The sequence below is a fragment of the Papaver somniferum genome, chromosome 7 (genome assembly GCF_003573695.1).
Source record: "Papaver somniferum cultivar HN1 chromosome 7, ASM357369v1, whole genome shotgun sequence".
Lineage (NCBI taxonomy): Eukaryota > Viridiplantae > Streptophyta > Magnoliopsida > Ranunculales > Papaveraceae > Papaver > Papaver somniferum.
The window spans coordinates 158,386,942-158,459,030 of NC_039364.1; the positions used below are offsets into that span (position 1 = coordinate 158,386,942).

Here is a 72,089-nt window from a genome sequence, read left to right on the forward strand (position 1 = left end):
CCACCAAATATTCAAATTCATGCGATTCACCTATTTATTCTAAACCATTATAGCTCATTCAACAAGTATTTTGACTCTCTTTCTTTGCCTAAGATAGATTCTTAAAATATTAATTGTAAATCTTAAGCATGGCATATCAAAAGAATTAATCCTAAGCATAAATCATCAAACGAAATGACAATTAATTAAGAAAAATCTTTTTTTTAATTTTAATTCAATGCAAATAGTCAAATAAAGAATTAAATGAATTTACCGCATGATGAATTTTGGTTTCCTCCGTCATCCCAGCGTTGGGTTTAGCTCATCATGATGGAAACACGCTCAAAAGATTTATTTATAGCTCAAATGATGTTTACAATCGAGAGAAAAAGAGAAAATGGTGTGAAACTGTAATCTGCGATGCACAAAAGGCGTCACAGAATAAACGATAAATAGTAATGGTCACATATGCAGTATCTCTACGACCCACGCCTTGTGTCGTTCTCACTGTTGGAAAACGACTTTCCTGGCGAGTCTGTTCTTCGTGTTCCTCATATTCATCATCATCAGCAGCAGCAGAAACCGAGTTTGGGAAAACTCGAATTTCTTCTTCTCTGGCTCTCCTCAGCCCCCCAGACTCTCGACACCCCTTCTATGATACCTTGTGAACATATTTATACGTGATTGCGACATTGAATCTCTCCCATTAACTCCAAATAATCTTCATTTACTCGGGTTGTTTTCTTTTCATTTTTATCACTGATATTGATTTTCACGCATTCTGAAGCTTCCATATTGCCATATTTAACTTCTTCACACTCCAAATAGTGGTTAGGTTCTTCCAAACACGAGCAGCACACGTCTAACTCGCTGTAATCCCGTGAATATTTTCTTCCGTGTACGTGCTGCCCTGTTTTCTTCTCACGGATTTTTCAGCCAAATTCGATCGAAACAAACACCCATAATAGCTTTGTTAGGACATATCACAACTACCCATGAAGTTTCAATGATTGAATCACACAAAAACTCCTCCAAAATCCGATCAAAAACTCTGCCATTGTTGCTGCCATTTTTCCCGAATTTTGGGAAGAAAATGTCCTCCCCCTAATCTTGTACGGGTGTCCCTTTAGCACTTTCCCTGGGGTGCAAATAGTATTTTTGGGCGTAAATAATAATTTTTCTGGGATTCCTTCAGCGCATTTCGGGGGTGCCTTTAACACATTTCGGGTGTGCCTTTAGTACTTCACCATGGGGTGTAAAACACCACTTTTCGAGCCAATTTTGCCGCAAGAGCTTATTTTTCCAAAAACATCTACAAAAACATAAAACACCATAATAAGTACGAAATCGAGTACTAACAATACAGAACATTGAGGACAAATTAGACACAAAAATGTGTCTATCACCTACTTATGAGGAAGAGTCAGAATATGTGAATGCGGTATTTCCTAATCAGAGGCCAAGGTATGATCCCTACTCTAATACTTATAATCCAGGTTGGAAAGATCACCCAAATTTCATCTATGAAAATCAGCAAGCTGCAGCTCCGAATACTTATGGGCGACAAAGTGGTTTTCAACAACCACAATTCCAGCCGCAATCACAACCTCAACTTCAACAACATAACCAAAGATCCAATCTGGAGGAGATGATGAAAATGATGATGCAAAAGCAAGATGCAAATGCTCCGTCAAGATGCAATTCTGCAAAACCAAGATATGGCTATAAAAGACTTGCAAAAACAGATGGGGCAGTTGGATACAGATTTGAATCAACTAAAGCACAGACTTCCACAAAGTTGTCATCACAAACTTTTGTGAATCCAAGAGAGAATGTTAATGCAGTGCTTTTGAGGAGTGGTAAGCTAACAGAAGATCCAAAACAACAAGAAAAGGTTAATCACCACTTGGAAGAGGAAGTAGAGGTGGAAACCGTTCCAAAGGAAAAACCAACCTCAATAGTCCAACCTAAGGATACGGTTCCTACTTTTACCACACCACCTCCTTTTCCTAGTCGTTTTGTGAAGTCTAAGAAGCAAATTCAAGATAATGAGATTCTGAATATTTTCCGCAAGCTGCAAATCAACATCCCATTTATTGAAGCCATCAGATTGGTACCCAGGTATGCCAAGGTTCTGAGGGATTTGTGTACAAAGAAGGAGAGGTTGATTCCTAATGAAATCACTCAGGTGGGCGAAAGTGCTTCTGCTATGTTACTTAAGAAGATTCCTGCAAAATGCAAAGATCCTGGGGGTTTCACCGTGCCAATTACTATTGGTACCAAGAGGTTTGAGCGTGCTTTACTTGATTTTGGAGCTCCCGTACGCGTTATGTCATCTGATGTTTATGATTCTTTGAACCTGGGACCTTTAAAAGAGACAGGAATTATCATTCAACTAGCTAATAAGTCTAACATATATCCCAAGGGACTCGTGGAAGACGTTTTGGTGCAAGTGAATGAACTGATCTTTCCGGTTTATTTCTTTGTGGTGGATATGCAGAATGGAGACAATTGTTCGTCTACTTCATTACTTCTTGGTAAACCATTTATGAAAACTGCAAAGACGAAGATTGATGTCGATAGTGGGACACTTACTATGGAGTTTGATAAAGAAATTATACGCTTTAATATTTTTGAAGAAATGCGGTATCCGAGTGGTGTCCACTCTGTTTTCTCTATTGACGTTGTTGATTCGTCAGATCATAAGGTGTTTGATGATCGTGGGAGTAAGCTAGACTCCCATGCTTTACCACTTTTGGACGTGGACTTGGTTGCTGAATTCGTAGAAAATTATGGTGTTTTTGCGCCATAACAGGGAGTCCAATTTGATACTTCTACTTGTATGCCTTTGCCCATTACTAATGAAATTACTTTATATTTTGTTGTGCAGGCACTCAAATTAGAACCTAAGCCTCCTTACCACTTAAAGTATCCTTACTTGGGTGATGGGGAAAAGCACAAGGAATTACAGGAGGTTCAACGCGACAAAGTGGATGTAGAATCCCTTGAGCTTCAACATGTACTCCCTCTGGAGGAGTAGAAAGGAGAATGCCAAGTCGGGCTGACGACTTTAAACCAAGCGCTAGATGGGAGGCAACCCTTAGGTTTTGTATCTTAAACCCTTTTATTTTTTGTTTTTATTGTTTTCATATAATATTTGCATCCCCATGTTTAATTTCATTGAGTCCGGAATCTATTTTAGAAGAAAATTATGACGAATACCTTTTCATCAGAAAAATTCAGACCACGCGTAGATCAGTCCAGAGACCATAACTGTCAGAACGTTTATCGAATCACTGTGCCCTTTTGAAACTGTGTAGAAAACACGTATATGAACAACTTTTGTGAAATGGAGTTTTTACAAATTCCTTACCAATTTGTACAGTTTTTGCGTTTTATCTGCTGTTACGTCAGAATTCATATTTTTCAGTTTTACACATTGAGGACAATGTGAAGTTTAAGCGTGGGGGAGTATTTTGCATATATATTTTTCACTTTTTTTTGTACATATTTGCATGAAAAACACCAACTTGTAGTTAGCTTAGAGTCACATAGTATACCTGTCGCTAAGATTACATTGAAATTCTCACAAGAGTGACTGAACTGAAAGATGCCAGAAAACATGATCGGGTTTCTTGCTTGTTTGAGAGTTAAAGTTGGATTTAACTATGCCAGTGGAAAATAATGTGCAAACTGAATTCGATAGTAGAATTGTGATCCTCTATAGCGGAGACTACCTATTGTTACATCATGTGAGGCACCAAACCAGATTTCTTTATAAATGACTAAAGAGATTTCTTTTGAGTGCGTGTCACCGTACGTTAATTCCGGGTAGAATGGTGAGCTACCCAACCTCCCACCAATAGAAGCACTACTTTGATCTCTTGAGTGCTATTTTATCAATCATGATGGTGACATCGAATTGCTAACTTACATACCACTTGTAATCTTGTTCGCAGTTAGCACCATCCACTTTATCTCTCTCTACACCAACAGGTCCATAGAAACAAATCATTATCAACAACTGAAGCGACATCAAAATCTACAAGGAAAGTTGAAGACGTTTAAGGTTTACAGGCAACAATACAGAATATGAGCAGATTTCAGATTCAAGTAAAGCAACAAGACAAGGAGCAGAATTTCTACATGTTGAAGACTTATGTACAAGAGCGAAAATTATGAAGATGAGAGTTCAAGAAGTTTATGATATCAAGACATACAAGTTGTGGGGAATCAAGCAGTAAAGTACTTACACCATGACCTTTGTACTTGCTTTTTATTTTATCTTTATTTGTATTTGTTTTGTTTTCTCTTGTCAACAAAAAAAAAAAAGAATAAAGCCTTTGTCATGGTTTTCCGGCGTTTTTCTGAGGTGATTGAAAACCATTTTCAATCACATTTTCATCATGTTTTCAGCCTGTTTTCCATCTAATTTTGATTTCAATCTTGTCCCACTACCACGTTTTTCCAGTTTCAATTTCTTTTTTGAATTTTTGTTTTGCTGCTTTCTATTTTTTAGGGTTTCAGGTTTTCCGTTTAGGGTTCGTTCAAAGCCTTCATGTCTAGGATTTCTTCTTGCACTTTTGTGCCTGTAAATATTCTTTCACAGACACCCTCGAGTTCTCCTTCTTCTACCTCAGAGGATGCTGACGCGGATGTTGTTTACTGCCATTGTCCCTTCAAGAACATCAATGGCTGCACTGATGGCGTTCATGGCAGAGGGTATGCCAAGGGATCCTTCTTGAAACATCTCCACGATAGACATCTAACCTCAGAAGATGACAGAATTTCTTGCAGGGACTTGATCGCCAGCATTTCGATTGTTTACCTGGCCTGGGAGGAAGTTCTTCGTGGTTTAAGGATGTGGCTCTGCAGCAGTTGTATGCACCTTCACGCCTGGAAGAAACCATGCAAGGGTCGAGATGGAGTCGCGCATGATGTTATTGCTGGACCTTTTGATGGCACAGATGTGGTCTTCCTCATTCATGGCTTAGTAAAACCAGAGGAGATACATACTGCGATTGCAGGTGACGCTGAGGTTGCAAGTGAAGCTATTTGTTCTGCGAAGGACAGTGGTGATGTTGTAGGAGTTCAATCTACGGAATTCCTGAATTTTGTGATGCAAAGGCAGATAACAACAGTCACTTGCATACCCCATAAGTGTCGGCTTGCTTTCTCCGGGGATTTGAAGATCTTCCTAGACATAGTCTTAGTGAATCCAGCCAATCTTGCAAGCTGGTTGCAGCTCATTCTACTCCCCGTCTGTACCTTGACCTTTGTTCAAACCGAGATGCTCTGCTGAAGAGAAATCAGGTAATCGAAAGCGCTTACAGGTAGCAGCAATTAATCAGGCCCTTTCCACTTGGAGGGAACCTAATGGCTGTTACATTTTGGTGAATAAAATGCTTCAACAACCTGTTTGTTTGAGGTCCAAGAAGGCAGATGCGAAGAAACAATGTGCAGCCAATATCACAGCTTGCCGGAGGAAGATGAATCCATGCCATTTCGCAGCTGCATTACGCGTGTTATCTTCGTCGGGGGTTTCTCCTTGTAATGAGAATACATACTCGGATTTGCTTGACAAACACCCACCTGCACCTCTCCCTGTGATTCCCGCGGATGATGTTTTAGTTGATCAGATTACAGTGGATTCAAGGTCTGTTTTGGGGGCTATCAAAAGCTTCCCAAGAGGAACATCATGTGGCCGTGATGGCCTACGCGCACAACACTTGGTTGATGTTTTGAGTGGGGCAGCTGCAGCAGTGGCAGACGACTTGCTTTCGTCGATTTCTGGAGTTTTCAACCTTTGGTTGGCCGGTAAGTGTCCTTTGGAGTTACGCGAGTTCATTGCTAGTGCACCTTTGACTCCTTTGCTTAAGCCTGGGGGTGGTCTTAGGCCCATTGCAGTTGGCACGGTTTGGCGCAGATTGGTTTCCAAAGTTGCTGCTTTTTCTGTCAGCAAGGACATGACCTCTTATTTAGGCGATTACCAATTTAGGGTTGGTGTACCAGTTGGTGAAGAAAGTATTTTACATGCTGTAAATCGCTTATTGGAGCTAAAGGGCCATTCAGACAAAATGTCAATGCTGTTTGTTGACTTTTCTAATGCGTTCAACATGGTGAGCAGATCTCAGCTCATCAAGGAGGTTCGTCTTCATTGGCCAGGTATTTCTCGCTGGGTATAATTTTGCTACTCACGGACTGCTAAACTTTATTATGACCAGTATATTTTGTCTTCTGCACTTGGTGTTCAACAAGGTTACCCCCTCGGTCCCTTGTTGTTTGCGTTGACACTTCACCCCCTGGTGAAGACTATTGCTTCTCGTTTCAAACTTGATTTGCATGCTTGGTACCTTGATGATGGTACAATTGTTGGTGATACATTGGAGGTAGCCAAGGCCTTGAGCATTATAGAATCGGAAGGACCAAGCAGGGGTTTACATCTCAACACAAAGAAAACGGAGGTCTTCTGGCCTTCTTTGGATCCTAGAAGTTTAGATGATGGTTTTTTCCCCCCGGATATTGGCAGGCCTTCTAATGGTGTTAAACTTTTGGGTGGACCAGTGAGTTTGGATTTTTGCTTTATTAGTGATATGATGGTGAGCAGGGTGCAAAAGACTGTTCTACTAATGGATGCAATCAAAAAACTCAAGGATCCTCAAAGTGAGATGTTATTACTTCGCAATTGCACTGGTGTGTCCAGATTATATTTTGCAATGCGAACTACCAATCCTGCAACTCTACAACCAGCTACCGATCTCTTTGACGACCAGTTGCTTAGTATTTGAGACTCCTAATTACTGGTGATGGTGCAGGTTTTGGTTCTTTGCAACAAAGATTAGCCACCTTGCCTATCAAAGACGGTGGACTTTGCATTTATACCATGGCTGACACCCGTTCCTACTGTTATCTTGCTTCTCAGAGCCAGACTGCTTCGGTACAAAAGGTGATCCTTGGTAATTTATTTTCAATGGACAAAGGCTCTGCCTATCAGTTGGCTCTTCAGACTTTTATTCAGGTATGTGGTTTACCTTCCACTTACTGTGTCGATGATACTGCCCCCCTTCCATGCACTCCCTGGCAGTCACTTACTTCGATGCAGTTAAGAAACAAATCTCATACCGATTTACTATGTCTATAAGAGATTCCACCTTATGGCAGTGCAACCGTATCAAGCATGCACAGGATTATTTACTAGATGTACCCATTAGTGGGCTTAATCAGTGTCTTGGACCAAGACAATTCAGAGTTGTGCTTTGTTATCGCCTTGGTATCCCTTTGTTTGTTGAGAATAGTCTATGCCCATGTTGTAACAAATCTATGGACATCTTTGGGGATCACGCGCTTCATTGTGCTAAAGATGTTGGATATAAGTTTCGACATGATATTGTCCGTGACGTTGTATCCGACATATGTTACAAAGCTAGTGTACCTACGCGCAAGGAAGTTTCTCTTGGTTTTCTGACAGATGATGACAGAGATTTGAAACCAGCTGATATCCTCGTTCTCAACTGGGAGAATGGACAAGATGTTTGTATGGATGTCACAGGTGTCTCTCCGTTCACTAGTGATGGTGTTCGCTCTTTTGTCCCAGGAAAAGCTATCTCTATTGCGGTTTCGAGGAAACGTACTAAGTACTTGGACAAATGCGTTTCACATGGCTTTGGTCTCGGTGTCCTAGCTTTCTCCACTTTAGGAGAACTCGAAGAGGATACTTTGGAATTCTTCAAGCGACTGAAGAATTGCCTTTTTAGCAATGATGCTAGTAGTGGTTTGGGTAGTTTCATTTTTTATAGATTAGGTGTTGCTATTCAAAAGGGTGTTGGAGCTCAGCTTGTCGCTAGGCTACCAACAAAAAGCTTTGTGTAAAACTTTGATTCGAAATCAGAATTTACTAAAAAACAAAAAAAAAAGACAAGAGAAAATTTTGTTAGGTTCATTATTTTGTTTTGTTTTCATTTTATATTTGTTTTATTTTTCTTGTTTCAAATATAGAAAAAAAAAAATTTAAAAGTGAAAAAAAGAGAAAAAAGAAAAGAAAAAAAAGAGACAAGAAAAATTGTTTGTATCATATTGTGGTTTGTTTATAGTTTTGTTCTTTCAATAAAGCCAATGGAAGAAGAAATATTTGTAATGAATTTTCAAGCAACAAGGATTTAAAGACAAAGAGTTACATTGGCAAGATTCTACGAAGTTCAAGAGTTATCATCAAGAGTTGAAGACCGGAGACGAAGATGAAGACAACGATTGAAGACCGAAGACGTTTCTATGGATGCTGTGAGAGTGGTGCTAACTACACGTCGAACGGATAACGAGGTAAGTAAGCATATTCCCACCTTCGTTAAGTGGTTGATTTCCTTTCGTAGATATCCTCAGAAAAATGGGTTTTCAAAATGATAAAAGATGTGGGTTTTCAAAACAATTCGGAGGGTTTTTCCTTCCTACTATTCAACGTGTCATGAGATTCTCTCTTCATTCCTACCTGGACACATGTGTGACCCATTAAAAAGCTGTTTATTATTGAGAGCAACTTCATAAAACCTTTTCTGGTGAGGCGGAGTCAAGACTTTCGATTACTCTCGAACCCGGATTCTTTTGATAAGGGATGGTTATTTCTCTCTCAACTTTTAAGGATGAGATTTTGTTCATATATCTGTCTAACTTCTTATAACTAGTGTGCAGAATTTCTATGTCTTCTTAGTGCGTTGGATGCTATCATTTTGGGAGAACTAGTAAGTTGGAAAAGTAGGTTTTGTGGGTATATCTCTAGTAAACCCACACGAGACTATAACCCGTCCACTAGGGACACCTAGGGGTTTAAAGGCATGTTGCACATGGTAAGTGCAACCGTATCCTCGACGACATGGAGTTGTTGTATTTAGATAGTTTGCTCGAGGACTAGCAAAAGCCAAGTGTGGGGGAATTTGTTAAGTGCATATTTTGCATATATTTAGTGTCGAATCCATGCTAGTAATTGCTTATATTCTTGTAAATTATTGTATATTACGTATGTTTTCTCTTATTTGTGTTTTGCTAGGTGAATCATCCAAAAGAAGGGAATTTGCACTTAGTTGTGCATAAAAAAAGTTAGCTAAAAGCGGAGAAGGACCAAAGACCAAGTGAAACTCATCCTAATCGAGGAGTTCTTGATATCATCTCGAAGAGGACGGAAAGACGAAGCCGACGGCGAAAGAATGGTGTCCTTCCGACGTCGTATGAAGGTTTTATGGGCGTGTGAAGCAAGTTAAAGTTGCGAAAGTTGTCGAAGCACAGAAATTATGAAAGCACCATCTTAAATTACTCAGGGCAGCCTCTCAGGGGTATTCAGAAAGTTGAATTGTCAGTCCCGTAAGACTGACAGTTGAAAGCGTGAATGATAAAACACGTACTTGGGGTACTTCATCTTCCCTGAGATATCAGTTCTACCAACTGATGATCACGATGGCGATTGCTGCAAAAGGTGGAGCTCGAACTAATCAAGTGACGCTTGGGTGCTGCTGGCAGTAAACAAGAGACAATGGAGCTCAGCTGCTGTTGTTGACTGATGGAATGGGTTGTTGTAGTTATTGTATTCGAGTATGGGAGATGAATAGGCTATGTTAATGATCATGGGAGAACTCGAGACTAAACAGAATCAGGGACACAATGTTGTTGGACGCTGATGAAGTTGAACTCAAGAGGACGACGGGCAGAGTTTGGCAGTGAAGGTTGGCAGCGAAAAAGAAACAATGGTGTTCTGTGGTTGTAGCAGTGAGGCGATGAGTGCTGGCAGAGAATATGAGCTGGTGATTGAACTCGAGCTTGGCAGTGGGATGATAGAGGATTTGAAGAGACGTTGAACGAGTTTTAATAAAGTCAGAAGCTTTGGATTTTCACGGAGAGTCTGGTAATCGAGAGATCTAAATTCAGATGTTCAGGAATCTCAAGACTGTCAGTGAGATGGATATCCAGTAAACAGAAAAGTCAGGGAAAGTTTTATTTCACGGAGGCTTTAGTGACCGTGATTCTGACAGAGAAAGATAAAAATCCAGGGAGAAAATATTTTCACGGTCACTCGTATATCCGTGGATGATCGAAGAGTAAACTGAAAACTCAGGGAAATTATTTTCTCACGGTAGGATGTCTGTCCGCAGGAATTGGAATAAAAGGTATATGTTTGTAAGTTCTGGCAAATTGACAGGCTAATAGTGTTTTTGGGCTGGGCTTGTTCAGTTTCGAACATGAGTCCACTTGGCTGTTTCAGCCACTCGATGCACGACCAAGACCTGGGCGTGAGCTGTTTTGGCAAGCTACTTCGACCGGGATTCGACGCACGGGCACATCAATAATTGGGACACTAACATAAGAGATATTTCTATCATTAATCTGAGAATCTTTTATCAAGCCATTGGTGAGGAGAATACAAGAGAAGAAAAGCTTGGGTTTGGAGCTATTTCCATCACCGTAACTATTTCTTTTCTATTTTATCATATGAAACTCATTGGTTTTATTAGTACCATGAGTAGCTAAACTTCTTAGTGATTGGGGATGAATTCCAAGTTCTAAACATGATTTGAGTTATTATATAAATCTATTTTGAAGTTCTTCACTAGATTATTGATTGTTTATACTAATTAGATACTTATGATTGATTGATAGATTGTTTAGGTGGCCAACTGAATTAGTTTGTTGATTCAATCAAATGCTAGTATTGAGTTAGGAGATAAGTAATAGTCAAATAATTCATACAAAAGTAGAGAACACAAGACCTTGCAGAGGGATTCTGTGTAGCAATTGTGTGTATAAACAACACTAGAAAGTGGACCTTGAGCTAAGAGTCTAACTACTAGGATCAATCTATAATTCACAAAAGATAAAGCGTTCGGAGAAATTACACCTTGAGTGAGCTACTACTAGGTGGTTTAGACGAATAGAATATGGTATTGGAGAGCTTCCGTACTCAGTGATATAAGGAATTTAGGGGATAACACTGAGCTAACTGTTATTCCATGGTTGGTAATAATTTGTGATTAATTGTATTAATGGATGAATATAATAACTTGATGACGGTTTAGTAACGAAGAAGGATTCCCTGATCATATTTCTCTCCATTGCTTGCAACTTAATTATATTTAATTGCTTTGATTTTACTTTGAATCTAAAACAATATCCCCCCATTGTCACATTTTTGACACCTAAAACTCCCTGCTCTTCATGGGAACGAACTTGACTTCCATTATATTATTTTTAATTGAGTGGAAATAAGATATTAATTTGATTGCACCTACGACACGCATCAATTTTCACCCGACCCACATTACGGTGGGTTGGATCGGGTGGGTGGTGGGTTATCCACCACAAAATACAATGAAAATTACACTACAATTACAGACTTATAGTCTTATTGTTAAACTTACCTGTATAAAAATAACTAAGACTCTTACAGATTGGATGTAATAGCTTTTATCAAAAAGCTGACCCCAAGTCAAATTTATACAATTAACATCATAAGAAGTTACTTAAAAGTGTTCAGAAAATAAAAATCCAGAGAAGTAAGAAGTTGGTGCAAAGTTGCAAACTGCATGCAAAGTGATAAAGCTAACAATAACAAGAAATGAGTTCAACTCTTGAAAGCTCATAAGAGCATTACTATTGCCTGCTAATAGTTAGAAATATTTAGGTGGGTGGGTGGGTTGGGTCGGGTGAGGGAAGATGTCACCCACAGTCGACCCACCATACGATGGGTTTTGATGCTGTGACCCATAGTCGACCCGCTCCTAGGTGGGTTGGGTCGGGTGTGGATAATTTCAGGCGGGTGTGATTGGGTTGGTGGGTTGAGTCGGTTTTGTGCAGCCCTAGTGACGACTGTTTAGAGTCGTCATTGAAACACTTCAACACCATGACGATTTTTATACAAATCTGGGCAAAAAAAATTGCAAAAAAAAAAAGTTAAAACTCCAATTAAGTAAACTATCACTAATTAATTAAGATTATCACTAATTATATAAGGGTAGATTAACCATTTAAAAAAATTTGGATAAGGAATGACCCAAATTAGGGTGGGGTGACCTTTTTTGTCCTCCCAATTAGTATTCATGGCCCCAAATCAAACAAGGTTTTTTATGTAGACATGACAAAAGCATACGACAGAGTGAATTGGAAAATTTTAGAAGACATGCTACAACTGATGGGTATTCAAGGTACTGCTAAATCTATTATCATGATATGTGTTACATCTGCAAGTTTTTCTATAAATCTGAATGGTGCACCTCAAGGATTTTTCAAAAGCGACAGAGGAATTAGTCAAGTATGCCCTCTTTCTCCGTCTCTCTTTATCATTTGCTCGCAGGGGTTTTCAATTCTTATGCACCATCATGAACAGAATGGATTATTTCTAGGTTATAAATTAAATAGATGGGCTCCAAATATAAGCCATTTAATGTTCGCGGACGATCTGTTATTCTTTGGTGAACATTCAAAGGTTAATGTCAATAACCTAAAGAAAATCCTAGAGGAATATGCTTCTTTTTCTAGTCAAAGGATTAATTATAATAACTCTTCTATACATTTCAGTAGAGGTATTCCAGATATAAGAAAACATGCGTCAATTCAAGATCTTGGAGTAAAGGAAATGGATGTGAAGATAAGTATTTGGGTATTTATCCTTCGAAACCTGATTACAGAATATCAAGTTTCAACTTCTTGACAGATAAGGTTAATTCTAGATATTCTGGATGGAGACAACATTTCATTAATCATGCAGGTAGAACAATTCTCTGTAAATCTACATTAACTTCAATTCCAGTGTTCTTTATGGGAATTTTCTTATTACTAAAAGAAGTTAGAAAACATATAGACAAAGTAATAAGGAGTTTTTGGTGGGGGCATTCGTCTGAGACAAGGAAAATGCATTTCTTCAATTGGGAAAAGGCAAATTTGTTGAAAGAATTTGGAGGTTTGGGTATTCGTAATGCTGAATTGATCAATAAATCTTTAATTTGAAAACTGGTATGGCGTCTTCTGAAGAATGAAGATGCAGTGTGGGTTCAACTATTTTCAGCAAAATACTTAAAGGATTCCAAATTCTGGACGGTGACTGCAGATCCCAAAAATTCAGCCGCGTGGAATAGTATATTAGAAGTAAGACCTATCCTGGAAGGTAGAATATTCTGGCAAATCTCGAATGGAAGAAAACTTAGGATTTGGGATGATCCTTGGATACTAAATCTACTGGGAAATCTTATTCCTAGAAATATCTTATCTCCTTCAAATTTACAAAGAGTATCTGATCTTATTTCACAAGACACAAACACATGGAATTTGAATTTGTTAGAATCCACATTTCCTCCAGATATTGTTCAAAAGATCACTACCATTGTCCTAAGTCCATAGGATGAAGATATTCTCACATGGTCCTGCTCTCCTTCAGGTAAGTTCTCAGCAAATTCATATTACCATCTTCTCTCTCAAAACATCCTAGTTTCATCTTCATACACTCAATTTCCATGAAAGAAATTCTGGTCGTTGACTGGTATATTTCCAAAAATTCTTATCTTTGTATGGAGAGTATTAAATAACGGGATTACAGTAAAAAAAAATCTGCAAAAAGGAAGCATGAATCATGATTTTGCCTACACTTTTTGCAATCAGGAAGCAGAAACAATTTTCCATCTTCTTTTTGATTGTCAGATAACAAAACTGGTCTTTGCTTTTGCTGCGTTAGATCATTTACCTGGTGAAGTAAATGAAAATCCCTTTGAGATACTTAAACTATGGATAGAGTCTTTATCAATATTTTAGTTTACGTATAGGGTATGTGTCTTATGGAATATCTGGAAGATGAGGAATGATATGGTATTTTCTGGTGCGAATTTTTCCTCAAATTTAATTCTTCAAAAGGCTTCGTTAGACTTAGAATTGTGCAGGTCTAACTCAGACAATGGTCGAGATAACGAAGCAGTAACAACTCAAGTCCAGCCATGGATCCCTCCTGAAGAGTCTTATGTGAAGATCAATGTTGATGCTGCTTTTATTCCTAATAAAGGTGATGCAGGGGCAGTGCGCAAGATCATAGAGGTTATTTCTTAGGATGTGAAACTGTAACATTTGATGCTACCCCCTCTTTATTGGCATAATACACTGCCTGCAATCTAGGTGTTTTGTTGGAAAAGAGTTTAGATCTTCCCAAAGTCATTATTGAAGGAGATGCTAAAGGGGTCACTACAGCGATTCTTGGGGAAACACAGAACATACCTTGGAGTATAAGATCAGTTATTTTGAAGATCCGTAATGAATCATCTTCTTTTGCAGATATTAAGTTTCAATATGTTCCAAAATCAGCAAACTGTGTAGCTCATGCTTTATGTCAGTTTGCAATGCATGATGATGTAATGTTCAGGTGGAATGCTAATGAACCACCAAGTTGTATCTCTTCAAACCTCAATTTCAATGAGGTAGTTTAATAAAGTTCTGGGGCTTGCTTTAAGCCCATTTTCCCTTCAAGAAAAAAATAAATAACACGATATAACACGAATCGTAAGGAAATAGGCTGATCTGTAGTGAAGGTACCTTGGTGATTTCCAGTGTCCGATAGAGATAATTTCGAAGAAAGCAAATTTCAACTTCAATTTTCATAAAAATCTCTCAAAACAAACACTAGACAGGACAGAGAAGAAGAGAGATAGACGATCACACAAAGTGTAATGGATTTCTCCACTTGACTACAAGAAAACTTGTCATTGGCGACGAAATTCGAAGCGACAAATAAAATTTGGTCGCTATAAATAACAAACGGCGACCATTCAAATTTTGGTCGCAAAATAATAGTTTCAACGACATAGTTGAAAAATCGTAGCTACGATTGTCTCCAATTCAAATAAATAGCGACGTAGTTTAATGTTGTAGCTAAATAATATAATCAACTACCTAAATCAGTCTTATCGCTAAACTTATACTTCAACGACAACACTATTGGTCGGTGAAAGACAATTTTAGGGGCGTACTTGATTTAGGTAGCGGAATAGCGTGCTTTTAGCGATGGGTTAGATTCGTATCAATCAACAGATAACACAATCCACACGAGAATAGCATCTTGTGTGGATTCTTGTGATTCTCGGGTATATAGTATTCATCCGCACAAACTCAAATGTTTGAAGTTATAGTTTGGGAGCCAAGGAAGATGAGACATGAAACTGCTAAAATTTGTTTGTCTCGTCCAACGGAGAATATTCACTTCGGCGTCGACGATGTCTGGACTAGTTTGGAGTCGTGGGTACGTGGACCTCTGCTAATTACAAGGCTTAGTTATTATAACTCACCTTACCACGATCTGTTTCATCAAAAGAAGGAAAAAAAACGTACCACTATCCTACTGGAAAGGATAAGTTAAACCAAAGTAAGAAACCTCTGTCTCTCATTTTCATTAGCTAACTTCCCTAACTTCTCGATCGCTCTACTCTGGTTTTCTTTTCTTTCCTTTCTAGTATTAGTGTAGGGTTTTGATTTACATAAAAAGGCAGAAAACTTAGGGTTGATAATTTAGTCACTTAAATCTAGGATCTCCGAAAATCAATTAGTCTTTTTTTTTTTAGATTTTTTGAGGTTAGGGTTTTTAATTTTAGTAGTATCAGCAAGATATAAATGGCTTTCTGATCTGAGTTGTTTTCCAATTGTGAGATACTAAAACGATACAGTGAAGACAATAACGATAGAGGATAATAGAGAAAGATGGGAAACTCGCTTTCATTATAAAATTATTGGTAGTCACGGATGAAGGGTTTGATTTTTATTCAGGTAAGTCAAAGCTCAATGTAATTTTATTATCGTTCAATTATATTAATTTGGCGTAAGTTAATCCCAAAATTTAACAGCAATTTTTGATTTATTTTACAATCATGCCTCATATTTCTTGTTCACATGAGGTATATGTTCTTAAAGGCAGTGATTGCAAGGGAAAAGCTTGGGGATATAATCTTAAAGGTAGCATCTTCTAACCGTTTTTCTGAATATATTCTTCTTGGTTAAGTGGGTGCGTTGTTGAGCAAAACTTTAGGTGTGATTCATTTATAAGTGTATGATTTGCAGGTTGGGTATGTTCCAGTTACTTGCACAATCTCTTACGTTTACGCAAAGCCTGGATGACTAATGTACCAGAACTGATGTTTGAAAATATTAGAGCAAAAAAAGTTCATTGATCAGGATTGGAAGCGTATGCAAGACACTGAAGTGCCCATTAATGGCAGCTTATAGAATGTCGTTGTATTCCCTGTCAATTGTCTTTTTTTACTTTTTATTTCTCTTCTCTTTACGGTGTATGTAGACAGTACAGATAGAATAGGTATTTCAGATTTTTGTTAAGTAGACTTTTTCTTTCATTCTCTTTCTCACCTTGGTGACATCTTGGAACTCATGTATAAACAATCGCTTAAGTTAATATGAGTTTGATTTATGAAATTTCCCTATCAAAATTAATCCTCGCTGTGTACTTATTTTCTATTGATAATTTATCTTCGACTACTGCTTATGATTGACCGTAACAACACCCAGTCGACGAATAAAGACTATTTTCGGCATACTTGATTAGGTCGCAAAAAATGAATTTTTAAGCGGCAAGAATTTGATGTCGCTGATGAATACATATCGGGGATGATACAATTTTTGGTCGGTGAATTTTAATTTTCAGCCACGATATACTATTTGGTCGCTGATAAACATTTGGCGACGAGAACAAAATTAGCGTCGCTGTAACCATTCAGCGACGCATAATTACCGACAGTTTGAGCGATGAAAACTTTTGGTCGCCAAAAGAAATTAGTGACGAAATGTTCATTTTTTGCGACATCGAAGTTGGTCGCTAATGACCAATTTTCTTGTAATTCTCACATTGTTAGGCCAGTACGGACTAACCCTATTTCAAGTGGACACCGTGTTGAAATATTTCTTGAGTGATTGTTGCTCCAAGAGGTTTATACACGGTAGAGATTGAATATAGATTGTGATCAAATAAAAAGATTGTGGTGTATTTGAATACCCTCGTCTTTTCATAAAGAATTTTAGAAGCAGATTCAACATGAAAAACATTATTGATCAATAATTCATTTCAAGTTCTTGTACCAGCTATAGAAAGATCAGAAACCACAATAATACAATGAGTGATAGCCAAACCTGCAAAAGGAATATGAGGGAAGTCCAGCCCAACAACCCAGCAATCTAACCAAATTTGGATCTTGGTGCCACATCTAACACACCAAAAACTATTATTTTGATAATATTTATGTGTTTATGTATACCCTTCCAGATTCAGGAACTTGTGTCACTAATATTATCTTGATTTAGGAAACTAACATCTCTGAAATATTTAGCCTCCATAATTTGAACCTACAACTTATCTCTTTCGGTACTGAGCTTCCAATCCAGCTTACAAATAAGAGCTTGGTTAAACAATTCTAGATTTCTAAAGCCAAGGCCGCCTAAATCCTTAGATTTGTACAGATTAGACCAAGCAATGAACTTAATACCCTTATTATCCCTATGACCCACCAAAAATTCCTCTGGGGTGAATCCAATTTCTTTATGATAGTGGAAGGGATTTTAAACCCCATTTGATAAGTTGGCAGAGAGTCAGGGACAAATTTGATCAGAGTGGACCTACCAGCCTGGTTTAAAGAAACACTTACCCAATTTTTTAGTCTAGCTTCAAAAGATTGGGCAATTAGATCAAAAGACTTCAGTTTAGAGTGAAAGAAAGTTACCATTTCTTTTTTCATTATTTTTCTTTGTAGTTAAAAGACAGAAACGCAGAGAGAAATAAGCTCCCGATTTTTCTTGTGAGCTTTTATTTTTAGTTTCAATTTTTTTCTTTCTTACTCCCTCCGTCCCTAATTAGATGACCTACTTGGTTTTAAGTTTTGTCCCATAAATAGATGACCTATTTTTGTTACTATAAGAAATATGTATAATTTGATAGTTATGTTTATATTCGTTACATAGGTGTTTTAAAATGCTTTTCAACGGTATAAAGTTTATGAAAAAACGTGATATAGTTTAAGAGATAAATCATTTCTAAGTTTTACTAACATCCTTGTCTTAAAAATTGTGCAAACTACAACCAGGTCATCTAATTAGGGACGGAGGGAGTTTTATTTGTTTCTTAGTACTCTTTAGCTATGAGTATCTAGACTTTTTCAAAATCCTGAATAATGAAGCTTTGATTTCTTAAACCAAGTTTATTTCAAGTTTTATTTTATTGTTGATTATCTTTATTATTTTTTATGTTTAAGAATATTGAGGGGTTATTTAAAGTGATCAATTAAATTAACCAATCAATATTTGTTATGCTAGTTTAGGGTGTGTGCTACTAGTAATTGTTACATCAACTATTTGCACAAATAGTAACTCGGAAGAGCTGACAGAGGGATTCTGTTAAGTAATTGTGTATAAAGATAACACTAGTAAGCGGGTCGAGCATATGCATCTGATGCTAGAATCAACCTGATTCACAAAGTGTAAAGTATTCAATTAATTTATACCTTGAGAGCTTATTCTTGGTGGGTTAATTGGATAGAAACTAGTAGTCGAGTGCTTATGTAACCAGTGACAATAGGAATCCGGGGATAACAGAGCTTATTGCAATTTTACGGTTGGTAAAAATATAAGTTCAACAATAGATAAACTTGTATTTAATTAAGTTTCGGTTCAGTGACGGCGACAGATTCCCTAGTCATCTTTCTTCTCATTGTTTACAACAAAGTTTTACTATTTTTTTTATTAATTATAGTTTAATTTAAAATCTAAAAAACCCCTTTCGGTTACTATTTAACAACTAAAAACTCATTGCTCTTCGTGGGAACGAACTCCTTGGCATTATATTACCATTTAATTGTGTGGAAAGAAGTTAATTAATTTGTTGTGTAAACGACGCGCATCATTGACCATGGAAAATACGGTTCAAATTCATAAACAATAACGACTCATTCAAATTATCATGGTATAAATTAATCGACGACTCTAATTTGGAAGGTTATTTTGTGTCGACGCCATGACAATTCATGCCGATTTAGGGCTCGTACAATTTTCAGTTATAGTCATTCTGAATTTTAGCGCGTTTGGATACAATTTTGCTTCTGTCTTCTGCTCCTCCGGAAGTAGTAGTCAAAACCAGAAGTCAGAAGAAAAACAAAAAATGACTTTTCTGCTTCTAGTAGTCATTCTGAAAAATTATTGCCAAACTAACTTCTGACTTTTCGACTTCCAGAAGTCGGAAAGTAGCTTCTGAGTGCTGGCGCGTTTTGACACAATTTTGCTTTTGACTTCTGCTTCTCCATAAGCATAAGTCAGAAGTCCAGATATTTTGCTTCACAAAAAGTCGACTTTTCTGTTTTTAGAAGTCGTTTCGAAATCCTACGCCCAAACTGACTTCTTTCTTTTTGACTTCAAGAAGTCAAAAAGTTACTTCTGGACGTGTATCCAAACGCGCTGAGAAGTTTTAACTTTTGGACGATAACGATACAAAATAGGATTTGGGTCAACTTCGGTCAATAGGGTTTGGGCACAAGGGGGATGAGAAACCTAAAAAGACAAAAGCACCCTCTTTATGTGGACAAATAACACGATATACCACGAATTGTAAGGAAATAGACTGATCCGTGGTGAGGGTAACTTGGTTATTTGAAGAAAGCAAATTTCAATTCAATTTTCAGAAAAATCTCTTTCAAAACAAACCTTAGACAAAACAAAGAAGAAGAGAGAAAGAAAATGGATGAAGGAGTAGGACGAGATGAAGAATCGGACCATGATCAACTAAAGGAAACATCCAAAGCAGCATCCAGATTGAATAATTTAGATTCTGAATTCGGTTTATTAAAAACATCTAAATCTGTGTTAGATCTATGTCCTGGCACTGGTGGTTGGCTGCATCTTGTTGTTTTAAAAATCCAACAAGGGGGTTTAGTTATTGGTGTTGGTTTTCGAATCAAAGAACTCCCTCCATGGAATGCTTGTAGTACTTTCCGATTTGAACAGTCAGTTAATAACTTATAAGAACTGCCTACTCCTTTGAATTGTCAACATCATACCTAAACATCCGCCTCCGCCTACTACACAGATTTCGCTTAAGAAAACAACCCTTTTTATACATCACAAATCTGGATGAAAACTCTCCTCAATTTAAAGTGATTCTAAGAGTACAACTATTTCAAAAACACTAAAAAAGTCCCTACAAACACAAATCGAAGATCTAAACGTGAACAATAAAGGAGAAATATAACGAGAGGAATGATTACCCATGTCGTACGATGCAAAAGGGTTCAAACCAGGTCCGAGAACACGAAGATTTTGATAAATTGTGATTGAAGATGAAACATTTGAAGAAGATCAAGTTCAAAAAACAAGTTTGATAAGACGTGCAAAAACATGACAAAATCAGCCTTATAAGATTTCTCATTTAAGAGACTATATATATTACTTTTATTTTCTGACACAACTTTTCTCATGGGTCATTCCAAACTAAGCTAAAGCTGATACGGAAGACAAGTTTTCTCATTTTTATTTTTTTGATTAAACTGGATAAGTGTTTTCATTGACCATCCAAAATTTGGTAAATTTATGCATCATAGTCTTTTTTTTTTCAAGATAATACATCGAAATTATTGTTCATCAATTTAATCACAATTAATATATTTAGTCATATTGAATTAAATATGTTTCTTCTTGATATTACAGTAGCATACTTCCTTTCCACTCTATAAGAACATCTGATACCATTCGAGATAGATACGGATTTTAAGTATGTTTAAGTGAGCCCTAAATCTGTAACGAGTGGTGGAAATTATTAGTAATATTTTGGAATGAACGATCACAACTCCAGAAAAAGTGTGGTATAATATTAAAATTTAGTAAAGAAGAACTTTTTGTTTGATCGGCTAGTAAAGAAGAAGTTTTAATGAATCAGAGAACAAGAAAACATAAGAATATGTGAAATAATGGGTGGTCCTTTCCAAAAATGCAACGTAATATACATATCTGTTGGACCTCCAGGTTTATCAAAGAAAGCTGAAGATTCGATATATTTTAAGAAGCTTGCAACAATATGTCAAAGTTAACACTTCACAAATTTTACATTTGGGTATTTCTAATAACCAAGTGCACGTCCAATTTAAAGTTGTTCCAATTAATCTGGGCCAAGAGTGAGGGGCAAAGCCCCGCCGCAACAATCGGCAATTCCTACCAGACCCGATGTGTAGTGCGGGTTACATACTAGTTATCTTTTAACCTACACAAATACTCCTGGGAAAAAAATTGGAAAAAAATCAAAAATAAAACACAAAAACTAAGTTTGAGTGCAGTATAGCTAAGGAATGACATTACACCGTAGTGAGACTTGGCTTTTAATTTAAGCTATAACTAAGGGAAATTGCACACCATGGTGCTTGCCTTCGACTATGAAGACCAAAAGTAGGGTTTAAGTCAAATTCGTTCAATAGGCTTGATCACAAGGGGAAATAGAAGTCTGAAAAGACAAAAGCACCCTTTTTAATGTGGACGAATAACACGATATATTACGGATTGTAAGTAAATAGGTTGATCCGTAGTGAGGGTAACTTGGTGATTTCCAGGGTCTGATAGAGATAATTTCGAAGAAAGCAAATTTCAACTTCAATTTTCAGAAAAATCTCTCAGAACAAACCCTAGTTAGGACAGAGAAGAAGAGAGAAAGAGAATGGGTGAAGGAGTAGGACGAGATGAAGAAGGGAAAAAAACGGTTCAGTCCAAAACCGCACAAAAAAGAACAGATTAGTCCACCCCGATCCAACCAGGAACAGATTAGTCCACAAAATGTATAGAGACGTTTTTATCCTTCGCACGCTTTTAATAAAGCACACATGCAGCGGATGGAATCAGTTTTGTAACTGACACAATGAACGTGGTTGCGACACGTTTGCTTCAAAAAAGAAACTGAATTAAAGAAACTGCGGCGTAACGGACAAAACAATAAATCCATTTTAATTGTTTTGCAGACTAAAAGCAGAAGAAAAAAATCGGTTGAAATTTTGCACACAAACCCTAGAAATTTCTTCAAATTATTGAAAACATTTCTTCAAAAACCCTAAAATCTTACTAATAAAAAAACCTAGATGATTGCAGTATCAGTAACATCATGTTGAAAGGAAAAAAAGTAGCTTCAAAGACAAACGCACCAACAGTGGAAGACTAAACATCAACTGAAGAAGAAATTCCATCAGTTGCGGTAGAAGAAAATCAAAAATCAACATCACCAAGAACGAGATCAAAGTCAGCATTAAAAGATTCAACACCAATTTCATCCCCAACTCCATCAGTTGCTGCAGAAGAGATTCGGAAATCAACGAGATTGAAGAGATCATTAGAAGATTCAACATCAATTTCAGTACCAGAAAGTTCAAAAACATCACCAGCTAAGAAGAAATCTAAGCCTTCAAATCCTCCAAAGCCTCCAAAGCCTTCAACATCTGTTATCTCAAAAAAAAAGGTAACAATTCAAGTACAGTTTTGTCTATTTTTGAGCAATTTTTATTCAATTTCTTGTACATGTGTACAGATCTGTACACCTCCATGTTGTTGCAGTAATTCATATCTAGTTATATCTTGTTTTTGAGCAATTTTTGTGGGAATTGTTGTTGGTGTGTACAGATCTGTACACCACAATGTTGTTGTAGTGATTCATGTCATGTTCTGTTTGTTTTAAAGATGTTTCTGTAGCAACGTATTGGTTTGTAAGCATGCTATTTCAAATTCATATGTCCTAATGTGTGTGTTGTGTCGTCACCTGTGTTTACTAGTGTACACACCTTTGCACCAGCATGCTATTTCACCTTCATATGGCCTGTTGCATGTGTTATCAACCTGTTATTTCATCTTCATATGGACTAATGTGTGTTTTCTCAACATATTATCCCATCATTTTTGGTGCTGGTGTACACATATTTTCACCAACATGCTATTTCACCTTTATTTTTCCTGTTGTCTGTGTTTTGAAGCTGTTTTTCATAAATTTCTGTATGAGTGTAAAGATTTGTACACGCACATTGATTAATGGCATGTTGTGTGGGAACAAATGTTGCTTTAGTTAGTTTTCTGTAGGAGTGTACACAGCTATACACCTGTATGATATGGTCCTATTTATGTGTACAGTGGTATGATTTGTTCTTACATGAGTATAATGAATGTATTATTCTTCTTGGTTCATTTTCGTAGATACCAACAAACCATATAGGTCAAGTTTCCATGCCTTCAGTGACTTTGTGAATAAAAACCTTGAGGAAGATGAAACAAAAAGAGGAAAAAAAGTATGGTTCACCAATTATCAACTAGAGAAGCAAAAAGAAGGACCATTCTGGCTTGTTATAGATATCTTTGTCCACAAAAAAGCAGACCGGAAAGATGAGGAAGATACAAGTAAAAAGAGAGATGATATATGGACTAAGAACCCAAACTCAATTCTGAAAATTGTGAGACAGTACCGCCATGAAATTTGTGACTCAGGGGGACATTATTTCATGTTTGATACTACCAAGAAGAACAAGCAAGTGGCAGTAAAGAGTGAAACTGAGGATTTGTTTCTATTTTATGGGATTAAGATGGTGCCAATGGAAGTTGAAAAAAGGGAAGATGTAAAAACTGCAGCTGAAAAAAGATACGGTCCGCTGATAAACAGATTGACTCTTAAGAAATGAACTGAGCTGGGAAAAAAATATGTGGAGATTGAAAGAAATGTTGAAGACTTAGTGGGGTTGTTTACTATGTACTTGTGTATCACTGTCTTTTTTACCCAGGAAAACGGAAGTATGATTAGCAAGAACCAGTTTGCACACTATTTTGAGTCTTCGGATAGGATGAAGAGAACTTGCTGGCCAGTTCATATACATGAGTATCTCATGGAGAGCATTAAGAAACATCAGGATTCACCAATTAAAGTTAATGGTTGTGTGCTTTATTTGTTGGTGAGTTTACATGTGCACACAGTTGTACACCTGACATATCCATTCACCATTTTAAATAATTCTGTTCATTGTGTTTGTTCCTTTCTCTTACATTTCTAACTATTCACCTATTTGTTAATGCAGCATTGGTTTGCTGAACACAACAAAAGCATGAAGCCAAGCAATGAGGAAGGTGTGCCAAGGCTTCTTAGGTGGATCATCAGCGATGTCAATAATACAATCGAGAAAGAACTGAATGATTGCATGAAAAATGTATCTCAAAAAACTTTCTTAGAATAGTATATGTACATTGATATACACCTTTAAGAAGGTGTACAGGATTGTACATTGTTGATATATTTTAAGAAAGTTATCTTGTGTACAACAATGTGCACTCTTACAACATGTGTAAAAAATTGTACACCTGTGATCAATGTTTTGATACTTTGGCATGTTTTCAGATGCAACCAGGATGGGTGAAGGCTTATACTGATGAAGAGTGATTGCTTTTGGATGAGTACCGGAGGCAGAAACAAGAAAATAGCATAGATACTGTGAAGGAAAAGCTGCGCTTTTCAGATATGCGAAGAAACGAGTTGCATGAGGAGATTCCTGAAGTTCTAGATAGGCAAGAAAGGCTTCTTAGTTTCATTGAAGAGAAAAGACTAAAAGTTAATGAAGTTGGTCTAATGAACTTGACAGAAAGACAAGTTAATGATTTCCGTAATAACACTTTGAATGAAATATTTAAATGTGCAAAGGAAATACGGCTTGAAGCTGAGGAGGATGAGGAGATTGAGGAGGATGAGGAGGATGAGGATGAGTAAGAGGATGGGGAGGATGGGGAGGAGCACAAGGAAGATGAGGAGATTGAGGAGGAGGAGGAAGAGGAGGATGAGGATGAGGAGGAGGATGAGGAGGATGGGGAGGGGCACAAGGAAGATGATGAGATTGAGGAGGAGGAGGAGGATGACAAGGTTGAGGAGGAGCACAAGGAAGATGATGATGATGGTGATGACAATGACAAGGAGGAGCACAATGAAGATGGTGATGTGCATGATCATAATTATGATGATAATAATGATGATGATGGTGATGACAATGACAAGGAGGATAGCAAGGGTGGTGATACGCATGATCATGACAATGACAAAGAGGGTAGCAAAGGTGGTGATGACGAGCATGGAACTGAATCTGAAAGGAATGAAGTTCCGTCTGAAACTCCTGAAAAGCAAAGGTACAACATCAGTTTTTTTAAATTTGCAAGTCATTTCTTTTTTTATGTGTGTACATAGTCGTACACCAGTGTGTGGAAGCTAATACCTTTTCTCAAAACTTGAATCTTTTTATCACTCCTTCACCAAAGACCAATGAGGCAAATGAAGAAGAGGATGGCAAGGATGGAACAAGCCTAGGAGTTGAGTCTGAAACTGGTAACAAGCCTAGGTATATGTGTAGCTCGCATTTCTTCTCATTTTCTATATATGTGTACCAAGATGTACACCTTAGTGATTTCTTCTGTGTGTGTATCAAGATGTACACCTTAGTGATTTCTCATTTTCTAAAAAAATTGCATTTTTTTCAGCACTCTTCTGCCAAAGGAAGTTGAAATCGCTGAAGGTCAAACTGATGAAATTGACAAAGTAGCTGGGTGTGAAGCTGCTAACAAGAAAAGGTATAAAGAAAATGATCTCAGCTTATATATATATATATATATATATATATTTTTGTTGTTTTTAGTATGTTTGTACAAGGATGTACACCTTTATGACTTATTCTGAATTGGTGTACATACATGTACATTGGTGTAAAACTCTGTACACCATTGAAAATTCTCATAAAAATTTTATTTTTCAGTACTTCAATGCCAAAGACAAGTGAAATAAATGAATATAAACAAGACCAAGTGAACCTTGATGACCAGAATGTGATGGATGGCACTCGAACAGCTGAAATTGATGAAGATACTATAATTGCAGCTGAAGCCATATGTCAGTTGGATCCTAAAGAAGTCCTTTTACTCACGCAAGGAGAAGAATCACAGAATGAGACTTATACATCAATTGAGGACCTTCTAGATAACTTGTCTGAAACTGTGTTCGTAAAGCTTGAAAAAGGTTGTTACAGAACGACACCATCTGAAGTGAAGGAAAAGATGGCAACCCTGATTCTCCACGATTGTCCAAGCTTTGCATTATTGAGCCAAGAAGATCCAAAAGAAGAGTCGTTGAAAAAATCATTATCCAATGAAGATGTACGAGAAAGGATCATTGAAGAAGCAGTGCAGTTCATTCAACAAAATCCTAGTGAATTTTTTAGCAGCCAGGAGGTAGAAGAAGAGAAGACGACTCCAGTGAGGACAAGATCAGGGAGGATGAAGGAAGCAGAGATGTTGAAGACACAAGCCGCTGACAAGTTGTCCAAGACACCACAAAAGAGAAATGCAAAAAGAAAGCTAGATCCTGATTTCACTGCCGAGGGTAAAACCAAACGAGTTGTGATAAAAGCAGATCCAAAAGTAAAGGGGATCAAAGAGGGACAAGAACCATGCTATCATGCGCCAATAAAGATGAAGGGAGATGTATATTGTCCTCACAATCCATTGCCAGATGTTCGTCTATCACCACTATACCAAGCTATGCAAGCAGGACAAGACAAAAAAAGGGTACAAAAATTCTTTGACTACGCAAGCCTGGAGTAAGTTCGCAAAACACAATGATTGAATGCTATAAAAAAATTTATGTGCACATCTTTGTACACCATGTTAACATTTATTTTATGTTTCCGCATCTTTGTAGCTTGGAAACTAACAAGCCTGGATGATCCAACAGTCAAGGAAGATATTTTGATTGTTGGAAGAGTACTTCGTGAACTGATGTTCAACAAATATCTGGACCAGGAGGTACTCCAGTTCTACATCCATCGACGTAGACGAGCACTTGTCAGAGATAGCATTCGTCCTCCAGATGGCATAAAGTACCTGAGCTGTGAAATTATGAGTCCTAGTGCATGTGTAAGTTTCTCAAAACAAATAAGAAATGTCATGTATAGTTACTTCAATATGTATTTTGTACATAGTTGATTGACATGGCGTGTTCTATGTGTTTTTAGATTTCTTTAGCTGTGTACATTGATATACACCAATATGCATATATGATTGACACATGGTCTGTTAAGTGTTGATTGTTAGATTTATTTAGCTATGTACATAGATGTACACCAATATGCATCTATATTGACACATGGTCTGCTAATTCTTGATTGTTAGATTTATATAGGTGTGTACATAGGTGTACACCTGTATATCATACATGGATATACGGTCTGTTTTCAGGCCTGCAATGTTTGATTTATTAGTTTTCTGTAGTAGTGTACATGCTTGTTAGTTTTTTGATTAAGGTGAGCCTAATTCATTTTGTTTTCTAACAAATTATTAATTGCAGTACTATGTCAAGTATAATGTCACCAGCGAGGTGGAAAAGCTTGTGGTTAATTTCATACGGGACATGCCTGAGAACCTGGAATTCTTGTAATCCCTATCAATCACTCTACAGATCAAACGAGGATGGGATTGCACTTGTCACTTTTGAATTTTGATTTCGAAGCCAATGAATGGAAATGGTATAACTCGTTGCACTCAGAAAATGAGCAGTCATATCAAGACGATGCAAAGCAACTAGCAGCTGTGGTACAAGTGGAACTCAACAAGAAGAGAGCATTGAAGGGTCGCCACCTATAGAAGAGCACGAATTAAACATCATGCCATGCCCTTCACAAGGAATCAACCCGGACTGTCTAATATATACTTGTTACTTTATGAAACGAAGTATGAAGACAACAAAAGGTATGGAAAGGGGTCAGCAGAGGGACGAAGACATTTTTCAGCAAATGAGATCGAAATTGGTGGCCAAGATGTTGAAAAAAGGCGAATGGTATGAAAAGGTGTGGGATATATCAAAGGACGAGGAGCATAATTAGTGGCGCAAGACTACAGGAAAGCAACCATTGAAGAGGAAGAAGAGTTTTTAATCTTCATTCAATATCACTTTCTGAATTTCTTCTAAACATTTTTAATCTTCAGACAAATTTTTTAAATTTCGGTGTCACTTTGTTTATGACTTATCTCTTTTCAAATTTCAGTTTTTATCAATTTTTTTGACTTATCACTACTAAAAGACCTTGAATTAATATTTTTATTAGTTTCAATATTAATGTTACAAGTTTATGACTTATCTCATTCACCAGGCTTTGAAATATTAAGGTGTACTTGATTGTGCACAGTTACTGACAGAGCAGAAAATGTTTAGAAGGTGTACATAATGGTACACATGTACTGACAGATTTTTATACTTGATCAAAAGTATAAAAATTGAAAACATAAAAATATATTACTAGAATTTGTATAGCATGTAGAACTGAAAAACATGAGAATTGAACATAGCAAAAGTAATTACTAATTATATACAAATCTGAAAACATATAATATTAGTGAGCAAAATAGACTAGAAGTATCCATTGTACACCAAGGTGTACATAGTGGTACACCTGTAAAAAGACAGGTAAGAAAAACAGAAGTTTGCAGGAAGGTGCACATAATGGTACACATGTCCTGGCACTAATTATCCACGCCAAAAGAAAATTTAAAATACAGAGTATTTGAACAAATGAAACATAGAAAAAATCATCAAAGCATGGGGCAGGTAGCTCTGTTATGGTGACCAAGAGTGAAGCACTTTGTGCACATCATTTTCCTCTTTTGCTTCTCATATGCATTCTTGAAGTGTTGTGTTCTTCGTCTACCCGGTGGAGGAACAGGAACAATAACCCTATCACTAGGATCATAAGACTGCGGCTTGTCATAATTGGGGATTGGCAAGATGATCTCCTGGTATATCCTGTTGTACCATTCGGTGGTGAAGTATGGCTCAACAAATGAATAGATGTCTTCTCTAGTAGATTGAATGGCAGCACAAGCATGCGCACAAGGAAAACCATTCACTCGCCACCTGTGACATGTACAAGTTTTCTGCAATAGATCTACAGAATGAGTCCGTGGAGACCTAACTTCATACAATCTTTCCATGGACTGAACAACAGTCCAAGTACGACCAATGTAGATATTTTCCTTTAGTAAAGCCTCATATTCAGGAGTGAGCCTACTGTTGAATGTTTCCATACCTAGTATCCTTCCCTCAGACATTTTCTCCATAACCTTCAAACTAACATAATAAAAACACAAAACATAAAATCAAAAACATGATCCAGAAGGAATACGGATAAAACATGTGTACATTGTTGTACACATTAAGGAAATCCATGTGTACAATAATGTACACACAGTTGCAGAATCACAGATGTACACGTGTACAAGTATCTACAGAACAAGCAAATCCATGTATGCAACAATGTAGACATACTTGCATAAATAAAAAACTAAACATAAAACTCACCGTATTGCATCGAGAAGAACAAAAGCATGCAACTTTTTGAAAGGAAGAACCCAATTGTTAAAGGACTCAGCAAGAGTTGAAGAGTGAGCACCATATCTGCATACAGGGAAAAACGCATTTGCCCATTTCTCCTTTGGAATAGTCCTGATATAGTTAGCAACATGTCCAGCTCCAATTGCATGCATTCCCCTCAAAGCTTCTCCAAAGTTTGCTGGTGTGTAAAAGTACGCAACTTTGTAAAACAAATCAAGAACGGGCTTCGAATTCGCATCACCTGGTCCAATGGGGAGATTGCATTTTATGTGGTAAAAGCAATAGTTGTGATGTGAATTAGGAAAATATTTTGGAATGCCCTGCAAAAGTCCTTCATGACGATCACTAAGGAAAACAATCGGACGACCATCGACAACATGTTGAAGATTCTCCAGAAACCAAAACCAATTATATTTGTTTTCAGAAGAAACAATAACAAAAGCAAATGGGTAAAACTCATTGTTTCCGTTGATACATGTAGCAGCCATAAGAGTACCCCTGTATCTACCAGTAAGGAAAGTAGCGTCCAAGTAAATCATGGGCCTGAGATACCTATAGTTATGCTTGCAAGCACCGTAACAAACGAATATCCTATGAAATCTACTGGTTCCATCCTCAACTTCAAACTTCACCTATCTATCAGGATTAGTTTCTTCAATTGATTTGACATACCAAGTGAAATCGTTATACGACTTCTCGTCATCGCTATACTGTTCTTCAAATACATCTTATTTCCCTCTACGGGCATGGTGATACTTAATATTGGACCCATAAGTTTTCTTGAAAAGTGACATGATCTGTCTGGGTTTTAAGCTAGGATCACCCTGTAAATTGTCAGCGATCAAATGCTTGACTAACTTGGTTGTCACTGCAGGACTCTTCAACCTCAAACCAACACCACAACTATAAAAAAAAACTGGAATAAGTAATGTGCACCACAATTTACACCTAATAAGATCTCAAAACCAACACTATGAACATACACACAAACCAAGCAAGAACATGTAATTTAAGAGTACAACAAGTACAGTGCACTACAATGTACACCTAAAACAAATCTACATATATAAGATGCACAATTTACACCTAAAGATAAGTAATATGGACTAGTATGAAAACCACTAACCTGTGAGCGTTAGAATCTTTCAGCACGAACCGAGAAGTTTCACCATTCACAGGCCCAAAATGAATCCTCCAAGCACAACCATCTTCTTCGCACTTTGCAGTAAAACGAGTTTTGTCATTTTTAAGAATAACAATCTTGTGACCAGTAGCCATCTTGTACTTATCGACAGCAATCCTAACATCTTTAACACCACCCATGAATTCTCTACCAATCTCGTCAAATACATAATTCCATTCATCGATAATAAGAGGCTTCCCCTTGTCTGCATCATGATCTAACACCCTTACCATCTTAGGACTTTCAATTTCACAAGCAGACTTAGAACAAGAACCAATACTACTGCTGCAACCATACTTAGAACCAGAACTTCTGCTACAACTAGACTTAGAACGAGAAGTACGATTCGGAATCATATCCACATGCAAATAGACATCTTCATTATCAATAAGAATCATGAAACCAATTAAGATTTGCAGTTGTATATCACCTGTCACAAAAACTACTTGAGCTTCAGTTCTTCTACGGTTATTTTAGTATTAACACGAAAAACAGCAGAATGCTCACCATGATTCAAAACATCATTAATAAACTTGTCAGGCTTATTTGGTACCCCTACATATTACAAAATAAATGATTATAAACATCTGAAGCTTCAATTTCATACAACCTAAAAAGTAAACGGTATACATGAAAGTACACATTTAAAAATTGCCAAAAACATCAAGTAACAGTAAACCTAGATAAAATTACGCCATCAACTGAGCTCCAGAATCTTACTGGAACAAAAATAGAAGACTAGGATATAGTATCAGTTCGATTTCATAGCAGGCATCATAAAACTAAAAAAATCAACATCAAGTAACAAAAATCGAATTTATCTAGTATTAACAGTAAATCATCATCATCGCGAGAATCAAAAGCTATTATATAACAAAATATCAACTAAAGATCATACGAATTGATATCATCAACTCATAAACTCAAAAAAAACTAAACATCAGAAACAATACCTGAAAATTAGATTGAATTACAACCAAAAGAAAACTAACCTGAGGTTGAATTCGGCTCCATTAGCAATCAAATCCAATCTAAGCTCTACAAATCTGATAAATCACCTCCGAATTCAAACCTGGAACGATCTATCTCTCACTCTGTGGTTTCTTCAAATCTGAGATTAAGAATTTTCGACTCTAGAACTGGATCGAACGTAACCTGAGTTGAAATGTGATGAAGAAACGATTAAATCCTCACTGAAACTGTAAAATCGCCTCCCAAATCATCTCAGAGCTGCATCCTGTTTTGAATTCAAGTTTCAGATCCAGAAATTCGATTTCAAAATCAGGCTTTATATACCATAAATCGTTCAAGGGTAATTATGGTATATGGGAAACTCGCAAAATCGGGACTCGTCCGTGAATTTGGACTAACTCGTCCAGGTTTGGACTAATCTGTTTTGGGCGGGGTTTTTTTGGACTAGACTGTACTAGACTTCTGATGGATGGACTAAAACGTCCAAAGCCCAGTAACTTTGGGACTAAACTTCAATTTCTACGATGAAGAATCCGACTATGATCTACTAAAGGCAACATCCAATGCTGCAGCCAGGTTGAATAATTTAGATTCTAAATTCGGTTTATTGAAAACATCAAAATATGTGTTAGACCTATGTCCTGGCACTGGTGGTTGGATGCGTCTTGCTGTTTTAAAAATCCAACAAGGGGGTTTAGTTGTCGGTGTTGGTCTTCATCCGATTAGACCTGTTCCAGATGCAATTTTCACTCAAGAAGATATCACTACTCCTAAATGCAGAGATACTATACGAAAACATATGACCGAAAATGATTTTACTGGTTTGGATGTTGTAATGCGGGGTGATGGTTTATCTTCTGATACTCTTGCTACTCCTTGGGATCAGGCGTCTCAGCTTACTGAATCTATTAAACTCGCTACTGAATTCTTATCACCCAAAGGAGCTTTTGTCACTAAGGTATGATGAGTTTGTTGCTTTTTTTTTTTTCCCAAGAGTGAACAGGTTACAATTACAACAACATCTCGCAGTTTACAAGATTATGAATGATTATCATTACATATTCCTGAAGTAGCAACACCTTCACCGTATTTTGTATGTGTTTCTTGTTGAATTATGCATGTATGTGATGAGTATTGATTACTTTGTCTATATGTTCTGAATAATGATAGATGTTCGATGGCGCACAAGATTACAATCCCATGCTTTACTGTCATGAGAAGGTAAGGCTTCTCTTTCCTTCTCCCTAGTATTAAACTTTTGCCCCTTTTTCGTGATACAAATATCTGATTCTCCCCTGGTGTCTGGTTACAGTTATTTGACGGAGTTGTCGTTACCAAACCAACATGCACATTTCCAGAAACCTACATCGTGGCTAAAATTTATAAAGCCCCAGAAAAGATTAATCCCCGTCTGCTCGCTACTAGGAATTTGTTCAGTATTAAGGAAGATATTAAACCTGAGGTAATTAGAAGAGCCTTGTTGTTTCAGTTCTATGTGTTTTCTTTTATTGATGAAATTCAGCCTTTTAATTCTCTTAGTTATGTCTTTTTAGGTGAAGTACTCTTCTGGCAGAGCCAGCACAAAGTATGTACCGTGATCCTGTTTCTTATAGCTTATTTGCATATACAACCATATAGAAAGCCTACTTTCATCAAGTGTTTCAATGAACTATATGTATAAACAATTTCTCGTGGTCTTTCGCTATCAATCTTCATTCCTGCAACAATTCGAATTTAGGGAAGTAGGAATTGGAAAGATAAAATCAACAACTGATATATATATCATACTTTATTAAGAACAGTGCATTCGATCCTTCTTACGGTTGTACCTTATAACATTTTTGTTTAGCTTGTATCTATATATCTATGAGCTCAAACTTTTTTAATGAAAATTTTGATTGTTTATAATGCAGCTACACGAAAGAAGAGTCAATTGCGAAGAGAGTTGTTTCGGCTTCAGATTTTGTGTGGTCTGAGACTCCACTTGAAGTCTTTGGAATAGCTGATTCCTTATCATTCGTTCAACGAAGATGCTAGTTTATCTTTAAGGAGCCATAATTTAACTACCAGAAGGGTACTTATTATCTTTTATTATATATTAATATTCCAAAAGAAAAAAAAATGTATTTTTTCTTGCTTTAATGGTGTTTTGCTGCGGTCAACTCATTCTCTTTCCTTTGTCTTTTCAGGTGATGATGATATGCAAGGATCTTCGGGTTATGGACAAGCGACATCTTAAGCATTTGATGAAGTATAATACAGAACTGTCTTTTTCCTTCAAATATAGATGTTAAGAAAATGGGTGTTGTTGGCACTCATTATCAGTTGACTTCATGATTAGTTTTTCAACTTTATGTCCCAAGTTAATTTAGTGGTTATTTCCATATTAATAGGTGGAGGTTGCGTGTGAGAGAAGCCACGTCCCGTGCTCAGAAGGCTACCCCTTAAGCTACTGATGAAATTAAGGGCAGTGATGAACTGGAGAAGCTGACATATATTCTATAATATTTGTTGTTGTGCTAAGACAAGTCGGAGGTTGTATTGCATTCCAAGGAAGAAATATTTGTTGCATATGACCAGCTCAGGTCATTGTTGCTTATCTTAAAGTACTCTTACAACTCTCAGGGTTAGACCAAGGTTTCACCAAAAATACTAGTAATATTAGTAAGATGTTTATTTATTAGTATTAGTATGTTTATATTAAAGGACATATAAGTAATATTAGTAAGATGTTTACTCCCTCTGGGATATGAAGTAGCATCGATAATTTCTTTACTCTTGTCAGTTTGAAGCATAGCAACTTGATTATCACTCAAAGCCCGACTGGATTTCCCAACTAGGAATTACCAATAGGTACTATTCTAGTGTTCTTAGTTAGTGGCAGGTCCACCCACTAAAGCCCAGTAACGGTAGATCCATAATTAAAAGAAAAGAGAAAAATGGACCTAATTTTTTAAGCCCAGGTCCTGCACACGTGTGTAAATATTACGTGCATTTTTAGAATTCCCAAAATAGCCTTTACTATATATAACAGAAACATAAGCCAATTTCTCTCCATATTCTTTTTCTTCTCAGATTCAGTTTCTCTCTCTCTCTCTCTCCCCCTCTCCCTCTCCTCTTCTCTACTGATGCGGGAAATCTTGTTTTTTCTTCATTCATTTTCTTCATTCTTTAATTTCTAGTTTTTTGTATTAGGATAATTTTAGTGCTCATTAGATCTGATCTCATCTCATCTGAGTATTTGCTTGTTTTTCAGGGCAGGAGATGTGTTTGGAAGGAGAGGAAATCGACAGCTTAAACAACTCTGGAGACTTCGTGGATTATTAGAATGATTATCTGTTGCACTCATTGTTCTTTTGATCTGTTGTATCTCTCTTTTCACTACTTTCAAGAGTACTACCAATCGCCCTGGGATTCACTCCGGTGTAAGTTCTCTCACACTCTTTAACTCATTTCTGTTTCAATTCGCGTTCATAGACATGAATCAAGTTAAGCCCCAGGTATTCAGCAAAAAAGATTTTTATATTTGATGAGATTTAGGAAGAAATTATCATCATCAATCAAATTATTGTTGTATTGTGTGCTGGACACAATCTGAATGATTGGAAATATTGGGAATGATGATGGTGATGATATGAATGGGAACCTATTTTCTTTTTCTTTTTCTTGATCTTGCATTGTTTGGTGATTTTTTCGATCTGTACATATATATGGTCCTTTTTGATGTTTGATTTTTCGATCTCCATGCTTGATTAGTTTATTCTCGTGAAAATAGGTCAGATCTAGATGGATCCTCACATTTTTTGTTTATTTCGTTATGAGATTTGCCTATACTAGTTTCTTTTTGTTAGTTTTAGATTTTTTTCACTTTGTTTTTCTTTATGAACCATCAATACATATATGATGTACTGGTAGTTTTTGATGAAAATAGTTCAGATCATGCTTGTTTGTTGTTACAAATTGTTTGGATCAGCAATACATATATGGAATACTGATAAAAAATGCTTTAATTTTGTTGTATTTATAGTTTTTTAATTTTTTTTGCTTGATCTAGAAGTACATATATGCAATACTGAGATATAACTGTTTTGATTTTGTTGTATTTGTAGATTTATAAGTTTTTTTTGACATGCAGTTGATTTTTACTTATGAATCATAGGTACATATATGGAATACTGAAAAGAACTTCCTTAATTTGATTATCTTTTTGTTTTTCGCTTCAAAACCACGCTTGTTTGTATATTCAGATGTTATTATCCACAAGTACATATGTCAGATACTGATATGAAGTGCTCTTTGTTGTGTTTGATTCATAGTTTTGTCACCTTTTTAGTCTTATCCTTCAGTAAGTATGTTAAATACGGTAATATGTCTTTCGATTCTCTTATTTTTCATAGATCTGTCACCTATTCTTGTCATGCAGTTGATTTGTAATTCAAGAATCTTTAGTACATATGTCACATAGTGATAGTAAGTGCTTTTTGTTGTGTTTGATTCAGTAAGTGTGTGAAATACTGAAATAGATTCTAGTTTTGTTGATGTGTTTTACGCGGTACATATTCATATACAGGTTTGTACTCGCCATTTTGCAGGTACAACCATGGTTTAATTTCCCTCCTTTTGGTATTGCTTCTTTTTCTCCCGCTGATGTACCTATGAAATCCATGAAAAGTAGATTACTGTATAGAATAGGCTTTCATTGGTGTTTCCTTTTGCCGTGTGTTGTTTTTGATGCTCAAAACCACTGTTACTCCATTGGTACTGCCTTTTGGTATTTCTTCTCAACCATATGTATCAAACGACATCAAAGTTGGCTGGGAGACAACCGGCCGTTGATGATGAGCATATGGAGTTGGTACTATGGTGTTGAGATGTTAATATTGAACTAAAGCCCCAACTGCTATGGAGTTGAATTAGCCAATACAGTCTCCATGAGTCGTGTATACAAATAACTAACCTTAAGTTAATTACTATCAAAGAATATTCCTATCTTGCAACGATTGTCGTTTTTAAGAATGCATTTTAGCTCCAGTCTGTTCTCCCTGACACCAATGTTGATCTTTTTTTTATCAACTCTATATACAACTAAATGGTTAACCATTTCTTTATTTTTCCTTTGCAGGAAGAGTCGACCAAAGATGAGAAAAATGATATTGAAAAATCGCCACAATAATAGGGATTTTCCGGTGTAGAATGATTGCTCTCACAGGTTTGGTTCAGTTAATATGTTAACTTAACTTTCTTATTTATCATCTGGACAGTTGTTAATACTGACTAAGTTGAACACATCAGATGAAACAATGGTTTTGATAAAGCTTAGGAAATGAGCATAAATTGGAGACATGGCGTAGAACTCAGGAATTGATTTAGATGTCTTTGAAAAGAATTCTTCTTCAGTGGAACATTAATTGATTTTTTCCATGATCATTGTCTTCTATATTGATATTAGCTGATTCAGGAGTTTGGGTTTTGCTATTTTATTATCCTATCGAGTATATATTTCCATGACAATAATAGAGCCTTGCAAGCAGATTAAATTTATTAATATGTGCGCATATCTGAGTTGTATAACAAATGTGACATAGAGAACTTCGTTGTTGGAATAGATGTGTACTTTTCTCAGTAACACTCAAGGTTGGGGTTCCTTCATTGATCCACTGAATTGCAATCCCTGTGCTTGCTTAGAACCATTTTTATTTTAGATGTTAAATTAATGTCTCATGCGTTTCAGATTCGGCTCTTCTTAGATTTGATTAAGCTACTGTTGATAAAAAATTTCTCATTATGTGGTAACAATCGACAGGTAAAATCATTGATAACCTCCCATGGTAATTTGAATTTAATTACACCCCTTTTAAATTCTTTATGGCTATGATTGAGGAAAACTACTAATGTTAGCTTCGGGGTAAAGCGCAGCTTATGCTGTAAATGTCTTCTCATTGTTGATACTAATGTTTTTTTTATTTTTCTTAATGTATTAACTGTTTGTGTATTAGATGCTTTGGATTAATGGCAGGGGCATCAAGAATGCCAATTATGTGCTTCCAGTTTAGTTTTTTGGTTGTCGATTAACTATAAGAAACTAGCAAAAACAAAAAACATAGTTGCACGACTTATTTCAGCAGAAGTAATATAGTTTTTCAGTTATATTATGACTGGATTTCTATGAGATTGCTGCTTTTGTTGACCAGACTTCGATGTATTTCTGCAGGATTTATTGGTGGAGACCGCGACAGAGCAGGATGGCTCAGTCAGTAATATCACCGTGCAGCCCACAGTTTTTCAGGTTCATTAAATTCTGGATTTATTGGTGGAGACCATTTGTCGTGCATTATGAGTTTTATTTGCATTGGTTTGTATGGTTCCTCAAATTAGACTCTGTATGTTTGGGCATAAGTTATGGCCCCTATGATGAACGTTTTAATTTTTGTGTGTCTGCAGGCATTGACACTAGCAGTACGTAAAGCGAGTCAATCTATATGCAGTTAAGAAGAAAACGATAATAGAAGATCCTTGCTTTGCCTCCAGAAGCATGGCAATACAGTCGAACAAAATTATAATCATCACAATGTATGTGATGTAACACATTTTCTAATTTATTTATCATTGATTCTTACAGATTTGTACTCTACCTGGAAGCAGTGCAGCAAATATGTACTCGAATTTGTAAGCATTCAGATATATAATCGGATTTGTAAGCAGTACGACAGATATGTACTCAGATTTCTAAGCAGTGCGACAGATATGTACTCAAATTTGTAAGCAGTGTAACAAATATGTACTCGAATTTTTTAGCAGTGTACCTGATATGTACTCAAATTTGTAAGCAGTGTAGACACACACGTTTGGTAGTAATGGGCATTATGGACATTTCCATGTTTTAATTAATTTTGGACCTCCGGATAAAAAAAAATCCGGTTGGACCCTACTATAAATAACTATATGGACCTAGGACCAAACAAGAAATTTTCCATTCCCCAATCATCATTTGATTAGTAGCGCTACATGTCCCAAAGATGCCATAACCATAAATTTGACTGTTGTTTGAACATATCACTGATTTCTGAAGCAGTTAATAACGCTTGTGCCTTCGGTTATCGAAAATAATTGGACCCCCTGCTCTTCCATAGGGATCAAAGTTGATGGAATCAAGGTTCTGCGTAGTACCACCTAATGGTGGAAGAGAGTGGGGAAGAGGGATAATAATCAAAACACAGTCCAAGAAACTTGTTAGGTATATGATTGGCATGTTTGGACATTCCTAAAAAAAAATAGGTCCAGAAACTTGTTTTTCATTTCATCGGGAGGAGTATAAAATATTTCCTGTTGCTGCTGCTCTTAGGAGGATATTATGATCGACGACCAAGAAAACAATGACACTCGGATATCTTCAAAGGACAAGGAGACCGACGTGATTCTAAGCTGAATGAAGAAAATGGTGACTTCAATGATAATAACAGCATCCTGGCCCTCCAAATGGTTTGAACACCATCCAAGTAGGTCCTTATCTTGCATTATCTTTATGGAATGGATGAAAACTTGTGTGAATGAATGAATCATCTATGCATGAACTAGGAAGTTCTATGGCACAGCAGGGTGGCAGTACCATCAATAAGGTTCTTGTGCAGGGTGGCAGTACCATCAATAAGGTTCTTGTGTCAATATCAACCTTGTTAAATAAGAACCCTCGTTAAAAAGATCAACAGGAGAACAAAAGAAAACAGGAAAAATATCAATGAGGCACAGTTAAATCATTACAACACTTCATTGATACCTTGTCAAAAGATCAAGAGATCACTAATGAAAGAAACATAAAAAATAACTTCTCCATCAATAATGTTCTTCTTTTGTCGGACAATATCAGCATTGTTAAATAAGAACTCTCATTGAAAAGACCAATTGGAACAAAAGCTGGAAAATATCAACAAGGCATTGTTAAATCAGTACAACGCCTCACCGATACCTTGTCAAAAGATCAAGAGATTACTAATAAAAGATCAACCATCCAAATTCCGACACCAGGGTTCTATCAGCTTCATACCCTAGTCCGATCCATACTCTTGTTCCATAAAGCGGTCATTGAAATGATCGTTGTACACCTCCATTAACTCACTTAAAGTAGTGTACTCATCCTTGATGCTTCCCGTGTTTTGCTGGTGTGGGGGTAAAAGTCTCATCGCTTTAATGTCTGGGTGAGGTCTGATGACCGGAACTTCAAGAAAAATATATTTTACTGTTAGTAAAACAAAAAAAACTTATTACGACAAATATGGTAAAAATAATTGATTTGTTTCGCTTACTCTTAAACCTTCCGCCAGTTTTAGAGTCATATCTACCCGATTTCAGAAACATCTTCTTCATGACATCCACGGTGTCATCAATTGAAGTACATCTCTCAATGTTCGCTTTCAAAAACACTTCAGCATAAGTGCCACCAGAACCATCACAACAATACCTTGATTCCCTTCTTGGCCCTAACTTTGTAGCGGATCACACATGAAGGACTAGTTCATCCTTACCCTCATCTTCATACCCAGCTATTGTCAAAAAAGCATGACTATCTTTACCCAATGCCTTACCCGACGCTCGATCCACCTCATCACCCTTCTTCTCACACTGTTTCCAATAACTAGCATACCACCTCTTCATCATACATGCACACTTCTCGACTGATGGCCTGCTCTTCTCAGCAACAATCTTATTCAACACCTTCTCATCTATATACTCATATACAGTTTCCGCGAAATCATAGTGGCCAGACTGTCCACACAATATATCAACTCCAATCTCTTTAACTTTGATGTCATCTTCTGCAATATCAATGTTAGTGTCAAATGCTAAACAAATTTTATATATATAAAAGTGAATTGTTTCAAATTACCACAAGTGAAGTGTAACTTATAACACGTGCTATTAAAATAAAGGGGTAAATTATGGCACATGCCAAAAATACATCAGAGAACTTGGATTTTTGGTTATTATCAATTAGTTCACCTGAAACAGTTGGCTAATACAACAACAACAAATAAATAATAGAGGTTAATCAGATATGCTTTGTTTAACCGGTGGGAAGAATTTATCATACACAAGTATCATTAGATCTAACATGATTTTTCTCATACAGGCAATATAAAGTACAATGTACAAACAATATAACACAATTAAGCCACTGCGCATAAATGTAGGGAATATGTAAACTTGAATATTTGCGTCTAATACCTGTCAATACATCGATAACATAGAAGTATTGCACTATGTTCATAATAGCCAACAGGTCAGGATTCTTTACCTATGCAAGTAGTTCGACCTGTTACTAGACCATCTGATCCCATTACAATCCCAGGATCTATGCCTTTACAATGATGCACGCAATGGTCATACCAGGGTACCTACATGGTTGCAATTTACACACTTTTAACTGCAATATTTCAAGAAAGTAGGCTTTCTATATGGTTGTATATGCAAATAAGCTATAAGAAACAGGATCACGGTACATACTTTGTGCTGGCTCTGCCAGAAGAGTACTTCACCTAAAAAGACATAACTAAGAGAATTAAAAGGCTGAATTTCATCAATAAAAGAAAACACATAGAACTGAAACAACAAGGCTCTTCTAATTACCTCAGGTTTAATATCTTCCTTAATACTGAACAAATTCCTAGTAACGAGCAGACGGGGATTAATCTTTTCTGGGGCTTTATAACTTTTAGCCACGATGTAGGTTTCTGGAAATGTGCATGTTGGTTTGGTAACGACAACTCCGTCAAATAACTGTAACCAGACACCAGGGGAGAATCAGATATTTGTATCACGAAAAAGGGGCAAAAGTTTAATACTAGGGAGAAGGAAAGAGAAGCCTTACCTGCTCAAGACAGTAAAGCATGGGATTGTAATCTTGTGCGCCATCGAACATCTATCATTATTCAGAACATATAGACAAAGTAATCAATACTCATCACATACACCCATAATTCAACAAGAAACACATACAAAATACGGTGAAGGTGTTGCTACTTCAGGAATATGTAATGATAATCATTCATAATCTTGTAAACTGCGAGATGTTGTTGTAATTGTAACCTGTTCACTCTTGGGAAAAAAAAAGCAGCAAACTCATCATACCTTAGTGACAAAAGCTCCTTTGGGTGATAAGAATTCAGTAGCGAGTTTAATAGATTCAGTAAGCTGAGACGCCTGATCCCAAGGAGTAGCAAGAGTATCAGAAGATAAACCATCACCCCGCATTACAACATCAAAACCAGTAAAATCATTTTCGGTCATATGTTTTCGTATAGTATCTCTGCATTTAGGAGTAGTGATATCTTCTTGAGTGAAAATTGCGTCTGGAACAGGTCTAATCGGATGAAGACCAACACCGACAACTAAACCCCCTTGTTGGATTTTTAAAACAGCAAGACGCATCCAACCACCAGTGCCAGGACATAGGTCTAACACAGATTTAGATGTTTTCAATAAACCGAATTTAGAATCTAAATTATTCAACCTGGCTGCAGCTTTGGATGTTGCCTTTAGTAGATCATAGTCGGATTCTTAATCTCGTCCTACTCCTTCACCCATTTTCTTTCTCTCTTCTTCTCTGTCCTGTCTAGGGTTTGTTCTGAGAGATTTTTCTGAAAATTGAAGTTGAAATTTGCTTTCTTCGAAATTATCTCTATCGGACCCTTCAAATCACAAATTTACCCTCACTACGGATCAGCCTATTTCCTTACAATCCGTGGTATATCGTGTTGTTCGTCTACATTAAAAGGATGATCTTGTCTATTCAGACTTCTCTTTCCCCTTGTGCCCAAACCTCCTGACCGAAAATTGACCCAAACCCTACTTTGTGTCTTCTTAGTCTAAAGGCTAGTTTGGCATTGCCGTGACTTTTTAAAAAGTGTTTTTCTATTATATTGTGTTGTGCGTTGTTGTGTTGTGCTGTGAAAATAAATCGGCATGACGTTTGGCAAACTATAATTTGAAAAGTACTGTGAAATTAACAAATTGGAATTTCTGTTTGGTAAACTTGTATTTTAAAGTACTGGTGATGTAGTTAATAACGAAAATAGACATATTTCAAAAATTAATTTTAAATACTCTTTAATTATAATAAATTATATTTTTAATTCTAATATATTTAACAAAATATAAGTAATATTTATTTTATTATTTTATTTATTTTTTATTATTTGATTATTATTATCAAATAATACCGCCATGGGCATTTTATTGGAAATCAGAAATATGTTCAACTTACAACGTCAATGGAGGGTGTAGGTAGCCGCGCAACAAGCTGGGCACCTATTCCCTTCTAAGTGACGAATCATAATTTATGAAATATAGAACTTCTTATTTCAAAGTTGGCATCATGATTCGCCATACAGTTCTTTAGCCGCTTCAAAAGTGTCTTTGTATCATCACCGAGACCACCAAAAGTTGTGCAAGCAAGAATACCAAAACCATAACCATGTTCAGAGCAAGTTGCTAAATACTTATTACGTTTACGCGTAATGGCCTCTAAGATGGCTTGTCCAAGGGTGAAGTTGTGATATTTGCTGTTAGTAAACGGGGAAACAATGGTGAAGTCAAAACAAACGTCTCGGTCATTCTCCCAATTGTAAACTAGTACATCCGCAGGTATTAACCCAGAGCCAAGTGATACCTATTTTCGTGTCGCAACTCCAGCTTTATAGCATATGTCCCCAAACAGGTCCCGGACAAGATCGTGTCTGTATTTCGAGCATATGTCTTTGGCGCAGTGTAGTGCATGATCTCCATAGATGTCCATTGCCCGTCCACAGCTAATACATTGGTCCCCTTCGGCGAAGAGAGGTATACCTAATCTGTAACACAACACAGATCTGAACTTCCTTGGTCCAATGGCCTGGTTAAGTCCACCAATAAGTATAACGAGCAGGTAGTCTTGGGCGTGTTTCTCCCTGTTGCACTGCCATAACGCTGAGTCTCTTTCTGACAAAACGAACTGGTTGGGTATATCTCTAACCACGGCTTTGAAGTAATGCACTGCCAATGAACGCATATTGTGAGGGGCAATGTCTTCAATGCTGAAGGTAGTATGTGACAAACCACAAACAGTCGTGTAATGACTGTTGGAGAACAACACTGGATTCAGGGACTGAGGACTGACGCAGAATGGTATTTTTTTTGGTATCTGGTTTGGTAACAGGAGGCGAGGAAGCAATAGTTCATGGTGTCTGTCATGGTGTAGATTCCAAGTCCCCCCTCTTTAATAGGCAAGGTCACCAGACGTTGTTGAAGTGGCCCAAATCCTGCACCATCGCCTACAATCAATTGTCGTAGATAATGCATTAGGTGATCATCGAATAGTGTTTGAGCAGACTGGAGAGATGACGGCTTGGTTGTCCTCATTGTGAAATAGAGCTCCGAGACATTAGTACAGTTACGCAAAAGGAGCAATTCATATTGGGGATTTTTCAATCTCTTGACAGATTCCATTAAGACAATTGTTTTGTTGACTCTTCCATGTATTAGGTTGCTGCAAAACTGTGTATCTAGACTGACAGGACCCCCTATGAGTTTAACACCATCGGATGGTCTACTGATATGAGCAGGGAAGACACCTTCACACAGACCCCTGGGGTCGATTGTATGCCAAAATAATTCAGTTTTATGAATGTTGAGATATAAACCTCTTGACTTACCTTCAGACTGAATTATTCGTAGAGCTTTGGCTACTTCCAAGGTATCGCGTACGGTCGTACCATCGTCAAGATACCACGCCTGCATATCAAGCTTGCATTGTGCAACAATCTGAGTCACGAGGGGATGAAGAGTTAAGGCAAAGAGCAGATGTCCTAATGGGTCATCCTGTTGAACACCCTGCGCTGAGGACAAGATGAACTCGTTGTAATATAGTTTGGCAGGTGTTCTATAACAGAACTCGACCCATCTGGATATACCGGGGCACCTGGCTCTGGCTTTTCTAAGCAAAACTGATCGGTCTACCAAATTAAATACAATGCGGAAGTCAATGAGAAGCATTGACATGTTTTCTTAGAAAAATATTATTACATTATAATTATAGTAGCATTATTATTTTATATATAAAAAGGACACCCCAAGGGTATTTTATTATAAGAAAAAAAATATTGGGTTTTTTGTCTAATACTGCTACTTCCCGTAGGCCAGCAGATATTCCCGTAGGCCAGCATATATTCCTATAATTATTATTGTAATTATTATTTATTACCGTTACTTCCCGTAGGCCAGCATATATTCTTGTATACAACTTGGCGGATGGAAAGGACGTGTGAATGGATGTCACTGGGGTTTCTCCCTTCACAGCTGCTTGCACTAACAACTTTACATCGGGACAGACTATTTATGCGACTGTCGCTCGTAAACGTAACAAATATATGGATATCTGTTCAGCGCACGGATATGTGTTTACTGTCTTGGCATTTACAACATTGGGTGAACTTGACGGTGAACTTATTGCCTTCTTGAAGAGATTATGTAACTGCCTTATTAGCCAGGATGCTAATTATAAATTTTGTAATTCTCTTTTTCATAGACTTGGTATCGTTATTCATAAAGGTGTGAGTGCCCAGATGGTTGCACGGCTACCTATCACCGACAAATCTGATGATGTGTAATGACCTTTTTATTTTAATAAGAGCCCCCTGCAGCATGCCTTTTTAAAATAATAAATAAATTAGAAGTTAAAAATATAATGATAAGCGTACAATATTCAAGGGTAAAACTTATCTTTATAATAAAATAACAAGGTTAAAATAGAGAGTCAATTAAATCAAATTATTTGAGTCTACAACTTATGCTTTTCCAGCTTTAAAAAACTAGTGATGAATAGCTTTTAAAAGCGGGTCTAAAATAAAAGTGCTTCTCTCCAAAAGCACTTTAAAAAAAATTAACCAAACACAATTTTTGGTAAAAATTTTGTTACAAATTTGTTACAAAGTGCTTTTGGTTGAAAAAAAAATCACAAACAGGGCTTAAGGCCAAGCACCATGGTGTGCAATTTCTAAGCTTTAGGTTATTTGAAGAGAAGGGAAATGGGTCCCAGGGCAACCTCACTATGGTGCAGTGTTATCCCTTATTTACACTCTGCCCAATTTTTTTTCCGATAGAACTATTTGTGCAGGTTGAAAGATAATTATTATGAAAAGAAAAGGGAGATATAATAGATAAAAAAAATAAATATTTTTAGCAAAAAAAAAGAATTAGTGTAAAACCCGGAAAAGTAGAAACAGGTACTCAATTTTCGTATAAAAAGTCACGGATACTGAGTATTTGTTTCAAATGAAAAACGGGAATTCAGTTTCCGTAAAGTAATAAAGTACACGGAAACTCGTAATGATTTACTTACAATCCGTGGTACTTATCGTGATATTTATCCACATAAGAAAGGGTGCTTTTGTTTTCATGTTTTTCTTTCCTCCTTGTGACCAAACCTTCTTCACCGAACTTGAATCTTACCCTATTTCGTGTCTTCAAGGTCTAAAAGTTAAGCAGAAAATAGGGGTGAGCAAAAACACCCTAATCCGTGGATTTAACCCAAATTATCTGTATTATGGTGGGTGGACACTCAATTCGTTTCACTACGGATTGGATGGGGTGAGTTTTCGAACCGATCGTTTTCACGGATTGGATACGAGTGGAACAACACCCATATATTGGATATTCGACCCTAAATATAATGTTAGCATCATGTATACATATATATAAAGGTTATTATTGAAAATTGGTAAATAATAAATATAGTTTGTTACTGAAAAGCATCGAAGATCCTCAATGATATTCGAAAAATATCGATTTGGATTGATCAGAGGCTTTCATATAAATAAATATAATATTTTTGATTTTGGAAAGAAAATGCGTTACCTTGTTATGTTAATTACTTATATTTTAGTAATCCAAGTTTAAAAACTAAGTTATATTACTAATCTTCAATATTCATCCGATTTCGTTCATAAATTTTTTATATCTATGAATTCATCCGCATGCAGTCCGTTCATCCGCTCACCCGTGGATATCACATTCGCAGGTAATGGATTGGACGTGGGTGAAAATATCAAATCCACCCATTTAGATCGATTGGACACGGGTGATACCATATCCACTGCCACCCATCCGTTTCTCACCCATAGTAGAAATGAACGTTTAGTCCCATAGTTGTTGAGCCTTGGACGTTCTAGTCCTACCCTCTCAAACCTAGCACTAGGAGATCCAAATTCACCTAATTTTAGATGAGTCATGTCCTTTCATGAACGATTCCGTCTAGAATTAATTTTTTGATGGAAAAAGTACCCATCTCCTAAATGCAATATTATTATTTCTTCGTGATTTAGTTTTTCATTCTCCATTTTGATTTCATGGAACCAGTTTTCTTGCGCGAAGAAAAAATCGTAAAACATACTCTCATGGTGTCATTAGAAGTTTAATCTCCAAAGCATGATAATCAAAAAAGGACTCGATTCAACTTGAAAAACCTAAATCATCATCATCAATTCATCTTCTTGAAGATAAAATCAACATTGAGAATAAAAGTTTTCAATGGATTTTCTCAATGAAGGCGATTTGAAAGATAAGTGAATATCTACTTATTATTTGATATGATCACCAATGCTAATTTATCGATTTTGAAATCGGTTTCAGATTTTCTTTTTCATGGTTTCAAAAACCTAATTACTTTGATTTCAATTCGAATTTAATCTCAAACTGAGAATCGTTTCTTTTATTTCTATTGAGTTGATACTTACTTACATTATAACTGGTAAAAAAACTCAAACTTATGCTTACTGTGACTACTATTTTTCCCATAGTTTACGTAATATAAGCAGCTCAGAGTATCAAGTACTAAGAAGCATTGATATTGTAATAACCCTAAGTAGGTCGGTGAATATTGACTAGTCAAGTGACATCCTTGTCGCGTGTTAATTTTAGTTAATGAAAATTAATCGTAAGTGTTAGAAATAAATAAAATAATAATATTGACAAAAAAATAGTACCATTACATAGACCTCGAAAATTATGTGAAATGGACCATAAAAACGCGTCAATCGAACGTTGGATGAAGAAAATAAGAGACTCGGAAGATGAAGTTGTAAAGTCAAACTACCATTGACCATAACCGTTGACTTGACCCTTGATCAGCACCTTTGACCTTGAGTTGGATCTATGGTTAGAAAGGTTATCCCTTATCATTTTCTACGGGTTAGTAATAGTAAAATGCTTTTGGTGTTAACAGGGCCGGCCCAATAGAAGAAGCAGGGAAAGCTTCACTTTGGGGCAACAAGGCCCAGGGGCAACAAAATACTTACTTTGTGTTTTGGGTTTTTATCATAAATAAATATACTTCTAGGGACTTATTCAGAAGATTAGTAATATATGAGGCTGAAATTAAATAGTTTTAGGGTTTAAAATGGTACTTGATTATTCATTCCATTAAATAATCTTGTAGGCCGGCTTTAAAAAAAAGTAGGAATTACCTATATGTACTATTATAGTGGTATTAGTTAGTGGCAGGTCCACCCACTAAAGCCCAATAACCGGATGTCCATAATTAAAAATAAAAATGAAAAATGGACAAATTTTTAATCCCCCGGGTCCTGTACACATGCGGGATAAATAGGGATGCACATGGGCAGGTTTGGTGGGTATTAACTAAAACCAACCTCGCACCCACAGACTACGGGTTTTTATTTTCATAACCAACCCCGCACACAAACAGCGGGCGGGTTTTGTTACCCGTCCGCTACGGATTGAGCGGGTTTGGGTTTAGACCCGCTTAAACCCGCTTTATATTCAATAATCATTCACACACATGTTTTAAAGTTTAAATAAACTACTTATTTAAGTTCTTGATAACTTAAAAAAACAAACCATAAACATAACTACATAAGTCTTCGTTGTTAACCTTAAACAAGTACTAGTGTACATATTTAGTGGGTATTAAATGGAGTACATATTTTCATAACCAACCTCGCACTCATAGACAGCGGACGGTTAGGATTAGTTTTATCAATGGTGTATATTTAGCGGGTTTTTCGGGTGGGTTTGGACGGGTATTAGCTAAAACCAACCTCGCACCCATAGACAACGGGTTTTTATTTTCATAACCAACCCCGCATCCACAACGGGCGGGTTCGGATTAAAATCCCACGGATTTAGCGGGTACGGGCGGGTTTGGGTATGATGGGAGAGTCTTGTGCAGCCCTAAGGATAAATAATGCGAAATTATTAAATACCTAGACTACCCTTCCTAGGCTGGTACATATATAAGAAGTTTATTTTAAAGTTACCATAAAAAAAATTCTTTTGAGATCGATCCGAACTCTCTGCTCTGCTCTTTTGCTTCTCGATTACGAACTAGGGTTTTTGAAGATTCTAGTGTGATTTTCGCAGGTATGTAATCTTTGATTTCAATTGTGTAATCTTTTCTCTTCTTATTTCTGCTACTGTTTTGATTCAATTCTGTTTATGATTTTAATTATGTTTTGTTTTTAGTTTAAGTTTATGATTTCAATTTGGATCATGAATGTCAGAGCGTTTTTCATGATCTATACAGTTTTTATTTCGTTTTTCTAACTCGGTCCATATTTTTGTTTCTTTTTTATGAATGTTGTTCGCAATTATTCAATTTTTTGGTTAGGTTATTATGTTTTTAGCTTATTTTAACTTTAATTTTGATTATCTTTTTGTTTCCTTTTGTTTTTCGCTTCAATATCATGTTTGTTTGTAGTTTCAGATGTTATATCCAGCAGTACATATATCGCATACTGATAGGAAGTGCTACTGATCGTGTTTAATTCATAGTTTTGTCACATTTTTTAGTTTTATCCGCCAGTACATATATGAAATATTGCATTATGTGTCTCGATTCTCTTATTTTCCATAGATCCGTCACATATTTTTGTCATGCAGTTGATTTGTAGTTCATGAATCTTCAGTACATATATCGCATACTGATAGGAAGTGTTACTGATCGTGTTTGATTCATAGTTTTGTCACCTTTTTTAGTCTTATCTGTTAGTACATATATGAAATACTGCATTATCTATCTCGATTCTCTTATTTTCCTTAGATCCTTCACATATTCTTGTCATGCATTTGATTTGTAGTTCATGAATCTTCAGTACATATATCGCATACTGATAGGAAGTGATACTGATCGTGTTTGATTCATAGTTTTGTCACCTTTTTAGTCTTATCTGTCAGTACATATATGAAATACTGCATCATGTGTCTCGATTCTCTTATTTTCCATAGACCCGTCATATATTCTTGTCATGCAATTGATTTGTAGTTCATGAATCTTCAGTACGTATATCGCATACTGATAGGAAATGCTACTGATCGTGTTTGATTCATAGTTTTGTCACCTTTTTTAGTCTTATCCGTCAGTACATATATGAAATACTGCATTATGTGTCTCGATTCATAGTTTTGTCACCTTTTTCAGTCTTATCCGTTAGTACATATATGAAATACTGCATCTATTGTTGTAATGTTTTAATATTGTTACATCTTTGTCACATTTGCAGGTTCAAAACATGTCTAATGTTGACTGTTCCAATCCAAATACTTACTTCTATGCATACATCTACTATAAGCATCATCATTTTTCTCACCTGGTTACTTTTGGTTCTAGTATTGATGATCTGAAATTTCTTATTTGTGAGAATTTGAGAACCTTGAACCCTTTTGATATTGTTATCAATTTTGTTGAGAATGATGTCAAAGTGTCTGTTATTGCTGACTTTCAACTTCACGGTCTCGCTGCCTTGCATTTTTCAAAGAATACGGCGTTCTTTGAGTTGCATGTGGAGTGTCTTTCTCCCGGTGCATCTAGTTCTTCTACTTTCAACAACGTCGACAATAATTCAGAACTGATTAGAGCAGCTAGAGATAGTTATGAAACTGATGGCAAAAAGATGCTAAACCTCTTTTGTCCGATGAGTGGGAGAATGTTTTTGAAGATCTGGACAAGCTTTTTCGTGGTGGTGTTGATGTTGTTCGCTTAGCCTGTCAAAAGTATTATTTGAAGACTGGGTATCGTGTTACAAAAGTGAAGAATGATCGAGAAAGGTTCACAATGAAATGCAGTAAGGTCCCATGCACTTGGATGATCCATGCAGTCTCTATTGATTCTACTTGCGATGTTTTTAGGATAAAAAGGTATGTTGGAAGGAACACTTGTGGAGGTGGTGTCAAGTTGAGAAGTCTAAAAGTATCGAAGAAGTTGGTACACAACCTTATTCATGAACGTTTGATGCACAACCCACTTATCAAGCCTCGGGAAATTGCAGTACATAAAAGTTGGTGCTAGTGTTAATATCAAATATCACCATGCATATCAGGGTTTGGAACTGTCACACCATGAGATTTTTGACAATGATGTAAAGTCTTACTCCGATCTGGTTTGGTGGGTTAATTCATTGAAATAAATAAATCCTGGATCTTATGTGGATTTTCAGTGTAACAACGCAACTCAAACATTTGAAAGGTTATTCATTTCAATAGGCATTTGTATTGAAGGTTATAAATTTTGTCGACCAATGATTTTTGTTGATGCAACTTTTCTGACCGGGAGATGGAGAGGTACCCTTATGGCTGCGACTTGTCTGAATGGGAATCAAGGAAAGTGCTCTTTCTTACGTTTTAATTGTTATTGTTTACAGGTTATTCATTTCTTTTAATTGTTGGAAATTTTTGAGTATACCATTTCTGTACTGCAAATTAACTAGTTTGTTACTAGTATATCATTTATGTACTGAAAATTTATTGTGTCTAACACAGACACATTCATATATGTAAGCGTAAGACCTTTTTTTTGTAAACAGTATGGTTGTAAACAGTATGGTTCTTGATCTGCTGAGCAGGACTTGCACCTGCCAAAGATGGCGTGTTTATGGTTTTCCATGCTCTCATGCTACATCAACTATTTCTGCCAAGAGTGATAGATACGTAGATTATATCCGAGACTACTTTAAAGTTACGAATTTTCAGCAGTTGTATTCAGTTGCTATTTGATGTAGGACATCTCTGCCTTAGCCTACAAGTTTTATTATATCCATTTTAGTATTTATCTTTATTTAGAACTCTAGTTATTTAGGTAACGAGTATCCTATATAAACAGGCATACAATTGTCTTAGGGTAATCAATCTTTTATCAATCATATTATTATCAATCTTATTATTCGTTTAACACGAATTCATTCTCTTTTATCTTTTCTTAATCTCTTATCAATTTCGTCTATTTCTCATCTCTTTCCTCCTTCGCATCCCTAACAATCTTCGTATTGCATTCTTCTCACTATCGTTCTACATTAGTTGGTACCACAACCAACGTTTTCAGATTCTTATCTAAAAACCTATCCTTAAACCGCTTCCGCCAACTCAAACCCTAAATAAGATAAAATAAAAACCTAGTTTTCTTGTATTCTCGTTTTCGATCATGGAAGAAGTACCTATCAAAGAACTTCTACAGTTTAAATAGAATTATCAACAAGAATTCAAAGATACACAGAGAAAATAATAAGGTTTCGTTCTAAGTTTTATTTTGGCAAAGAAGATAGAAGGGAAATAAAAAGACTTCGTCTTGCCAGAGAAGATAATAGGAAAATATTGGAGGAGCTTGAAGAATTTATAGGAAAGAAGTTTCAAGAATTTCTTAAAAGGAATAAGTCTGAATAATTTTTGAGTATAATCGCTAAAGCTAAACGTGTCAGCAAAGAAGTACAAGAGATTTATCGTCATCTAAAGGTGCTGAGAATGTTTCGGCTACATCTGTTCGTAACGTAGTTCCTAAAGAAGAAGAAGAAGAAGAAGAACATCAGGTTAAACAAGTCTCGTCTTTAACTCAAGAAGTTTTGTTGTCATCTAAAGGTGTCGGGGCTGTTCTAGCTGCATCAGTTGATGAAAAAACGAAAACTACTTCACAGAAGGACGAAGGAAACGTTGTTTCTCAAAAAGAAGATGAAAATCAGCTCAAGATTTCACATGATTCACATGAGTTTATTGATTCATCATTGACTCAAGAGGATTCTTCTTCAACTAAAAACAATTCTGACATGATTCCCACGACATCTCCTGGTGAGGAAGACATGGCTATTTCTCAAAAGGAGGATGGAAATCAGGTCGACGAAGTTTCACATGATTTGTTAGAGTTCAATGATTCATCGTCAACTCTAGAAGATTCATCTTCAACCGCAACATCAGTTAGTGCAGAGCCAACCGAGGAAGATCATATTCCTAAAGATTTTTTGCATGATCCGCTAGAATTTAATGGTGAGTCTTCAAATATCAATAAACCTAATGATTTAGTAAATCATGATATGGATTTATCTTCTTTATTTAGGGTTGAAGATAGTGAATTGTTGATCAATTGAATATACAAATAGTTTCCTATATAAACCCTAGAGAGGTTCAACTTGTTGAATCAGCATATAAGAAATATTTTGTATTGTCTCTTACGTCTGTCGATGGAATTCAGAAAGATATAACTGAAGAATAATCCTCCAATTCTTTCTAAGCCAACTGAACTTCAATTCTTACAACAACAAGTTTCTTCTCGTCCAAGCTACAACCAAAATAATCGTTTTTCATCAAAGGATCAAACCTCTTTTCCACCTTTACCCAAAATAAATAATCCTTATGCTAAGTTTAGGGGTGAGAAGTGCAAAAAATGTCAATTACCTGGTCATACTTCTGCTGAGTATCGTAGAGTTCATGGATTAGTGCATGAAGAACTAGAAGGTACGCACAAGTATAGTGGATTGATTAAGGATGATAATAATGATTTTGAGAAGACTGAGGATGAAGGAGAAAGTGATGAAATTGTAGAAGAATTATACAGTGAACACTTAATAGGTATGATTCGACCTCTATTACTTTCCCAACCTTCTTTTTCACAGAGAAACAGTATTTTTAGAACAAGATGTTTAATTAAGGGAGTTACCTGTGATCTAATCATGGATAGTGGCAGCATGGATAACTATATTTCTGCTGAAGTTGTTAAAAAACTGGGATTACCAGTGATTCCTCATCCTTATTCTGTTGTATAGGTAAATATCTCTACTTCTCAAAAGATTACTCACCAATGTCTTGTTGAGTTTGCACTTAAGGGTTATCAAGATTCAGTTTTGTGTGACGTTATTAATATGACTGCTGCGCATTTACTACTTGGAAGGCCTTGGCAATATGATATGTGTGCAGTTCACAATTGCTTTGAAAATACTTATACCTTATTCAAAGATGGCACATTTTGTTGCCTGTAAAAAAACACGGATGCTTCCAATGTGGCTTATATATTCTTCAAGGAGATAGTAAGCTTGCATGAAGTACCTAAATCTATCACTTCAGATCGTGATGCTAAATTTATCAGCTACTTTTGGAAGTCTTTATGGATGATATTGGGAACTAAGTTACGATACAGCACTACAGCACATCCACAAACTGAGGTTGTCAACAAATCCTTAGGAAATCTGCTACGTGCAAAAATTGTTGATTCAAACGAAAAACAATGGGAAACTTTTCTTCCCCATATGGATTTTGCATTTTATACTTCGGTGAATCGTTCCACTGGTAAGTCTCCTTTTGCAATTGTATATTCCAAGGTTCCAAATCATATTCTGGATTTAGTAGTGCTGCCTAGACTTTCACAGTCTCATGTGAAAGCTGATCAACTGGTCGACAAAGTTTCCCAACTTCATAAAGAGGTGAGAACTAAACTCGAGGAGTCCAATTCCAAGTACAAGACAGTAGCTGATCAACACAGACGACTCAAGACCTTTGAAGAAGGAGAGCTTGTCATGATACATCTTCGAAAAGAACATTTTCCAACTGGTACTTACAACAAAACTAAAATGAAGAAGTATGGTCCTTTCAAGATTTTGAAGAAGATAAGTGACAATGCTTATGTGGTGGATCTTCCTACAAACTGGAACATATCTAACATATTTAATGTGCAGGAAATTTTTATGTTCCATGGGGAGAATGATTTAAGTTGATCAACTTGAGGCCAAGTTGCTTTCAAGAAGGGGGGACTGATGTAGAACATCTCTTCGTTATTTCTTTCTTTCTAGAACTGTTAGATGACTTGAATACCAAGTTTATTGTTTCCTGTTTTTAGACTTACTTCTTTTAGAGTTTATTTATTTTTAGACTCTAGTTTCATGCCTATATAAACAGGCTCATACTTTGTTTTAAGATAATTATTATTATCAATTTATGAAACAACTCTGTTACAGAGAATTTATCTTTTCTTTTCTTTCAATCCTGCTCAAGAATATTTTGTCTGCTTCACATCCTTTTCTTCCTTCGTATCTGTTGATGGTGGATTTTCAATAAAAGATAAAACCGTAAAATCATGATACTGCATGTTTCTGAGTTGGCTTCAGGCATGTGACGATTCATATTTTACGAAGCCATGATGAATATGTTTCCTGAAAGGCCTCCACTAGATAAGCGTTCGGTGCCACGCATTTCATCATGTCCTATATGTATAATAACGTAATTGGGCGGTTCTCCGTAAGATTGAGAGAAACAACGCCTTCAGGACGTCGGTGACACTCACTGTTCCCTGACTACATGAGAGAGACCCGCCTCTACATAGAAGAACAATTGGCCGGTTCTACATAGATTGAGAGCAACAACGTATTTAGAACTTCGGAAACTCGCTGTCTTATGACTATACACCTTCAGAACGGATATGACTCTTTAACTAGCTAATATCCCTTCCGACATAGATTAATTCTACCGTGACATTCACCGCTGAATTCCTAGAATATAATCTATTTTATCTCATAACTCCGATTTCATGACCGAATCCACGGCTGATCTCATGGAATGGTAATAGATAATTTAATTACTCTGATTTCATGATCGAATCCACGGCTGATCTCATGAAATGGTAATATTTAATTACTCCGATTTTATGGTCGAATCCACGATCCCTTAGAATGGTAATACTCAACTTTATTATTCCAAATCCATGGACGAATCCACGAATGATCCTATGGATTGATAATAAATAACTATTCATTTTTATTACTTAGTTTCATGAATCATTCTCCGCTGAATTTCATAAATTAGTAATAAATACTCAACAATCGGGCATCTGGACTATCACTGAGTAAGCCCCATAAAAATGGTGCAAGTGTACTCGACAATGATGCACTAACGAGCACCCAAATGCACGAACGAGCATTCAAAAACATGGACGAACGTGGAATTCTACACAAAACAGGAGAGAAAGCGATAATATTAAAATAATGAGGAGCTGCCCATTGGTCGGGTCCACCGGCCGGCCGGCCGTGCCCTAGCCATGGCCGGTCCCATGCCTCCTCCATTATTTTCCTTATTTTTGTTATTTTCATGAAGTCGTGAAAACTCCTTTATTTTAGCAATTTTCCTTGTTTGAGCAAAACTCATGGTTTTTCCATATTTTCACGGATTCATGAAAGATAATAATATAAAATTAGGAAAGGTGTGCGGGACCGGGCAACCTAACTGGCCGGCCATGCCCAAACCGTGACCGGTCCCACACCTTACAATCCTTAGCCTTTTATAATTATTATTCCCCAATTTCATGAAACTCCTCCGTTTCAACAAAACTCATGGATTCTCCATAACATCATGGTCTTATGAAAAATAATAATGTAAAATTAGGAAAAGTGTTGTGGGACCGGGAAACATACCAGGTCGGCCATGCCCTAGCCTTAGCCGGTCCCACACCTTACAATCCCTAGTATTTTATAATTATTATTTTCCTCAATTCATGAAACTCCTTGGTTTGAGTAAAAATCATGATTTCGTCATAATTTCTTAAATTTTGGTCAAATCATGAAAAACCAAAAGTCAACATGGTCACACGACCGGCTAGACTCTCACGGAAATTTTAAATGTTAAAATACTCTTATTTTAATATTTACAAAATATTGATCAATTGAGCATACATGCTCATTCCAACAAAAATCAAGAATTTCAGTCAAGATGAAACTCTTCTTAAAATTCACAACGTTGCTCAAACGTACATCAGAAAATACCGAAACTCTCAGGACTGAGACACGGACATCATGGCGACACGGGCATGTTCCCTTGACCGACCAAGGGATACCCTAGGGCTTGCAATGAGCCGGTCCCACACGTTTTCACAATTTCGACCTAATTTGCTCGATTGCTCATATTAGGTCCAAACTCTTTCCAAACAACTTGGGATTTGCTCAATCGACCATCAGCTGGTCCCACGACCACCAAGGGACGGTTTCATTCCCTCTTGGTCGGTCCCTCACTTCTCCATAATTAGGTTTTATCGCCTAATTCTCAATCGAGCACTATTTCAATAAATGATGAAACCGGCATTTAATCTTCATTCTTTCACCAACCGGTCAACTCAAGACCCTGGTGCAAGCTCACTAGAGTATTCGGGCACCACATGGTCGTCCATCATCCCATGTGGTCAGTACCTCCTTCACTCATGACCAATTTTCGGCAATCCACCAATTGACGAACAATTGATTAAAAATTAGGGTTTCGAACAAAACGCTCCACAAACCATCATTCTGAGAAAGTTCAAACACTAATAAATTTATGTTGATCCAGCAATCAGCATCTAGATTAATTATAAAATATTTGGTAGTCTACCAATATTTTAATTAATATTTTATTGGGTCACGTCACCAATAAATAATTCGTCGAATTGAGCAATACTTGCTCAGTTGCTCGAATATTGATCTAACTATCAATATTCAATAATTTATCAATAATTCTTCGAATCGAGCAATACTTGCTCAGTTTCTCGAAATAATCCATATATATATTCAGTAGCTCATCAAATATTCAAGAACTCATTGAATTTACAATATTTGCTCAGACGAGCAATTTTAATATTCATGAATCACTGAGCATTCGTCAATCATGCTCGATTCAACAAAACTTAGACTCATTGTATAATCAGTCAACAAATGACTAATTAAAACACGTCTGCCTTGCAGACTCCACGATTTGTGAGACATCAATCACGTCACAAAGGGGAGATACCACTTAGGGTTTTGGTCTGGCGGCCTACGACACATATGTTTATCCATGACGAGAAATGTGGTAAGTCTCGCAAACGGTTGAAGGAGTTAGCAAAGTAGTGGGTGCACGATCAGTCAGTCTCCACACGACATGGAACTGACTTTACCACGATCTCTAGTTCCCCACTCTTCCACTCATGAAACCGTCACACTTACAGTGATCAATGTGTTCAATACTCTGACATATAAATAAGTCTCTGAATTCATGATTGAGAACATCATCAGCAATCGTCCACACAGAATTTCTCGAGTAACTACTCTCAAGAATTTATCAATCTACCAGAACTTATTCGAAATCAACAGTTCATCAAGTTGCAGAAACCTTCAACACATCCACAATCCTTGATAATCATTGATCCCACACAATTCTCGGCTTCCCACCTACATATCAACCCATCTCCCTATTTGCGACCGAATTGACTCTGGAACGTTCGTTGACTTGGTTTATTCCGGAGTCCTACAGATTGATCTCTCGAATCTAAGCACTCCCTTTACAGTGCATCTGTGTGAGGTTCAACAGTTTGCTCGGTTGAGGAGTCTCGACCGCACGCTCGACTCTTCACTTTCCTAAAAAACCAGCAAATCATTTTCCCCCATCTACAGATTGGAGACCACAGTGGGAGATTACTCTCTCGGTTGAAATCTCTCATTTTCACAAAATGGTTGATCTTAGGTCAGGTTATATTGCAAATCCTAACACAAACAACGCTAGCACTGGCAACAACGATGGAATTCCAGACACTTTTCCTGCTTCCAACAGTGGTGGTGACACTACTCCTCCTCACACCAATGTCGAAAATCATCCTCTCTTCGGCCAGCATCCTGAGGAACTCAGATAAAATCCACCCACCATCGCTGATCTCATGAAAGTCCAAGAAGTTCTCTCCAAGAATCAAACTGATATGGCTACGACTCAGAAGGAGCTATGTAACTACCTCAAAACTCTCACTGACAAGATGTCAGACAAAACTCAGGAGAAGGGAAAATACAAGGAAACATCTCCAGATCCCGAAGTTATCCCAATCCCTGACGATGATGAAGCCCGCAAAGCTGCAGAACCTGAACCCGCCGGTTTCATCACTCGTGAAGACTTGGAGCGTTTTATGGAGAATCGAGGAAAGGGCCATGCGCCATCCGTACACCGTCATCAACCTCCATATCCCGCTGCTACACAAAGAATCCCTCTCCCAAAGAGCTACACTTCTCCAACATTCACACTCTATAATGGAACGGGGAATGCTCGAGAACATGTTTCTCGATTCTTGGAAGCATTAGGAAGCATGAACACAATCATGTTGTCCGTTTGAAGGAGTTCTCGAAATCTCTGACAGGCCGAGCATATACTTGGTACAACAACATTGCCCAGGAAGCATAGCCAATTGCGGAGAAATGATTAATGCTTTCTACAGGAAATACTTCTTTGTTTCTGAGAAAGTTACTTTTTCCGACTTAGGAAGGATGACTCAGAAGAATACTGAAAATCCGAACGACTATGTGAAAAAATTAAGAATTCAAGCTTTAGATTGTCATGATCCTAATGTTACTGAACAACAACTGGTAGATTTATGCATAAACGGGATGATTCCAGTCTATAGAGCCTTGCTGGAAAATCTTCGTTTTCAGACTTTCTCAGAACTTCATGAAGAGGCCAAGTGATCGTCCACTACTGCTCCAGCCTTGTTGGAAAGAACGAAAACTGTCAAAGTCGAGGAGCCAAGAGACACTCGAAGTACCACCCCCAGGCGTTTAATCAACAAACAATACAATGTTGAAGCATCCACGAATGTTGCCGAAGGGGGAAAAAGAAAGGCCGACGTACATCTACATAAGAATATTCCTCCAACGTCTACGAAGGCACCAAGAAAGGACAACCAGACTCGAAACGCATGAACGCCGGCTCAACGTCAACAGAATGATCAGGAAGCACCAGAAATTCCTTTTCCTATTGAAGAGGTGATCGAGTTGTTGGAAGTCTGGATTCAGGATGGTGCGATCAATCTACCTCTTGTCAGAAGGGAGCCGACAGATTAGAAAGTGGAGAATCCGCGTTACTGTCGTTTCCATAGGTATGTCAGTCATCCGACCAGTGACTGCCGAAACTTGAAACGTATATTCAAAGAAAAGGACGATTCAGGAGAGCTGGAGAATGAATGAGTGCACAAGAATCTTCTCCCAATCAGAACTTTTACGATCGCTGAACAACCGGTCAAAGAAGCAGTTCAGTCATTGATCGAGCACGCTTGCGAATTGTTTTATCTGTCAACGGCTCAAAGGGAGGATCTGTTCACAACTCTAAACCATGTAGTATCCGGAAAGCGTTTACTTATCCCAGAAATACTTCCTGAACCTCCATCCACAGATAAGGAGATGTATGATTGGGGACTTCTCACCACAGTGCATCTCAAAGGAAACAAATTCAAGCGAGTGTTAGTTGATGTTGGTACTGCTGTTAATATTATTCCTCTGAAGACTTTCAGAGCCGCAGGTATCACTCGGCAAGAAGCCATTCTTTCTCCCATCTTAGTCAGAGATCATGAAGGAATATCCAGAGACGCATATGGTTACATCACCCTCAAAATGAAAGTTGGAGGAACCTGGTCAGAAACCAAATTTCATATAATCCGAGAAGATCCAGGATATGACATGGTTCTGGAACGTACAAGGATTCACGTTGAGAAGGCAACCCCAACATCTTAAATTACACATTTCTCCATTGAATAAAGCTCCGACTCGGATGAAGCGGAAAATGATCCATCATTCGAACATCTGGGAAAGGTATAGGCCTTGATGGAACTCACACAAAAACCCAAAGAAAGCGCACATGAATTTCTCGAAAGATTCTGCACTCAGGCAAGTCTCATTCCATCTCATGCGTCTATATTACCAACTTTCAAATATGCTACTCTGATCAGGGGACTTGACCTTACTCATGACTCAGCTGTCACCAAACGTTATGAGTGGTTAGTCTCACCTCAGCAATACTTCACCAAGTGGTTGGATGCCGAACCTCTTAAGATTCGGCATTCCATTAACACGGTCATTTCCAGAATAATGACTGAATTTGACAAAAAATACCCTAGGTGTTTTCCTTTGCGTGAGTGTCCATATGTTCCACAGAATTGGAAAGCTCCACCAATATGGAATCCCACCATACGAGGAATTCCGAACCAGCAAAAAATCTTCAGGGCATGAGCAACTAAGCCTAACAAATTTCATGAGGGAGATTTAGTTCTCAAAGCAGCTAACGTAATCTCCATTCTGCAAGGAGTTCCAACTGGGAAGGACCTTTTATGATCGCTAAGCCAGTTGTTGGAGGACACTACAAACTGGCTGACATCAAAGGCAAGACGAATGTGCCAGTGATTCATGAGAATTGGATAAGGGCTTTTGACGCCTGAGACATTCAGCGTCTCAAGGTGTTTTGTGTTCAAGACATGAACTCTTGAACACTCAGCGTTTTATCTTAGGATTTTCTTTCACATGTATTTTTCAATTTCTCCAGGAGTTTGCAATTCTTGCTTTCAGTACTTGAATTCAGCAATTTATCAAAGTTCTTTATCTTAAAAAAAATCTCTATCAATTCCAGAAAGAAAATCCTCAATCACTCACTAATTCAAAACCTATCAAAATTCAAAACCGAAATAAAATCTCACCTCTCTCAGAAGTTCAAGGTTCAAGAGATTATGAAAAGAAAACTAAAGAAATCCGTCAAAGTAAGATTTATGCTTCTCTGCAATCTCCAAGACTTGCAAAGCCGCTTTCTCCAACCCCAGCTTTTCAGTCAACTCCACAATCTTAGTCTTTTTCTCCATCACAGCATCACTGATAAAGGGTATATTCTTCACTACTGCATCCTTGATGACATCAATCTTCTGACGAAGCCACTTCAAGTTGACACCAAGTTCTTCAGATTTTCCCAAGTTGTACTCCCAATCAAAGAGTACATCTTGAGTGACAGTACTTCTAGCCCTAGTACGAATATCATCTATGACACGCAATATGTTTCCTAATTGAATTGTCAAAAAGTAGCTGCGGTCGGGATCTCTTGTAACAACAATATGGCCGTACATTTTCCACAACTTCTCGTACATATTGGCATACCCAGTGGGAACACTGAATCCGCCAACCAATTTGTGATATGGGAGTAAAACACAAAATGGAGGATCACAAACAATCCCTGCAGTAGAGTATTCATGTACTATTATGTGGTTCTCAGTCACTGGATCAACTTCAACAATCATGGGCACAACTTCTTCTGGAACAATATTTTCCACTCTCGACACGGTTTCCTCTATTTATGAAGCAGTCACCATTGGTGTTTCAGTCGCCTCAACAGTATCAACAACAAGCATCTCATGGCCTTTAAGTGCAGAGATGGTTGTCTCGTTATCAAAAGCCTCGGGGTTGTTTGGATCATCATTATTGGTCCCATTATTCCCAACTTCGACATTTGGCACCTAATGAGAAAATTACATGGGATTAGTGCGATCCAAGCACGGAAACCAAAGACGATCATAAAATCCAACATGTAAGTGAACTAATACTATCTAAATTCTTTAATATACATCCAAGACACTAGCAAATAGCGTAAAAGTCATGAAACACGTTTTTCAATAAGTTCGTCAGAAGAGATTTTATACTTCCCTATATAAGATGACGAACTGGGAGCAATTGGTAATGAATATAAGGTTTATTCATATACCATTCTCTTCGTATAGGTGTTATCTACAACATATCAAAAGTTCATAGCAATTGGATGAACGATCAGAGAGTTGTAGCCAAAACATTGGACCTCATACCAACTGAAAACTTTCTGGAGGTCTCCTAGAAGTTTACTGTTTCATCAATTTCGGCCCCTAAAAGTGCTTAAAACTTAAAAATATTGTTGTATAAAGCTTGGTAATTTTCTGGGCATAAGGATACATGGGTAGATCGCGAAAATCCGATGTCGAATGAAGATTTTACTATGTTTTTACTAAAAAACTGAGGTCTGGATTTTCTGATGACGTATTTCGACAAAATTTCTCATATATTCATTGGGATTCTCATTCATTCATCAACAAATCATAAACATCATACTTCTATGAAGATAATACAAAATAGATGCTTACTTTAGGGGTTCCCAAGTCGTCCGAAGGATTGAGATGGTCGGCATCAACATTAGTAGCATTATTATCTCCATTCGGTTCCGACTCTTGAAGGTTCTCTTTTCCTCCACCATTCGAAGATGAACAAGTATCATAACCATGTTGGCTCTCCACAGAAATCTCCTCCTGGACGTGTCAACAATAATCGTCATTACTTCAATCAAAGAAAATTCATAATCACTTACACAAAGGATACTTACATCCACTTCGTCATCGGTGCTGGATTCCCGGATTGTTCGTTTAGAAACAAGGTGAAGACCGTCAATAACCGATGGAGAAAAATTCTGAAACAAATTAACAATATTCAAGATCCTGACTACATGGACAAGAAAATAGCAACGGTAAGGGAAGTGCTAAAAACTCACCAAAGAAGCGGCTGGAGACTGCACATTATTTGGTATCATCCTATGAGATGTCTTACTCCTGCCTTCTCCTCCCTGGGGACTTTCTCGAAGGTCTGGAGAGTTTACATCAATTCGAGGTCTCACAGCACAGCCATCCTACCATGAAGTCGACAATATAATTAAGGTGTGATTATCATATCTTTGTTAAAATCATGAAGAAAATACTTACTTGTGTCACGTTTGGAGACGTCTTCTTTTTGTCACCACTGGAAAGGTATCTCAACATGTGTCGATCAGAAATCACGTCAGAGGAAGGAAACTCTCGAACCGGGGATTTAACATCCATCACAAACTCATACAAACGCCCAAGTTGCTGGCGCCAAAAGTCTATGTAACCTGGAGTTACGAAGGTAGCTCGGTCAAAACATGGAGATAAATAATCATTTCCTTTCACATGAGTGCAGTCTAAGTGGGCCTTCATATACTCAACTAACGGCTTATTTGTTTGATGACCAGGAATACACTGATCAACATCCATCTGTCGAGCTGCTCTATCAGTGTTGTATTCTTATACCTAGAATTCTCCATTCATCACTGATACTAAGAAACCCGGAGTACAAATCAATATAAAAGATCTCTCTCCGTCGCTCAGACCAGCACCGATAGTCAACACGACATTCTCTTCAGTAGTATTGAAAGTGATCAATTGCGGGAGAAGAGGAGTAACCGACACCCAGGGGCGAAAGTTAAACTCGGATTCGATGTCCAAAACGTCAGTGATGCATATCTTATATTGTGGCTGCTTTGTAGACCAGCGCATAATCCTGGCGTTATTTGTCTCGAGGAAAGCATGACGAGTATCAACATTCAGTCCTTGCAAGATGCTATGAGGAATTGGAGCATAACTCTCAAGATGCTCCCACATCAAAGCTTGGAGGAACATAGTATTGGCATATGTTTCAACTTTCATGAAACCGTCAGAGACACTGGAATCTATAACCAAGGAGTCTAAATTGGCAAATAATGAACCCAAAAACAGACTACCAATGGGAAGTTTCTCACCTTAGCCATCTTTATGGAAAAAGGAATCACGAATGGCTTCAACAAGCGTCCACGATCTTAAAAAATGTCCTTGGAAAGCCACAAGCATAAGAAAGCAGCAATTGTTAAGGTGCCATCAACAGGTTCTTCAAGAACTCCATGTTTCGGCCACCAATGTGTCAACCACTGAGCATAGCAAAGCTTGGGTGACTCGTTGAATTTGTGCATATTAGCCTCCAATATCTTAGATATCGCCTTTTCCTCTGCTGAGAGCTCTTCAGGGAAATTGCCAGTAATTGGAAGATACAACAAAGCAACTATGTCTTCTAAGGTAACGGTGAATTCTCCCCATCTGCATATGAAGGTGTGAGTAGGACCGCACCAACGATCAAGCAAAGCCATCATACCCGGTATATCATGATTGATGATCAAATCCCCAGCAGCTTGAATAGCCCGTGTCACTTGTGCACGATCTAGCATGGTCCTTACACGGCTATAACCCAGCATGTGTCTCGCCCATCCATAAAAGTGTGTCAGAGGTTTTCGGGAAAGCTTGAGTTCCACATGTGAAGATAAGAAGTGCTTCCCCTACAAACAAAACTGAATTACTGCTTGAGGAGATACCAATTTGTTCTGGGTAGTACTCCTGGGATTTATGAGCAATCGAAACGAAGAACCTAAAGGACGCTTTTCGGGTCTATACAGATACACAAAGAACTTGTCCTCAGCAATTGGAATGTTATTAGTTTTGGAAGTTTCCTCTTTCTTCTAAGAAGAGTCAGAATCATCATTTCTGGAGGAACCATCATCTCTGGAAGATGCATCTGTAGAAACATCCTCTCTAGAAGAAACATCATCTTCGGAAGTGCTACGGTACTGAATCATCTTAGCAAAGTAGCTGCGACATCCATACACAAATTTCATCAATACAATGGAATTACAGCAACAGAACAATTATGATGCTCACATCAATGTCTACAAAAAATGGTAATCCTTAACTCTTACCTATTTACGATTTCACGAACTTAGTGATAACAGCGTAAAAACCAAAACTTGCTCGTTCTTTCAAACCTGCAAAGCCGAGCAAAAAACGTATTATTTAAAGTCGACATTGACTTTTCATAAAACTATGAATAATTCACATAACCTTCCATGTGAACATTCGCTGGTTTTTTACGTGTACGTGCACTATAAAATCGCCAAAACTCATACAGATATTACGAACTCATCAACTCATAGAAATATTGTTTGCTTTCAACAATTTTTAATAAAACAAAATTTGATTTTCTTTAATAAAAACGTGAATAGGTCACGTATTTAAAAAAAGAAAAAATTGTGAGCTATTAACTCACATAAATCTTATATAAAAAAAAAACTTTTGCTCAAACGAGCATTCGTCTACGAAACGAGGGTCTTTCCTATTTTTGTAAAGTCCAAATAAAATTTTTAAAGTTCTCAAATAAATTTCATCATGAACTACAGGTATTTTCAAAAATTCTTCTAACCCTAAGGATCATTATTTATTACTTTTGCTACGAACGAACCTACTTTCTTAAGAGTATTTATGAAAGTTCATGCTTCGAAAAAAATTTTGGATTTTTCATGAAACCTCATAAACAAAATTCTCGTTGCTGCAACTAGACTATGCCTATTCAATAATATATGTATCTCTTTCATATTAGGGATTATTGCTAGTTCCTTAAACTATCGAACAAACGGGCATATGTATTCTTAAAAGCAACAAATTTCATAAAACCTACGTATACATACTTGCATGAAAATTTTGTGTTATGAACAACTCATGAAAAACATCAAAACATACAACAAACTTTAAAAAAAAGGGATCAAACTTATTTGGTCGGCGCCGGCCGGAACTTGGACGGACGGTGGTCGGCGACGACGGAAATCATGCGAAAATTTTCTTCCCTTGCTGCTGCTACTCGCGTGAGGGTGATGAAGGGAGGGAGGCACTTGGTTGATCAATAAAAGAATTTTAGGGCTTCTTCCCTTTTATATTAATTTTATTTCCAAAACCTAATAAAACATGGGTTTCCTTTTTTTGGCTCGGGCCTGTAAATCCTAAACTGACCAAAACTGAGCCTTCGAGCATCCAAATCAGCAGTGACTCATCTCTCCGTACTCATGAGATGACACTCTATCTTGCTATCAGGGTCCTTATCTATGAATTTGCTCGTACATGACACCATTGGGGCAAATCGAGGATTCTGAAACTACCTTTGTACGACTGGGTTCAACTACCGATCTTGTCGACTGAAAATCACCATGTAATGCTTACTGTGGAACATGAATGTCCCCCCACTAAGCAGGGGACTTAATGTTGATGGTTGATTTTCAACAAAGGAAAAAACCGTAAAATCATGATACTGCATGTTTCTGAGTTGGCTTCAGGCATGTGACGGTTCATATTTTACGAAGCCATGATGAATATGTTTCCTGAAAGGCCTCCACTAGTTGAGCGTTCGGTGCCACGCATTTCATCATGTCCTCTATGTATAATAATGTAATTGGGCGGTTCTTCGTAAGATTGAGAGAAACAACGCCTTCAGGACATCGGTGACACTCACTGTTCCCTGACTACATGAGGGAGACCCGCCTCTACATAGAAGAACGATTGGGCGGTTCTCCGTATATTGAGAGAAACAACTCCTTCAGGATGTTGGCGACACTCACTGTTCCCTGACTATGTAGAGATACCGTGTATACATTCAGGCGGTTCTCGGTAGATTTAGAGCAACGTCTTTAGAACTTTGGCAACTCGTTGTCTTCTGACTGTACACCTTCAGAAAGGATATGACGCTTTAACTGGATAATATCCCTTCTATAATAGATTAATTATGCCGTGACATTCACCGTTGAATTCCTATATCTAATCTATTTTATCTCATTACTCCGATTTCATGACCGAATCCATGGCTGATCTCATGGAATGGTAATATACAATTTAATTACTCCGATTTCATGATCGAATCCACGGCTGATCTCATGAAATGGTAATATTTAATTACTCCGATTCTATGGTCGAATCCACGATCCCATGGAATGGTAATACTGAACTTTATTATTCCGAATCCGTGGTCTAATCCACTACTGATCCTGTGGATTGATAATAAATAACTATTCATTTTTATTACTCAGTTTCATGAATCATTCTCCGCTGAATTTCATAAATTAGTAATAAATACTCAACAATCGGGCATCTGGACTATCACTGAGTAAGCCCCATAAAAATGGTGCAAGTTTACTCGACAATGATGCACGAACGAGCACCCAAATACACGAACGAGCATTCGAAAACATGGACCAACGAGGAATTCTACACAAAACAGGAGAAAAGCAATAATATTAAAATAATGAGGAGGCGCCCATGGGTTGGGCCCACCGGCCGGGCCCTAGCCATGGCCGGTCCCTTGCCTCCTCCATTATTTTCCTTATTTTTGTTATTTTCATGAACTCTTGAAAACTCCTTTATTTTAGCAATTTTCCTTGTTTGAGAAAAACTCATGGTTTTTCCATATTTTCACGGATTCATGAAAGATAATAATATAAAATTAGGAAAGATGTGCGGGACCGAGCAGCCTAACTGGCCGGCCATGCCCAAACCGTGCCCGGTCCCACACCTTACAATGCTTAGCCTTTTATAATTATTATTCCCCAATTTCATGAAAATCCTCCGTTTCAACAAAACTCATGGATTCTCCATAACATCACGGTTTCATGAAAAATAATAATGTAAAATTAGGGAAAGTGTTGTGGGACCGGGCAACATAGCCGGACGGCCATGCCCTAGCCGTGGCCGGTCCCACACCTTACAATCCGTAGTCTTTTATAATTATTATTTTCCTCAATTCATGAAACTCCTTGGTTTGAGAAAATCATGATTTCGTCATAATTTCTTAAATTTTGCTCAAATCATGAAAAACCAAAAGCCAACATGGTCACACGACTGGATAGCCTCTCACGGCAATTTTAAATGTTAAAATATTTTTATTTTAATATTTAAAAAATATTGATCAATTGAGCATACATGCTCATTCCAACAAAAATCAAGAATTTCAGTCAAGATGAAACTCTTCTGAAAATTCAGAACGTTGCTCAAACGCACATCAGAAAATACCGAAACTCTCAGGACTGAGACGCGGAAATCATGGTGACACTGGTCCCTTGACCGACCAAGGGCGACCCTAGGGCTTGCAATGAGCCGGTCCCAAACGTTTTCACAATTTCGACTTAATTTGCTCGATTGCTCATATTGGGTCCAAACAACTTGGGATTTGCTCAATCGATCATCAGCTGGTCCCACGACCACCAAGGGCCGGTTTCATTCCATCTTGGCGGTCCCTCAGTTCTCCATAATTAGGTTTTATCGCCTAATGCTCAATCGAGCACTATTTCAATAAATGATGAAACCGACATTTAATCATCATTCTTTCACCAACCGGTCAACTCAAGACCCTGGTGCAATCTCACTCGAATATTCAGGCACCACATGGTCGTCCATCATCCCATGTGGTCGGTCCCTCCTTCACTCATGACCAATTTTCGGCAATTCACCATTTGACGAACAGTTGATTAAAAATTAAGGTTTCGAACAAAACGCTCCACAAACCATCATTCTGAGCAAGTTCAAACACTAATAAATTTATGTTGATCCAGCAATCAGCATCTAGATTAATTACATAATATTTGATAGTCTACCAATATTTTAATTAATATTTTATTGGGTCACGTCACCAATAAATAATTCGTCGAATCGAGCAATACTTGCTCAGTTTCTCGAAATAATCCATATATATTCAGTAACTCATCAAATATTCAACAACTCATTTAATTTTCAATATTTTCTCAGACGAGCAATATTAATATTCATGAATCACTGAGCATTCGTCAATCATGCTCGATTCAACAAAACTTAGACTCATTGTCTAATCAGTCAACAACTGACTAATTAAAACACGTTTGCCTTGCAGACTCCACGATTTGTGAGACATCAATCACGTCACAAATGGGGGGATATCACTTAGGGTTTTGGTCTGGCGGCCTACGGCACGTGTGTTCATCCATGACGAGAAATGTGCGTAAGTCGTGCAAACGGTTGAAGGAGTTAGCAAAGTAGTGGGTGCACGATCAGTCAGTCTTCACACGACATGGAACTGACTTTACCACGATCTCTACTTCCACACTCTTCCACTCATGAAACCATCACACTTACAGGGATCAATGTGTTCACTACTCTGACAATATAAATAAGTCTCTGAATTCATGATTGAGAACATCATCAACAATCTTCCACAAAGAATTTCTCGAGTAACTACTCTCAAGAATTCATCAATCTACCAGAATTTATTCGAACTCAACAGTTCATCAAGTTGCAGAAACCTTCAACACATCCACAATCCTTGATCATCATTGATCCCACACAATTCTCGACTTCCCTCCTACAAATCAACCCATCTCTCTCTTTGCGATCGAATTGACTCTGGAATGGCCATTGACTTGGTTTAGGACGGAGTCCTACAGATTGATCTCTCGAATCTAAGCACTCCCTTTGCCGTTCATCTATGTGAGGTTCAGCAGTTTGCTCGGTTGAGGAGTCTCGACCGCACGCTCGACTCTTCACTTTCCTAAAAAACCAGCAAATCGTTTTTCCCCATCTACAGTATCCCTTACAACCTCCGTGTTGTATTCTTCCAAACAAGTTCTATATTATATCATACCAGTCCCTAACTTCAACAGGCCAGAGCAGTATAAACCATAGGATACTATTTTCCCACCCCATCCACGAGTTCCACCAGGTAGGCCAAAGGGAAATCGTATCAAGAATGCATGGGAGTAGAGTAGGAAGTTTTTCCGTTGTCCAAAATGCAACAAGAAAACTCATCACAACAAGGAAACCTGCACTGCCATTCCTTCTTATCCCTGAGTTTTAAGTTTCAGTTCTCCCTGATTAGTTTTATTGGTCACAATGCAGATTATGTTTGCGCATCATTTGAAACACTTTTGATAGATTTTTTAGATTACTGCAATTATGTACTGTTTTATATCTTTCTCGGACATGGTACTTTGTTCTCATTTAAGACTCATTAATCAGAGAACATTATCCACTTTCAGTATTATTGGTTTTTCAGGTTGCTTTATAAGTTTTTTTTTTAACAATGCACGAGCTATGTACTCTAAGTTGTTATCTACTATGTAATGAACAACTATCTGGATAGTTTTTTTCTCTCCAGGTGAATGCATTGCATAAATGTTACAATATGTCACACATATGCACTGCATAAATATTACAGTGAGTACCTTCTCATTATGGTTGTTCAAGATTTTTGAGTACAACTATTATGCACTCTGTATTCTTCCAGGTGACAGGAAATGTCACATAAGACACACCAAACATATAGACCAACTATGAGATTCATATTCTCCCCCATCATGATTAACCAAATTAGAGATTCATATTCTTCAATTGAATCTCATAGCTGGTCTATGTTACATAAGACACACCAAACAAATAGATGCACACTCTTCATACTTTGGACTTTTACCATCCAACATGCCAACATTTTTATAAAGCGAAACAACTGTACATAGATTAAAGACAAACACCATAGTTTCGAGAACAATTGTTATCAAGATAAGTAAGAACAATTAGTAAATTTTGAATATAACAAAAACAAACTAGTAAACTTTGAATATGTTCTCTAGGATAACTTTTAGTATGTAGTCCTAATTCATATATGTACTGTCAGATACTAGCTTAAAAACCTGTTGGAACATTAATATTCCAGCTATGCTCAGGAGGAGATGTTGTTGAGAGTATGTTGCATGCTAAACAGATCCTCTTCTTATGCATTTTAACTTTGAGTTGTTCAGGGTCCCCCAAGCTCATTCGCACTCCATCATTGACTTCCTCCTTTGCAAGTTTTTTCATGAAGTGCATGATATATAATTCACAATATGGATAATTTCCCTGTTGAGGTGTTAGGTAACTGATCAACTTTAATCTGCGTACTTGTGGAAGGCCACGACGCATCAAGTTTTCATTAATTGCTAACAAGCAGTAATCTGCCATACGTCTAGCATCATCGAGACACTGGTCTTTGGATGCGACTTCCCAACTGTTGTAGTGGTAGAATTCGCCTTTCTCGCATTCATACACAAGAAGCGTCCAATGCACGTTTTGATTTAACTTTGGAATAATAATCTTCCTGGTTCCTTCCTCCAATTGATGATGGGTACAAAGACAGCATTGTTTGCTGCTATTTGATGCGATGGGCTACTTACATAAAACTGAAAAATGAAAAAAAATGAGTATAGTAAATATGTACTGAAATCATAGTGTAAAACATATATATGAAAGCATAATATTTTTTACAACATTAAAAAATGTTTTATTTTGTTTAGTTTGGGTGATATGTAATTCAAATTCTCAATATCTAAAAAAAAAAGGGTATGAAGTCGGATTTTATGTAAAACAGTATGAGTTATGCACTGCACTTTCCAAAAACAAGATGCATGTTGTTTATTCAGATAAATGGGAAAACATACCCAGCCAGATGGATCAATGTGCAGTACTGGTATGTACTTTCTCTGTCCATTCACCGTTTGCTTATGATGATATGCTTTTTTCAGTTGGTATTGCCAGTAATTTATAAGATCTCCCTCTAAAGCCTTGTTGTGTACCATATCTTCAAATGTCTTTGCAGATAATATGTGATGACCAACCACGGTAAGAACTTTGCAAGCAATGGAGCTGCAAATTCAAATAATCAAAATCATTTATAAGTTTGGTCATAAACGAAGTACATAATGTTTGTTAAAATGCAAGGGACCTATCTAAGAGAGACTCACATTGAGGTTGCTTTGTCAAAAAAAGGAGAAAGAAGCTCTATTTCTTGTAAACTCAAATTC

General features: G+C 37.1%; 1 protein-coding gene and 2 long non-coding RNA genes across 4 annotated transcripts; 2 read left to right on the forward strand and 1 right to left on the reverse strand.

The window, feature by feature from the left end:
- The first annotated feature begins 15,131 nt into the window (after positions 1-15,131).
- LOC113293112 lies at positions 15,132-16,394 on the forward strand. The gene is made up of 3 exons (XR_003332053.1): positions 15,132-15,352; positions 15,651-15,936; positions 16,042-16,394. It is a non-coding gene; the product is annotated as an uncharacterized LOC113293112 (long non-coding RNA).
- Positions 16,395-36,696: 20,302 nt separating this feature from the next.
- Positions 36,697-38,070, forward strand: LOC113293161. The gene is made up of 3 exons (XR_003332083.1): positions 36,697-36,759; positions 37,762-37,836; positions 37,992-38,070. It is a non-coding gene; the product is annotated as an uncharacterized LOC113293161 (long non-coding RNA).
- A 1,186-nt stretch (positions 38,071-39,256) lies between these two features.
- LOC113298883 (adoMet-dependent rRNA methyltransferase spb1-like) lies at positions 39,257-42,281 on the reverse strand. 2 transcript variants are annotated; one of them, XM_026547749.1, is made up of 6 exons: positions 41,673-42,279; positions 41,413-41,463; positions 41,049-41,321; positions 40,840-40,939; positions 39,851-40,360; positions 39,257-39,762 (listed from the first exon to the last, which is right to left on the reverse strand). In XM_026547749.1, the coding sequence occupies exons 1-5, from the start codon at positions 41,970-41,972 to the stop codon at positions 40,041-40,043; spliced, it is 1,044 nt and encodes a 347-aa protein (XP_026403534.1). In that variant the 5' UTR covers positions 41,973-42,279; the 3' UTR covers positions 39,257-39,762; positions 39,851-40,040. The 2 variants fall into 2 exon arrangements, with proteins under 2 accessions (XP_026403534.1, XP_026403535.1); XM_026547750.1 differs by lacking the exon at positions 39,257-39,762 and having other exon boundaries at positions 40,017-40,360; positions 41,049-41,080; positions 41,172-41,321; positions 41,673-42,281.
- Between the last annotated feature and the right edge of the window lie 29,808 nt (positions 42,282-72,089).

What these genes read in the sequence shown, in the direction of transcription:
- LOC113298883 (XM_026547749.1), bottom strand. Translation starts at nt 41,972, where the DNA reads ATGCGTCTTGCTGTTTTAAAAATCCAACAAGGGGGTTTAGTTGTCGGT. An exon ending in AAGGAGCTTTTGTCACTAAG is followed by an intron (nt 41,464 to 41,672) that starts GTATGATGAGTT and finishes GAATAATGATAG; the next exon opens with ATGTTCGATGGCGCACAAGA. An exon ending in TCTGGCAGAGCCAGCACAAA is followed by an intron (nt 40,940 to 41,048) that starts GTATGTACCGTG and finishes GCAACCATGTAG; the next exon opens with GTACCCTGGTATGACCATTG.